This window comes from Pagrus major, chromosome 4 (assembly GCF_040436345.1).
Source record: "Pagrus major chromosome 4, Pma_NU_1.0".
NCBI lineage: Eukaryota > Metazoa > Chordata > Actinopteri > Spariformes > Sparidae > Pagrus > Pagrus major.
In genome coordinates, this window is record NC_133218.1 from 27,362,766 (window position 1) to 27,433,390 (window position 70,625).

The 70,625-nt window shown below is 40.8% G+C and overlaps 5 protein-coding genes across 5 annotated transcripts; 1 reads left to right on the forward strand and 4 right to left on the reverse strand.

Moving 5' to 3' along the window:
* Positions 1 to 1,852: 1,852 nt before the first annotated feature.
* Positions 1,853 to 13,374, forward strand: cstf3 (cleavage stimulation factor, 3' pre-RNA, subunit 3). The gene is made up of 20 exons (XM_073464699.1): positions 1,853 to 2,080; positions 2,781 to 2,885; positions 3,059 to 3,154; positions 8,270 to 8,302; positions 9,087 to 9,184; positions 9,276 to 9,342; positions 9,432 to 9,466; positions 9,559 to 9,685; positions 9,797 to 9,874; positions 9,971 to 10,133; positions 10,649 to 10,758; positions 10,883 to 10,999; positions 11,081 to 11,299; positions 11,381 to 11,483; positions 11,622 to 11,691; positions 11,785 to 11,980; positions 12,069 to 12,219; positions 12,316 to 12,410; positions 12,518 to 12,578; positions 12,801 to 13,374. The coding sequence occupies exons 1-20, from the start codon at positions 2,054 to 2,056 to the stop codon at positions 12,998 to 13,000; spliced, it is 2,151 nt and encodes a 716-aa protein (XP_073320800.1). The 5' UTR covers positions 1,853 to 2,053; the 3' UTR covers positions 13,001 to 13,374.
* A 964-nt stretch (positions 13,375 to 14,338) lies between these two features.
* On the reverse strand, positions 14,339 to 24,948 carry depdc7a (DEP domain containing 7, paralog a). Its single transcript, XM_073464671.1, has 9 exons — positions 24,899 to 24,948; positions 20,514 to 20,979; positions 18,622 to 18,752; positions 18,321 to 18,513; positions 16,945 to 17,165; positions 16,643 to 16,785; positions 16,439 to 16,564; positions 16,032 to 16,110; positions 14,339 to 15,679 (listed from the first exon to the last, which is right to left on the reverse strand). Exons 1-9 carry the CDS (start codon positions 24,912 to 24,914, stop codon positions 15,456 to 15,458), a joined length of 1,599 nt encoding a protein of 532 aa, XP_073320772.1. The 5' UTR covers positions 24,915 to 24,948; the 3' UTR covers positions 14,339 to 15,455.
* A 6,143-nt stretch (positions 24,949 to 31,091) lies between these two features.
* qser1 (glutamine and serine rich 1) lies at positions 31,092 to 42,551 on the reverse strand. Its single transcript, XM_073464351.1, has 13 exons — positions 42,191 to 42,551; positions 39,861 to 39,970; positions 39,170 to 39,304; positions 35,240 to 38,569; positions 34,673 to 34,977; positions 34,372 to 34,488; positions 34,077 to 34,210; positions 33,814 to 33,989; positions 33,568 to 33,705; positions 33,379 to 33,476; positions 32,850 to 32,996; positions 32,534 to 32,629; positions 31,092 to 32,376 (listed from the first exon to the last, which is right to left on the reverse strand). Exons 1-13 carry the CDS (start codon positions 42,298 to 42,300, stop codon positions 32,236 to 32,238), a joined length of 5,037 nt encoding a protein of 1,678 aa, XP_073320452.1. The 5' UTR covers positions 42,301 to 42,551; the 3' UTR covers positions 31,092 to 32,235.
* Positions 42,552 to 43,743: 1,192 nt separating this feature from the next.
* On the reverse strand, positions 43,744 to 48,533 carry prrg4 (proline rich Gla (G-carboxyglutamic acid) 4 (transmembrane)). Its single transcript, XM_073465118.1, has 7 exons — positions 48,230 to 48,533; positions 47,978 to 48,094; positions 47,731 to 47,894; positions 47,611 to 47,638; positions 47,106 to 47,244; positions 45,789 to 45,977; positions 43,744 to 45,694 (listed from the first exon to the last, which is right to left on the reverse strand). Exons 2-7 carry the CDS (start codon positions 48,078 to 48,080, stop codon positions 45,667 to 45,669), a joined length of 651 nt encoding a protein of 216 aa, XP_073321219.1. The 5' UTR covers positions 48,081 to 48,094; positions 48,230 to 48,533; the 3' UTR covers positions 43,744 to 45,666.
* Positions 48,534 to 52,916: 4,383 nt separating this feature from the next.
* eif3m (eukaryotic translation initiation factor 3, subunit M) lies at positions 52,917 to 57,983 on the reverse strand. Its single transcript, XM_073464669.1, has 11 exons — positions 57,861 to 57,983; positions 57,143 to 57,275; positions 56,867 to 57,005; positions 56,590 to 56,713; positions 56,299 to 56,393; positions 56,014 to 56,097; positions 55,791 to 55,890; positions 55,161 to 55,242; positions 54,269 to 54,412; positions 53,873 to 53,933; positions 52,917 to 53,157 (listed from the first exon to the last, which is right to left on the reverse strand). The coding sequence occupies exons 1-11, from the start codon at positions 57,900 to 57,902 to the stop codon at positions 53,034 to 53,036; spliced, it is 1,128 nt and encodes a 375-aa protein (XP_073320770.1). The 5' UTR covers positions 57,903 to 57,983; the 3' UTR covers positions 52,917 to 53,033.
* Between the last annotated feature and the right edge of the window lie 12,642 nt (positions 57,984 to 70,625).

Sequence of the window (70,625 nt, forward strand, 5' to 3'; positions counted from 1 at the left end):
GGGTTACAATGTACGTGAGACTTGTGAATAAAAGTTCAAAGTTATAGGTCTTTGTTCAGCATTTGGCATATTTGATGGAAAAAAAACAGTGATAAGACAATCACATCTTCCAGATAGTCGAATTAATTAACCTGAGGTCTTGCATTAGAACATAGAGTTGAGAAGGCTTTACAGGTAATAACAATGACTGGTAAGAGGATCAACACAATAAAGAAACTGCACAGTTGAAAATTAGTGATAAATGTTGTTGCTGATGCTGATGTTGATGCTGACATTTGAAGATACAATGGAAGAACATAATTAGCCTCCACTATTCAACAATTGCTCATGTCTTTTTCCTTAGCAAAGTGTCACCAGCAGACTGTTCATTCAAAGGACATTAGTGGGGGAGCACAAGCTCTGCCCAGACAGTCAGGAGGCACCCAGCTGACAAAGTAAGCTGTTCATAAGCCCCCCGGGGTCTGAGAAGACTGTAATCTAATCCACCAAAAGGCATTTGTCTTTCCCAGTCCCCACCCCAATTACAGACAAGACCTGGTCAGCTGGAAAGCAGGTGTGAACGCCTCTTTTCTAATCTGGTGCATCATGAGTAAACACAGCTGTGGTGGTAATAGAGGAGGCAGAGTGGCCCACACCTATAGAAGCCCCCTTTAGCTTCCTGTGGAAGACACAAGCCCCCCCTACACACACACAGTCTCACCCCAGGCAGTTGTGCATGGCTTATCATTAAATCTAGGCAGACATAGACATGCAGTATCCTTTAATACAATGAAGACATTAACAGTGTCCAACAAAGAACACTAATATAACATCCTCCAAATCATGCCGGTGCACGAGTTTTCTACACTTAACCTTAGATTTCCGTTTTTTTCTTCTCCACAGACTCAATCACAATCGTCAATGCTGTAAAACAAAACAAAAAAACAAACAACAACCATCTGCTGTTTACTTACTGTCACAGCACTGAAACTGTGAGATCTTATGGCATACACAAGATGAGTGTTGCTTGTAGGTGGGAGAAACTTTTTCTGCTCTGTGGTCTGTTGCTCTGGTCTGTTTGGAGTTGTTGGCCAGAGACACACACAAGCGCGCGCTCACGGTGGCTGTCATTTGTCTCCCCCTGCTGGCCAGCGAGGTGGACGGTATTGTGCAACACGGGACGGGCTTTTGTTGTGTTGTTTTATGGTTATTTTGGGGGGATATATTATTGTGATTTTGGTCAGCATGATAAAACTGTCTGCAGTCCTATTTGCAAACATCCACCTTGCGGATGGGAATGATGGGGTAGTGTTTTTCTCATGACCACTGCGAGAAGCCGCCTATAGGCCAAAATTATAAACTTGGTTTGCATATGAGTCACCTGGACGCACGTGCTTGTCATGCATAAACGTTTACACGCTGTGATTAGTAAAGCATAATTTGCTCGTGTGTTGTTGTTGTTGTTTTTTTTTACACAGTATATGTACTTCCTTCTTAGGGTCTTAGATTCATAAATAGAAGGAACATGCAGCAGGGAGGTGCTGCACGTGTGCCAGACTAATAACACATAAAGGGGGACACCCTCTGCTCCAAATTAAAAGAAATCCCAATGAGCCTGCCAAAATGATGCATCATCTGATTTGTGATGATGGGCGACTCCAGTCTATTCCAGGCAGGTGTAGAGCTCAGCACGTACCACCAGCTGCATCCATTCCTTTCCTACTACAATAAACAGTGTGAGGATATGTTGTGTTGATATTGCAATATATAATCTGCGCGGTCATTTTACACATTTAAGGCGTTTTTTAGTCTGATTGGTGTTGTGAATATCGATGTTTTAATTTGAAGGCGCAGCGCCGGAAGTGGTATTGTTGTTGCTGCTCGCGGAGCGGAACACGGCTCTCACGCCATTTTGAGATATTGCCGTTGAACACTTAGTTGCTCGAGGATAATGTGATCGACCGTCGTGAAGCTATGCCGAGCATTTAGTCGTTTTTCAAAACTGCCATATCGTTATTAGTTGAGCGTCTATCCAATTGATATAGCATTTCTAACCTAAAGTACTCTTCCAGTGATGTCCACCGAGGGAACAGCCGACCAGGTAGCTACATGCAGCTCTGCTGAGGGGCAAGCTAGCCCTAACTGAAACGCTAGCATAGTTTAGCTTGTGTGTTGTTCTTGGATAATGTTAGTAACTAAACTCTGCTGCAGTAACGTTATGCATATCATGTTGTGACTCGTTATGCGTCAGTATGAGCTAGAATTAGACAATAACGCGCACTAAAGTGATATCTAGGGGTTTGTCTTAAAGCTAAGTTTAGCCTGTCGTACGCCATATTGACTGGCTAATTGTCGCTGCTAGTTGTCTGGTATTAACGTGTTAAGCTAGCTTAGCATTACCTGCAAGGTAACTTGATATCAACGTGCAGTTACTTCCATGTCGTTATTGAGTCTACTATTCACGAGGCTGGGTGTTTTGTAAGTGGTGCCAGCTTTTAAGAGATAGCTAGCTAGTAGAGAAACGGCGGTCAGTGTTTGTAACTTGATTTACCTATCAAACAGCACCACGGCTGATGTTCGTCATAGTTGTACCATATACTCGAGGCGTGGCTATGAATTCAGTTCCCCATTAATTAATATTTAACCCATCCGTACATAATGAGAACGCATTTTAGTGTTATGTTAGCCCTCTGTAGCCGCGGGCCCCTACATGAGCCACTACGCAAGAAGGATCACAGTGCATTGCGAGTCCGACCAGCATCGTAACCCTTTTCTCCTGTGCCCTTTGTGTTGCATTGCAGGCTGCGGCAGAGTATATCCCGGAGAAGGTGAAGAAGGCAGAGAAGAAGTTGGAAGAAAACCCATATGACCTTGACGCATGGAGCATTCTGATTCGAGAAGCACAGGTTTAGTGACACAGAGTTGCATTCCTGGGGTTAAGTAAACTGGGATAAACGGGTGGGGGGGCTGAGGGGATATAGATTGTTAAAATACAAAGCACTTAAGCCTTTTTCCCATATGACTGCTTCTTCATATGTTTCTTAATACAGTTGAATGTAAATGAATTCTCCTTCTTTAGAACCAACCCATAGATAAAGCGAGGAAGACATATGAGCGACTTGTCGCACAGTTCCCAAGTTCTGGGAGATTCTGGAAACTATTCATTGAAGCCGAGGTTAATACTTTTTCTTTTCTTTAGTGTGCATGGCTGGGATTTTTTTCTGACATGATCAACAATGTGATTTTCACACAAACAAAATGTCTCTTACTTCAATGACGTTTAAAGTCACAATTCTTGTTTTGATTCAGTAGGCCTGGGCTAGCTCTACCCTGTATAGTGTTTATCGTAAGAGTAATGAATGAAGACGTTTTTTTTGCTGTTGAAAGCATCTGCCGAAGAACATCCTTCACAATGATGGACCTGGATTGAACATAAAGGTAGAATGATGTAAAACACTTAATTTATGAGGCTCTAGCTGGACTGATTAAGAATTGTGCCTTTAAACACAAACAAAGGGGAAATTAGCTCTAACGTTTCTTTTTCAGAAAATTCTTCCTATGTTCCCAGAATTTAAAAAATACATATTCTCTACTCTGCGTCATATTTAAATGGGGTAAAATGCATTTGTTGCATGTTTGGTCTGCAACAGTATTAAAACTATTTTAATGGTATTGGAGTGCATTAGCCTTTTATTCACTTGTCGTGTCAATTTATTGCCTCCTGTGTCATTTCTTTCGGGTAATTTTATAAACAAATATTTTGATTGTGTGGCCCATTCTTTCCTTGAGACATTTCTCCCCACTCCTCCTGAACATATGACCAGTGACCCATTTGCCTTGATGCCATCAACAGGCTTTGCTATTATGCAATCAGCTACTGGTAGGATGATTCATTTTCCCTTACATACAATCATTTTTTGCTAACCTGGTGAAGTGCATTTTCTGATGCCCTTCACTTCAGCAGATGACTACTGAAAATGGCATTAAACACATTGCTTGCAAAAACTTGCACAGCACTATCAAGCATCATGACTTAGTTTAAAGTGCAGTGTGTAGTTCTGGAAAGTGATCACCTCACTGCTGTGAACTGAATGTTGCTGTATGTTGAGGACTTAGTGTATGTGGTTTGTTGCTGTGAGGTTGCTACCCTGCCCCCTCCCTCTACCCATATCCTCACCCCCGGTCTGTACCAACTTGGATTACCCAGTGCTAGAAAAGGCCTGGAGTGATATTCCATGAAACTGCCATTTATATGTTATGAAAGGGGAAAAGAACACACTGCCGCCTTTTCCAAATGGACTAGGCTTCACAGGAACAGTCCTTAATAATTTAGTCTAGCCCACAGATGGCACTAACTGTACTCTTGCCAGTAAAGCAACAGTGTCAGTCTCCACACTACTAATATATCACCCCCTCTAACAAAGATGACAGCCAGCAACAGCATAAAAAAACCTAGAGCAGAGTGGCTACTACAACGTAAAATCAGAGAAGATGTGAAGTAAATTTAAAACACCATCACTGAAGCAGTATTTGTCCAGCAAGCATTACATGTAACAGATTTAAAATTTAATTAGTTTCGAAAAAGATAACCTCATTAACATCCTATTTTTTTTGCTTTTTTAGGAAAAAGTCTCGTTTTTTTCCTCTAAATTAGATGTAGAGATGTCGTATAGGTGCAACTTGTGACTGTTGGTTGGTGGGTGGAAGAAGTACATTATCTGAAGACTATGGGAGGGAATTTAACTGAAGAGTGCATCTATAGTGAACAGATTATTTACTAGAACCCAGACGATGGAGTGAGTGTGTTAACTCACTGTTAAAGGATAAATTCACCCAAAAGTGAAAATTCCGTCATTATCTACTCCACCTCATGCTGATGGAAAGTCAGGTGAAGTTTCTTGGTCTGTGAAACATTTCTGAATCCTCACAGCAGAACAACATTGCAGCATTCTCCTGAACTACTCAAGTAAACGGTGACTTGTTTTAGAACATAAAAAAATAAATAAAAGAAAACAAACAACTGCTCCATACAGCACATCTGGCATAGTCTCCTGAAACCCCAAGATCCCACATTAGTTTGAAAAGATACGCTCAACCACGTTAAGGGTATACATATTGTCCTTTCAAATCAATTTGGGATCTTTTTGAGGGATCTATTACAGAGCCACTTTATTTTTCAATGTTTTTCAAAACAAGTACCCATCCACTTTAGTTGTTCGGAAGAACGCTGTATGCTGTGAAGTTAGACAATTTTGAGATTGTGTGGACTAAAAAACTTCCCCTAACTTTCTATCAGACTACATGTAATGACTGAATTTAAATTTTTGCCTTAAGACATCCTTTAACATTTGCAACAAAAATAAAGAACATCTAATAATTGAGGCTGAGGTTTTATTGTGAAATGTTTGGGTTATTGTATTTAAGTGTAATTGAGAAGTTTTGATTGGGGAAGTAGACTTTTAGGTTTGTGTGTTTTTTTTTTTTATTTTTAGGTTCCTACTGAATAGAATTGCTCAAAATACACTTTTATTAGTAGAAAGTTATGCTAGGAGAGGGCAGAAAAAATTAAAATGAGGAGCTTAGTTTGCTTGAACTAGGCCAATCCCTTGAAATAAAATTAAGAAATGTTTATTAATGTCAACTTACAACTTACTTTTCACAAATTTCCCGTTTCCACCTATTTATTAGTACCCTATCACCTCTCCCCACTAAACTCCAAACCACAGTTCAACCCAAAACACTCTAGGATACTAGTTTGTTAAATCTTCATATACAGTTTTATATAGATGGTTTCTGTCTACTGAAACTGGACAGTTGAATAACATGACATTTAATGTATTTATTTATAGAAGCAGGCAGTGAGTTCTAAAATTAGACTTTTAATCCTGGCATGTATTAGCATTATATTTTAATAGCTTGCAACTCATTTGCTATTCATAGTCTAAAGACCTTATTTGGTAAGTATGTGGATGAGCTCTTATCCCCCCTCCTGTAAAGGAACTATAAACTTACTTAACCAACTTACAAAACCCCCACAGCCTTACAAAACCTAATTTTGTGAAATTCTCCATATTCTGCACTTTTTTTTTTGCCATAGAATACAAAATATTTTCATTAAAAAGCACAGCGTATCCTCCTGCATGTGTGGGTCTGGTTCTCTTGAGATTTAACAAAGTCCTCATTTCTAAAAGGTGCACAGTAGGCAAATCCTACCAAGTCTTTTCAGTGCTCACATCTTTTCAAATCCCTCTTTCAGGGAATCGAGCTCTCTCGGGATTAAATCACACATTAAATTCACTGAAACACCCTGCAGAGTATAAGCAAATATGCCCCTGTGTCTAGATTGCCAGCACATGTTGTCTCTGCTGGAGATAATTGAGGCTAACTTCTCCAGCATGTCAGTCAGAGTTTTTTAGGATACTTTTTGTCACTTTCATTAACGATAAGGCGGTATGTTCTATGATGAGAAACCAGCGGGAACTAAAACTCTTGCTGAACTCGAGTCACCTTAAAGTCTAATTTATTTTTCTGTGTGTTCACAGCAGGAGTGTGTAATGAGCGCACTATTTCAAGCTTGCTAGTGCAATGTAGGGAAATATATCAATAACTTTTCTAATATTAAAGTTGTTTCTGCAGTGATCTTTAGTAGAGCTTTATGAGGCTGTTATGTAACCAAATACTAAAGACACCAAAGCAATAGATAGAGGTGTAACGTTTCCCCCCAGGAGGAGCATCTAGAAACTTAATGAATGCAATACATTATGTAGGTGATCTATTTCAGGGTAGCACAGGGAAAGACCTTAGAATTAGCATCAGTTGCTGTAAAGACTCCATTGTTGTTAATCTAATGTTATATACCCTGAAAAGCTTTAAAAAAAAAAGTAATCCAAGAAAGTTAAATAGAATAGTTTGTAAAAGCGTAACGTCAAATTTTGCTGGTGAATTAACGTATTTCCTGGCTAAAAATAAACATTGGTAGATGCATTTTCAACGCATCACACCTTTTGTCTCTTTCTATATCTTACTACTAGATTGTCCCTGTTGCTTGGCGCCGTTTTTTTTAATTAAAGTGGGAAGTTTAGTGTGCCGGATGTGCTGTTGTCATGCCTGGAATGAGCCAGTAATGTAGGTCAGTCTTTTTTTAGGGAAGATACCCTAAAGGCAGTCTAAACTGCGGTTGCTGTGCACTGCACTGGTTTACAAAGAACACAGCTGGAGGAAACTATTTTCCTAGAAAATACACATTTGTAAGGGTTGTCCTGATTTTTTAAGTTTCAATGCTGTGTTGTATGAGAGAGTAATTTGTCCATTGGCGTGAATTGCATGCAACACTAAGACATTTTTTGCATTGCTTTGGTCATAAATGGCATCAATTACCTGAATGAACTTTTCATCTTTAATGGTTAAGTTGCATGTTCCCCCAGATGTAATACACTAAGTGTGCATACATTGTATATATAGAGAAATACAAGTTGAATTCAGTCAATGGTGGACAGTTGAGAGGTGACAGAATATACAGGGGGGACAGAGAGTGAATAAAATCTGTCAACCAACCCGACAGAGTGGAATTTACTCGTTAATATTGTGAGAATCGTTCTGTCAGAATTCTGTCAACGTCTTGTACATCTAAACCTGAACTGCCATTATGTGGTTGATTAACATTTTCTATGTAACGCTTTACTCACTGAAGCACTGCTCATCTTACTTTGGGATATTTACCTGCCATGTAAGCTTACTTTATGTTGCTTTCCAGGCTAGTTTTGCTTTTGTGAATTTTGTAGAGCACATTAATGTAACCACAATTGGACAGGATAGGTGTACCCGAGGTGCTAATACCACAGAAACCACAGCCTCTTCTCCTGTCTGTACTGGAGGGAGCTTTGAGACTGGCTTCAGCTCACCAACAGGAGGCAATATCAAACTCACTGCTGCAACAGTGTTTACCAAGGGAACAAACTCACCCGAGGCTGTGAAAGGAAGAGGTCTTTAAAATGGCATACTGTATTTCTCAAATCGGAGCACTTTATTAAAGTGTTCTCTGGCTTTAGTATTCAAAATCTGCAATCCAAAATTTTGTCAGAATTTTTTTTTTCTGTGATGTGGCGCAATCTACAAAGAAAATAAATACCCCTTTTTAACAGTAGTTTGTCATTCTTGTGTGAATTTCACTTTGTTGATCTTTAGTCTGTGTGTATGTGTGAGTGGTCACATTTGCATGAGTGCATGATTCCTGCAGCTATAAAACAGGAGACGTTTTGAATTAATATTGCATTTACACTCTTATTTGCAGATCAAGGCTAAAAACTATGACAAGGTAGAAAAGGTAAGTGTCCATCACACTCATGAGAGCTGACACGTGTCATTTTGATACCTGGGAGGGGTCGTCTGACTTTCTGTAATACTGTTATGATTCTTGTGTTTTCCACTAAGATATGCGCACACTATTTAACATACTGTTTAAACCAGCTTTGTATCACAGGGCATCTAAAACATAGATGTGAAAGGTCATGTTTTTTGTCTGTAGTTTGTTGTACAACAACAGCTTTATTATTCATTAAAAAAGAATATTGTCCTATCTCTTTGTTGTGGTTTATATATAACCATGATTTTAATTCAAATGTAATCTTGCTACTGATGACATTTATCTCTGCATTGGTCTGGAATTGACTTATTGTTTGTTTGATGGTCTTTTAAATAAATGATGGGAGTGCATCCTGTTCAGTTTTTGTCTGAATGTCGGTTCCACACATCATGACATGTATCCCTCACACTAATTCAAACTGTGGTGCTTTTGTTTGAGTCTGGAGGAGTTAACTGAGAGGTAGGCCAAATCTGAGGCCCGCCTAATGAAGCGGGATAACTAAAGTGTTGAGAAAAACCTGGAACTCCCCCAAATGAGCTAAAGTAAAGTAAAAACAGCTTGTCTTGGGAATCCCCCTGCTAGGGATATGCTACTAATGATCACATACTAGTTTGAGCATGGATTTATAAAAAACACATCCTTATAACACCAGATGGGTGGTTGTCTTGTAGAATATTCACAGTATCTATCAAACGTTTGCTTGTGTCTCTATAACAGTTATATCCCTGTGTCCTTGCCTCTGTAGTTGTTTCAGAGATGCCTAATGAAAGTCTTGCACATCGACCTGTGGAAATGCTACCTCTCATATGTTCGAGAGACCAAAGGGAAGCTGCCCAGCTACAAGTAAGAGAACATGCTGCACAGTTGGGTTCAGTGCATGTTGTACATTTTTAAATGCACAGTTTACTTCATACATTTACTCTCTAACCCTCAGAGAGAAGATGGCCCAGGCGTATGACTTTGCTCTGGATAAAATCGGCATGGAAATAATGTCTTATCAGGTACACAGATCTGGACTATATATTTGAATCTGTGTGTATATGTCTCTGGTAACTACCAACACCTAATAGCTTTTCTCTCTATCTACCAGATCTGGGTGGACTACATCAACTTCCTCAAAGGAGTGTACGTGTTTTCTTTCTCGTTATACTGTGAAACCTCACAAACTTTGTTCACCAACTTGTAAATGTTGACATTTATGTTTTATGTTCCATCAGTGAGGCTGTAGGCTCATACGCAGAGAACCAGCGGATCACAGCAGTACGGAGGGTCTACCAGAGAGGCTGCGTGAACCCCATGATCAATATCGAGCAGCTGTGGAGAGATTATAGCAAATATGAAGAAGTGAGTGGCCCACACAGGCCTCTGGCTTTTATCTGTCCACCTACATACTTTTCATTTGCACATATGGATTTTTGGCTGTTAAAAGACTGACTTGTCTGTTTTTATGAACAGGGAATAAATGTACACTTGGCCAAAAAGATGATTGAGGATCGAAGTAGAGACTACATGAATGCCAGGAGAGTGGCGAAGGTGAGATGAGTGTCACAGATCTGTTTTGAATCTTTCTGATATATCACAAAAAACTTTTTGTAAACTAATTCAGATTATTCCGTTTGTGTAATTCAGGAGTATGAGACCGTGATGAAGGGGTTGGACAGGAATGCGCCCTCAGTACCCCCCCAGAACTCCCCTCAGGAAGCCCAGCAGGTAGAAATGTGGAAGAAGTACATCCAGTGGGAAAAAAGCAACCCACTGCGCACAGAAGACCAGACCCTCATCACAAAGAGAGGTGATGATCAGTGAGGAAACGTTGTGCCCGAATATGTGAATATTTGTCTCAAAGGGATGTGATTCCAGTAATGATGTTTACAAATTTCATATTTCATACAATTTTCTCTTGTATGAAGGCAGCCACTAGAGGGCGCAGGTTGACATTTTCCTCTCACTCATGGTTTAGATCAGGGCTGCCCAAAGTGGACCACTATAGGGTTCAGTTTGGCCCACCAGATATTTTAACAGAGGGGGAAAAAATAATATAAAGTGCTTTTCGTGCTGTTTTATTTTTTGCTCTTTAAATATATAGGATCCCTAATTATTAAAGACTTTCTATAATCTGAGCACGGTGGGCAGAGTGACGCTTTATGCAGGAAGTCAGTCAGTTAACTTGGAATCCACCATTTTGCATCTTTATATATAGTACAGTAGATGTGTGCTCTTGGCCCACCAAAATTTTCGTGCATCTCTGGTTAAGATGCATTGATTCTGTATTTTATTAATTTCAGTCTATTGTTTTCTGTGTGGCAGTGATGTTTGCCTACGAGCAGTGCCTGCTGGTGCTGGGCCATCATCCTGACATATGGTATGAGGCGGCACAGTACCTGGAGCAGTCTAGCAAACTGCTAGCAGAGAAAGGGGTAAGAGATGAAACCTTTCAGATTCTTAATTTGATGTGGAACAGTCAAGAATCTGTTGGGTATTCTTCAACTTCAGCTCAAAACTGTCGTCTAATTCTTTAAATTCTTCATCTTTTTCTCTCAGGATATGAATAATTCCAAGTTGTTTAGTGATGAGGCAGCTAACATCTACGAACGTGCCATCGGGACTCTTCTGAAGAAGAACATGCTGCTGTACTTTTCGTTTGCAGACTATGAAGAAGTGAGTGTTCAGTTGCCTTTGAAACACAAACTGTCATCAACCCTCTCAGGGACTGATCAGAGTATGTCTTTTGTCTCCTAGAGTCGCATGAAGTACGAGAAGGTCCACAGCATCTATAACAAACTGCTGGCCATTGAGGACATTGACCCGACACTGGTCTACATTCAGTACATGAAGTTTGCCAGGAGGGCTGAGGGCATCAAATCAGGTCGCACCATCTTCAAAAAGGCCCGAGAAGATCTACGCACGCGTCACCATGTGTACGTGACGGCAGCACTGATGGAGTACTACTGCAGCAAGGTAAGTACACATCATTGTATGTTAATATATGTACGGTGTGGCTGAAACTGATCTTACAAACATGCTTTTTTTCCCACACAGGATAAATCGGTGGCCTTCAAGATTTTTGAGCTCGGTTTGAAGAAATATGGCGACATTCCAGAGTATATACTGGCATACATTGATTACCTCTCACACCTTAATGGTAGGTCATGTATAATAAGATGCAGAGTTAATGCACAGAATATAGAAAATCAGTTTGTTTTTCACCACTAATCCACCAATCTAAGCAGAATTTCTCATGTGTTTTTTCTTCTTTTCTTCCTCCACTCCGTCTCTCCAGAGGATAACAACACCAGGGTTCTGTTTGAACGTGTCCTCACCTCAGGAAGCTTGTCACCAGAAAAGTCCGGGTAATGTCAAGTACTGATTAAGGTTGCATGTATGTGCTGTATGTATATGATGTAATAATCCATATCTGATGATTTTTGTTCTATGTTTTCCAGTGAGGTCTGGGCTCGGTTCCTGGCCTTTGAGAGCAACATAGGAGACCTGGCCAGTATTCTGAAGGTGGAGCGCAGGCGATTCACTGCCTTCAAAGACGAGTACGAGGGCAAAGAAACAGCCTTGCTTGTAGATAGATACAAGTTTATGGACCTGTATCCCTGCTCTGCTAGTGAACTGAAGGCCCTTGGATACAAGGTGTGTATTTTTGCCCTTAGAGACAGATTACACAGATCAGACTTGTCTCTTAAGGTATATTTAAACTGTTTCTACTGTGCATTTGTAGGATGTGTCTCGTGCCAAACTGGCAGCAATGCTCCCAGAGACTGTTGTGGCGCCGTCTGCGCCTTCACTAAAGGATGAAGCCGACCGTAAACCTGAGTACCCCAAACCTGACACCAATCAGATGATCCCCTTCCAGCCACGTCACCTCGCCCGTATGTAGTCCTAAGCTGTCTACTGTCTCTTCTCCATGTATTCAATGCTTAAAAGGATCCATATTTGATGTTAGCCTCCTGTGTTCCTCCCCACAGCTCCAGGTTTACACCCAGTCCCTGGTGGAGTCTTCCCAGTCCCCCCAGCTGCTGTTGTCCTAATGAAGCTGCTCCCTCCGCCTACGTGCTTCACTGTGAGTCGCAGCAGCTTAATACTGTCATGCTTATATTTACTGGAAATGAAAAAAAAAACTTTTTTTCCTACCCGATAGCAAAGTCTGTGGTTTGTTTCTCGCTGCAGGGTCCCTTTGTTCAAGTGGATGAGCTCATGGAAAGTTTCAGGAGATGCACACTTCCTGAGAGTAAGTTGCTTTTCTGAATCCAGACCAATTTTATTTGTAGCCACGTTAGCATCGTGACTCTGGTGATGGAAATGTCACTCAGACGGGTTGTCAAATGACCACTTTGGTCCAGAGTAAAACATGTTGACAGCTGCCAGATGAATTTCCATAAAATGTGTCAGTGTGTCAAACTGTCGTTCTACCCCGTTTGACATGTTCCTGATGTGTTTTCCGCCTCTGTAGCTGTTGATGCTGCTGTAGAGCTGATCACTGGTAGACAGCCCGATGCAGGAGGGGAGGGCAATGGATCCATGGAGAACCATGCTGTTGCCAAGTCACTAAAGAGGCCAAATGCAGATTCCGACGAGGAGGACGACAAAGGAGCCGTGGCTCCGCCCATACACGACATCTACCGTGCACGCCAACAGAAGAGGATTCGATAAAAGTAACACTGAACCCTACAAGAATGTCATATGAACAGGTGGTCCTATGGAGTAAACGTACATGTCCCCATTTCTGAGTGCGTCTGACAGATTATACATCAGTGGTTCTCTGTACAGAAGACAAGAATACATGCACACGCTCACACATACAGACAAATGTACAGTGTGCACACCTGAGTGTTTCTGTGGCTTTTTTTGTTAACAGTTTTCATTTTTAAAGACTGAACATTATACTGTACAAAATTTTTAATTCAACCATTGTTTTTGGCACACAGCTCAGTTTTGGCCTTGTGATGTTCCAGTGATGGCAAAGTGGATTTTTTTTAGATAACTGGAGGAAACACAGTTCCTTTCAATAAAAGTGAAAATTTCAACCAGATTTGCGTTTTTATTTGATGTAACTGATTATTTATTGCTATTTTCTGTGTAACAGACGGGACGTTTGTCAAGACTTCTTTCTTAGCACAGGCCTTGTTGTTACCACCAGGTGGCAGATCGTGACACTTAGTTGTTCTGAAAGGATCAATCCACTGTCCAATTAACAAGATCAACGGAAGACAGAAGGATTAGCTAGCTTTGAAAAGGTTAAGGAGCCCTTATTTAAGAGTAGAGGGTTTGCTCCTGTTTGCATTTTAGCCACGTAGACTTTTTGATTCTGAAAATACAAAAATAAAAATCATCTTCAACTGATTTACAACATAAGCTGACATATCCAGACAGTTCATTGGTGTAACAAACTCTTCTTGATTGAAAATAAATTTACTTTACACGGTGAATATTTTTCAGTGTCAGCCAGCTGCTTATTTTCACATTGGCCTGATAACATCATTATCTGGCTGCAGCCTTTATTCTGATGTGTGGCAGCCTATCTCAGCTGTGCCTATTCATATGTAGGTGGCATAAAACATTTCATGCAGAACACCATTCTACTGCAACATAATACGATTAATTATAGTCTGATTGCTATTTTGACATTTGCACCGCCAACTCTATAATTAAAGCAACAGACTGTCTTTCAGAAAAGAATAATATCTATGATGTGTTTTTGTATTTAACAGCTTCTCAATGACAATTCAGAGTAATTTGTTTCCCTCAAAGTGTCAGTACCTATCAAGCAAAATAATTGCTTGTTGGCCATCGTTGTCAGGTAAGCTGTGAATTTCTAGTCACTGATTTCAGCTAAAAAACAGTCAAAGCACAGTAATAAACATCTGATTTTGCTTTTTAGCATCAAAGGCATGTCTGATAAAGAAAGAAGCACAATTTTTTTTCTTGAGATGTCGAGATGAGAGCGTTCAAGTTTTGGCTGGAACTGGTAACATAAACAATGACAGAATATGAAAGACATCACATTTTTTATTTTACAGACACAATATTCAACAAAGTTTGTTAGTTGACTGGGAACCAGCAGCCTCAGATTCCCCAGTTACACCACTCTCTATCGAAAAAAGAGGTGACCGTTTTAAATGGATGTGCACGGCCTGTGTGCGGTCAAGTAAATGGACACAAAGTCAGGCAAACTGTCTCAAAATCAAATCTTATTCATGTGTAGTGGTTGAATTAAATAATACACATTTTGTTTCCGCAATAAAAAATTTAAAAAAAAGGAAATGTACCTTTTATGAACGCTGAACAATTTTACTACGTTCTGCACAAAATACAAGCAAGCTGTGTGTGGTTTTAACAGGATTTGGGAATGCTTTTGTCACAAGGAAATATGGAAGTGATTTCCTCCACTGATTAGGAGGAGTACATTAACCTTATTTAAAACAGAACCCTGAAGATGCCACTAAAACATGGCTAACGTTTTCAACAAAAAAAAGTACAAACATCTGTTTTGCTGATTTGTTGCAAACAAACACAAAAAACCCAGAGGGCTGACTCTCATGAATGTCTCCGACTGTTTACTGCGGCACAGCATCAGACTTTCAAATTGCCAGGTTCAAATTTCCGCTCCTCAGACAGACATAGCTCGACTGTACATCACATTGTATATGAGAAACCACATGAACAGACACATTTCTTTATTGCTAACACTGTTCCTATTGCACAAGCACAAAGAATACATCCATTGAAAACGCCATACGCAGACTTGACCTTATAGGCTGCAGACATCGAGACGCATTGCAGGGTGAAAACATAAAAAAAAAAAAAAAAAAAAGAACACTTGGTTCTTTTTGTCATTCTGGGAAAGTAACAGAGTCGCATATATAACTAAAAGGGACTTTTCATGTTAGTGTCCTGCACCAAAGAAAAATATCGAAGAAATTGAAGTAATTAAGTCCTTAAATATCGCAGCTTCTCAAGAGTCTCTACATTTAAAATTCACATTCTTGTTCAGTAGTCTAAACTATTTGCATACAAGCAAATACAATCCACTTACTATACTGCACATCATTTACATCACATCTACTTCTTTTTACATTATAATACATGAAGTGTTAAAAAATAAATATCACTGTAACAACATGTTGACACTGTACAATCGATTTCCAAAGTACTGAACAAAAATCTCTGGGTGGCCTTTGTAAAACTGCCCCAGCAGCCGCCTCTTCTCTTTGGAGGAGAGTTTGGGGTTCTCGTGGACTGTCCGGAGTAAGGACCGAAGTTCTTCTTTGGTGGTTTTTTGTGCGTTTTCTGAATAGGTCGTAGCACTTACTCTGGTGCAGTATGTTGATCCTGCAGTAAAGAGTGATTAGAGAAACAGAAATTAAGTGAAAGGTGAGTTCTCCCACAGTAGTTGCACAAAAGGCATTTAAAGGGTAACTCCGCCAATGTATTTTACACATTAATGTGCTTACAGGTGTTGGGGAGTACTACTGCATATGTGAAAAAAGTAGTATAAAGCCTTATGTGGCCCCCAGAGGAAGCTGCATGTAATCACATGAAGCTTCCTCTGGAGCCACAAAAGGCTTGCGCAGCAGTACTCCGCAAGACCTGTAAACAGACTTTAACATGGAAAATTGGTGGCGTTACCCTTTAAACAAACAGAATGTCTTAAGATGGATAGATACAAGGAAAATCTGCCTACCTGTTACCACATCTGGATCCTTCCCTTTCATTATATTCATTATTCTGTCACTGACCATCTTGTGCAAAGAAACAGGAATCTGGTGGAAAAGAGAGCAAAAGAAGTTTCTGTTTACCTTTTTATTTATAAGATCATCATAATAAACATAAGTTTTATGTTTCCTTGGTTTTTTGGCTGTCTGTGCTCTTACACTCAATCACTTTGATTTAATGTCAGGGTTGCAATCCTGCTTCTGACAGCCTGAGTTAACAGCATTCTGTAGGTGCTGAACGAAGGATGTAACGATCAACATTGTTGCAAAAGACCTTAGTCATTGTATTGATACAATGACTAAGAGATGGTGATTAGATGACCGGACACACACACATGTATACACACTGGCAAAGCGACAAATCAAGAACACTCACTTTGAACAGATCACAGTGGTTGTCCATCATGAACAGCACCATCAGGTCCACCTTGCCTTTGGAGAGTCTTCTGCTGTAGACGATGGCACTGGAGAACGACCTTTTCACCGCCATTCTGTTCTCAATCTGACAGAGAATTATTTCGAGTTAGCAGAGATCAAATATACATAAGCGGATACACATGAGATGCACAAAAGCCCTCACCTCTTTGTGCAGTTTGACCTCCTGTGGTTTGGCTGCGATGGCCATGAATCTCAGGAGTCGCCGCAGCTCCTCCCTGTTGCGAGAGTCCTGCAGCTTCAGGCTCAGCTGCAGAGTCTCCAGAGCTTGCTCTTGCTTGCCATTCACTGTGAGCATACCACAGAAAATACAGGAATGAAAACAGCGAGTTTGAGGAAAACAGCCCTTGTGATTTAACTGGCATGGGCAGCAACATTTATGCAACCTGCCTTTATGCATCACCATAAAACAGGATATCAAAGAGATCTGATGGCTCCATGTCTTACCGAGTAGCTCCGAGATGCCAGAGTAGATTTCGAAAATGTGGTTGCTGAGCAGAGGCGGCTGTTGTGTGTGTCCGTAATGCTGAGCCAGGACCTCGTAGAGCAGCCTCTTACACTGAGGCAGGTCGTCAGTGCAGCCAGACAAACCTCGACTGACCTCCACCACCAGTTCATCAGGCAAAAACTCGAGACAGTCCACCGCGCCTGACATCCACTCATCAGCCCTGAGGGAGAGGGGAGGGTAATGATTTTAAACACAGCCGACAGACTGGTCAAAGGAGCGACTCAGAGATGGAGAGATAGAAAGAAGGTCACACAAGCTCTTGACCTCCACTGTCTCCAGTAAGCAAGCATGGATTTGGTCAGTTCCAGGCGAAAACACAGCGAGCAGATAGGTTAAACCAGGCTTAACACATCAGCATTCCATCATGATGATTTATCTAAGTAGAAGTAGCAACACTACACTATAAAACACTCTATTAGAATAAAGTCCTGCGTAAAAACTTTCACTTAAAGGTCCAATACAAGAAAATCAGACTTCCATGTCTCAGACTCGGGCCTGTGAGAGTTGACCAATCAGAGCAGACTGGCTCTAAAACGGAGCATTTGGACGGAGGACATTAAAGCACGAAAACACTTTCTAGTAGACACCCAAAAATAAAAATATCAACCTGAAAATGAGCATAATATGGGACCTTTAAGTACAAGTATAGAAGTATTAGCAACAAAAAGTGCTTAAAGTATCAAAACTAAAAGTACTAATTATGCAGAATGACCCTTTTCAGTGTTGTGCTGTTATTATTATTGGATCATTATTTTTGATGCAGCAATATAAGAGATAGTATCATGTTTAATGTAATCAGCTGTAACAACGCATTATATGTTTTTTATGCACAATCTTTATCTTCACTGTAGAGACTAACTATAGCTTTTAAATGAATGTAGCGGAGTAAGAAGTACAATAAGCTCCTTTGAAATGCAGTGAAGGAGGAGTAAGTGTAAAGTAGGATTAAATGAAAAATTCTCAGTTACAGTACAAGTGCCACAAAATTGTATTTAGGTACAGTACTTAGTTATTTTCCACCACTGTCTGTAACTTTTATTTCAATACTATTTCAATACTAATGGTTTTAAACTCGACACCTACAAATAATTTTACCATCCAATCAACAAATCGATGCTCAATAGTGTTTTCCTATTTGTTAAAGAGCATGGCAAAACAGCAACTTAGGGGAAAATCCTTAAATACGTAACATTTTAAAGATTTTATTTTATCATTTTGTCTGTAAAGCTGCTAAAGAGTTAAAGAAAAGAGCAGATTATGACTGATAGATCCCAAAAAACATATATTCGGTTAAGTGAAGCTTTAGAGGACTTACTGTGCTTCACTGAAGGCCTTGAGGACCTCACGGTCTAGGTAGCTTGATGTATACAACAGGTCCGGGTCACTGTCCATGCCATGCAGGGGAGGCCGCGACGTATCTTTACCCTCTAACAAGCTCTCCAACAGGGGGAGCTCAATCAGCTGCAACAGTCGGAACACCGCCTGCTGGTGCCACACCTCATCCACAACTGTGAAAACACAAGAGTTAAGGCCACAGGGGTCAGAGATACACAGACAGGCAGACACGTACTGTGAAAGGCTTGTACGTCATTCTCATCAGATGGGAGACGACTTACGCTCTTGTGATAGGCCTAAGTTGATCATCTGAGGGGTGATGGTGGAGCTCAGGTTGAGGTTTCCGAGCACGTCCTCCAGTGATTTGTCTGAACTTACAGGGGAGTGGGTGGAGTAGCTCAGCGCCTCTTGTCTGAAGAGTCACATAATAACAGCAATCAGTGGAAGTGATTGAAAAAGAAGAAAAATTGACTCATTACAGGAGCGAATGTGGCATCGGGCTGTTTTCTGGTAACTGTGATTCAGTCGCAGTTTGACGCTGCTTTGATATTGGTCATTTGAAAATCAAAACAGACTAAATAAATGCTCAATTTCCAGCACTGAACAATTTCTGAGGGAACATTAAATAGGACGCTTTTCTTTTCTGTTTATTTACATTATCTCCCATTAAGACGTGACTCGGCCTTGTGCCGCAAATAGCAAAAGCCTCGTTTAAACTGTTAGAGCACGCGGCTCCTCTGAATCTTTCATCTCCTATTAGTGACATCAGGGCTGTCTTCTGGTCCAGTCTGGAGCTGTCACTGTCGCAGCACTACAAAGTGCTGAGGCCATGCGTCATCCTGCCTGTCTGGTCTACATGTTCGACAGCCTCCCTACAATTTAATTCTAGGGAAATTCAGAAATACACTTATTGGCTTAGGGGACATATGAAGCTATGACATATATGACATCACTGTTAGCTCAGCAAGTTTAGTCACATTTTACCGTCAATTTTCTATTTATGCTTCTAGACTTGAAGTACTTCCTTTTTTTTGATCTTTCCTCATATTTTGGCAAATTGCACATACTGTATGTGAGTAAACCTGAATCTGAAGACTAGAAACAGAGGGGGAACAGCTAACTTAGCTCTGTAACAAGATCTTCTCAAAAATTTTATTGTAAAAACTGCACATTGTGGCTTTTCTTGGGGTAACGGCTATTTCTTGACTGTGACTCAGTAACTGGCATGAGTCTTCTCATCACCATGAGGTTGCCCGGCAAACAGCAGAGACTACAGGAAGTTACAACAGTCCAAAAATAGTCTAACACGTAATTTCTTTTGTCTATAACAAATTGTCATTTTCACTTCAGTCTATGTATTGTAAACAAACACGATAAAACATGTTAATTAATGAACTTTACAGGTGCTGGTAGGCAGATTTTTGAAATCTTTCTCAACAGAGTTGAGCTTCACGCTTTTCCAGCGACTTATATACTCAAAATGATTATTTATTTATTAAAGGTGCAACATGTAAGAATTGGCCAAATGTCAAATTCATACTCAAAACAAATAGGAGGGAGCAAATCACTCGAATAACTGCTAGCTGCTGCTAACTGAATCTGCCATTAGCCAGTTAGCTCAGTTAGCTTTGCAGCCAGCAGTCCGGACTGGGAGCTTGGAGCACTGGGGGAAGCACTGATGTTGACACCGCTAGCACAGAAGCTTTGACCAGAACAGGCCGGAGCTAGCTGGTTAGCATGCTAACTTGAACTGACAAAACTATCATTTCTTCACATTTTGGTGCTAATTTTTGCTAATTTTTGATTGTTTTCAACTAAAATCTTACACACTGTACAACAATTTCAAGCACTTTTCAAACCTCAAGAACACGTTGAAATTGTTTTCAAGGATTTCCAGGACACGTGAACCCTGTTTCACTTACTTACATACCTACTTTTTGATTTTGGAATTATTGCTTGTATTTGAACTGACTATGACATTGGTAATGAGGGGGTTACTGGAAATTAAGAGTGTCAGACTGCATGATGGGACTTCAAGAGTCTCAGGTCATGCCTCACTAGTTTTCAGAAGCACCTAGTCTTAATTTATGCCGGATTTGGGATTAGCTCTGGAGGAAGGAGAACAAAGCAAATCAAAAATTCGATCCGAAGATGTTATGACACGAGTCTGTACCTCTCACGTGATGGACTATAGCTGTTCTTGTTCCTGTTCATGCTGGGTGAGTCATAGCCGCTCTCGATGGTACTGGTGGAGTGAGAGTTTGCGTTGTTCAGCGATGATGATGATGAGCTGGTCGTTGGGCTCAGGAACCTGTACAGACTGCAGCTACTGTCCTCAAATGTGGCTCGCTTCTTTTCCTTCCCAAAAACTTTAACGCCCACCGGCTCAAACACCCTCGAGTCCATCAGGGCCTGACAGAGGCGGACGGCCTTGTAGCGGGGCACCGCCTCGTCGCCAAAGAAACGGTTCAGGGTGATGTGCGCCAACACCACGTCCACGGCCTCTGAGCCCAGGAAGCAGTCATGGTAGGACTTCAGGTTGTGGCGCCGGCGCTTGACCTCCACGTGAGTGTGGAGATTGGAGATGATGCTGCCCCAGATGTAGGTGGCCCGGAAAGGCTTCCCAGCCATGCCTTGTTCTGATGGAGGAGGAGAGGAGAGAATCAGTGGATGGAGGACGCCAGGAGAAGCAGGAAGTGAGCTTCCTTTACATTAATGATTCACATTTTAATTACAGCACAGATTTCAACTGAGTAATGACGACAGTTTTACATGCAGATACACACGTGGAGCAACAATAAAATCTGATATTTAACTATAGTTTAATGCACCCTTTTTATAGTTATTTTATATTTCATTGCTTGTATATTTAATTTGGTCCTGCTTTTTCTCTTTATATCTTATTATAAGTCGATTGTCAAGAACAAAAGGTTGCTTGTTGGAAGTACAGCTGCACTGATTAGTCGACAGAAGAGTAATTGCCAACTATTTTGATAATCTAGTCTTTCCGGTCGTTTTTCCAAGCAAACATTTGCTGGTTCTGGCTTCTTAAATGTCAGGATTTGCTGCTTTTCTTTGCTTCTTATGTTAGTAAATGAAGATCTTTGGGTTTTGGACTGTTAGTTCGACTAAATGAACAAATTGAGGCCATCACTTTGGGCTCTGAGAAATTGCGATTAAGCATTTTTTGTATCTATCTTTTTGACATTTATAGACTCAATGATTAATTGTGAAAATAAAAGGCTTTGGGTGTCTACTGTGTGACTACTGGGCAAATTAAACAAGCAATTTTGCAGACATCCACCTTTGGCTCAGGGAAACATTTTAGATGTTCAAGCTAAGCTATTAATTAATATATGATATACTCACCTGTATAAATAATTAAGAAAGGGTAATCAGAAAGAAAATGAATGTTTTTTCTAGAGCCCCGACCAATATATCAGCTGATTATCGGCTGATATTGACCTATAACAGATACATCAGAATTGGCATATATGTTGTTGATACTGACCATGAAATAATAAGAAATGTTTTTGGCATGTGGCTTGGCTCCAGTTTTTTCTCATGCAGATGATTTAAAAGCGCGCTAAAAAGCTTACTCAACTTTCCTGAACACAAGTCTTTTTGTCGACCACTTATTATTCCACACTTGACGTTCTCGGCATTGTCTATTGTCCGAGCACTTTCTCAGAAACTACAGGGAATTGCGCTTTCTGTCTGTGCGGAAAACACACACTCCCTCTCCTCTGCGTCAGTTCACATAATCAGAATCTGATTTCAAGTCAATGCATGTGGGTGTAACAGCACATGGTCCAAGATCAATGCATCTAACAGGGGTGCAGCAGCCGAACCCAAATCTTCTTCTGAGCCATACTTGTGTACAATATGTTCAAAAGCTTCATGTAAATTCACTTAACAGATGATTAACAGCCAATAATCAGATACTGCAGTCAGCCAGTGTGGCTTAATGACATTAGGAAGAACAAAGAGACTCATCTGTGCCTGATTTTCTTACCAGAACAGACACCTGATGCAATCTGTCTACACGGCCCACCACGCTCGATCACATACGCACAAGGAAACAGACACAATGATCATATTGTGAGCCCTCCCTCACAAGAGATGTCCTGATATGTTGCTGTTGTATTTTCCACTGGACGGGCTGCATTGCTGCTGATATGTGCACACGCATCAGAAGATGAGTCATGCAATCAAAGACTGGCACGTTCAACACATCTCATCTCAAGTCTTTGCTGATGGAAAAAAACGACTTGTGTGTCATCCACTACAAATCAGACTTACACTGAAAGAAAGCATATCTGGCCATATTGAGATGTTAGCGTGGCCTTCATCTCACAACAGGAAGCATTTAAAGCCTGCTGAGCAAATGTTAAGGGAAGATCTGAGAGACTCCCTGCGGCCAGGGGCCGTAAATCAGGCGTTGTCAGCAGCAGCCAGGGTCCGTGTTGTGATAACAGCACATGACAAATACTGTTACTGACCCATCTGTAAAACTTGACACGCACAAAAACACTCGGGATGAGTGCAGCAGCAAGCAAGCAGATGTTCGCCCACTTGTTTCGAAAAATACAACGTGTAGACTAGAGGAAGAGGTGTGTGGGGCTGATTTCTCGGTGATCTGCTGATTAATGAGATACATCTACGTCAAACTGTGTCTCCCTCTGGTCGAGAAGAAGCTGTCCTGAACTGGGGATTTGCATATCAGGGAAGAACAACATGAGGCTGCTGCAGCTGTTGGAGGAGGAACAACTTTCAGCAGCTTGCGTGCATAAAATAATTCAGATAAAATGAGTGAAAACATTTCTCTGAAGGGGCATTATGTAGTTTTGGAGAAGAAATACAAACGCTGAAATTTAATATTTACAATATCAATGAGGTAATAATACAAACTCGGATATTTATTTGCTCCATAACTGAATAAACAAGCTGTTCTCAGAGGAAAGTAAGTTCCCTAGAACACTGTTTGAAGTGGGAAAGGTGGCAGGGTCCGCCACATATAAACAGAGTATGAAACTGTGTTGTCCTTTAAAGAAAACTAAAGAGAGCTCGTTTATTTAGTTTGTTTCGGCATAAAAATGATGAATAACAAGAAAAATGACGATCTCTCCCGAAACTACATAGTGCACCTTTAAAGAAGCTGTGAAAACTTGGAAGTTTAAATAACACAGTCACTTCAAACTCACTTTAAAATGCAGACTAGCACGGGATTAATATATACTCTTTAGCAGGAGAAAGAAACTGCATTACCAGAATGAAATCCTTGATTTAGGTAGTCCTAGGGAAGGGCCATCTGGAAAATCCCATCAGGGGTCCCTGGATTAGCAGTCACACAATAAATCCGGATCTGATCATTATCAATATCCATTAATGCTTGTTTAAAAGGAAAAAAAAAAAGAATAGAGGTCAGGTGGGGGCCAGAAAAATCCTGGGAACCCGGCTGCGCTCTGTCACCTCGTGTTGCTTGCGCCAGGCTGAGATTTGAGCCCAGTTTGTATAACTGACGCCAGACTTCTTCCCTGTGACTATTGGTCCCCTTTATTTAAAAAAAAACCCCAGCAGATAGACTGCAGGATGCAAGAGTGGACTGACCCGTACCTTAGCCAAGTACAACAGTGAGCAGTGTGTTTGCACACATCAGTCGAGGTAAATAATCGCAGAGGGAGCAGCGCAGTGAACACAAGGGGATACCCCCCCTGTGAACATCTCCTAACCTGAGCTGCAAAGCAACATCACCATAGCTTCACGACTTTCGCACCATTAAAGCTCAGGATTGATTATTCCAGGCACATCAGACCAATAAGCAGCGGGTCGTTAACAGCCTGTGGCAGATACCTTCATTCCTCTAACATGCTGAGACCGGCCAGATTTAACCGATCAAGCCTCAGGACACAATCTGAACACGGCAGGCTATTGGCCCGTATGGATTTGAACCCTCACATCCTGTGTGATGTGTAGTCTATAGTGGCCCTTATATGTGAAAACAAACACGCGCGCGAATCACCTGTTCTACCTGTGTTTTGGACACAAACACGGGATGCTGAGTCGGCGCTGAGCTCGAATGTCAAAGAAGACCAAACTTTGTTTGTATTAATATCTGGACTCTTAATAAATTAGCTGAATAAGATTTATTAATTACACATCATAGACTTTGTTTTTCACTTATTTCCAAAACTCAATCTACAATAAATGTACAGATTACAATGGCGGCATACACATTTTATATCAGAAACAAGGGAATTTCGCTTTTATTTCACATAACTCTCTAGAAAAACACATTTTCTATTAAAAACACGAGCCGAAATAGACCCAGACTCACGCTGTGCGTAAAATGTCACCATACATTTAAATAGCTTCAGGCAAATACACACTAGCGCTAGGCGACACATTAAAATGTACTTTCTTAAAACATCCACACAGCATGTCACAGGACCAAACACGCCAAACTCCATAGGTTAAAACGTTATTTCAAGCACCGCGAGAAATCCGACAACAACTAATCTGTGTTTTGCCAGCTACTAGTGATTAAATTTGTATTACCTGGTGTTCGGTGCATGAAAACTTCCTCCAGTGACTGTAAAGACAGCCATTCAGACCATGTCCCTCTAATGTCTTCAATCCACAACGTGACGCACGCAACTAACTACAGTCAAGCCCGAAACCGTCCCCTCCCACTGTAATACATTATTCATGTGCCAATCACCGCCCTGCCCGGGCATTACCGTGATAATGAGGCTCCCACTGTTTCCCCCCAAGATGAACAAAAGGCACTGGCTCACTTATTCTTACATTTGGCCAAATCTTAGTGAAACTGTAAAAGGAAGGAAGAGCACATTGGTGTCTTCCTCAGCAAAAGGTTTGAGTCTTACAGGTGGCTCTAATTATTTTCTTCTCTCGCATGAAAGCATTAGTCATTACAATGCCATTCAGAGCAGCCAAAGGCAGCATGCACAGATTGCTGACATTTCACACCAAAGTCCTTAAAGAAGCCTTAAAGTAAAAGACTTTTCAGTTAAAGGAAAAGCTTAAAATCCAGGAAGTTTTCACACAACCTTTCACTCACATAGTCACACCCTGAAAGCCTACAGTGAAAGGAAATCTGATATGATATCAGAAACAGCAGCCACCATGTCCAACAGGTATGGAAATGCTGAGAGAAAGAAGATGAATGTTTGAATGAGTGGGATTTAAAGGGTAAAGACAAAAAAAACAAATCTGTGGACACAATACTGACACATGTGACTGCAGGTGCCTCAGGTGTCAAAATGGCCCTGATGCTTTCCCAGACTTGGCTTGAATTATGTACACAGGGCAGGTTGTCACTGAACTTGAATCATAAACACACCCCAGAGTGAACACACAGGTAGGCACTGAGGCTCTGACCCGGTGCCTTCTTTCTCGAGGTGTAGTCTGACAATGGAAAAGCAGTAAGCTGACACTGTGAACACAATGTTGGTCACTCGCCGAAAAGGGAGACTGAAAGAAAGACTGCCATCATCGTCGTGAGACGTGTGTGGCGCAAGGGGTGAGGCGCACAGGCAGCTGGGAAAAACCGGTTTGGTTACTGTCCTCTTCAGCTCTTTTATGTGTAAAAATGCTCTTTTACAACAGGTGAAGTGAGAGCGTGTGAGCAGGTGCACACAGGTTCTACGTCTGTTAGCCTTTTGATTAGAGACGGAGCAGAAAGTCAGCAGTATGACAAAAGAAGGAGGAATTTCTTTGGCTTGTTGAGCTGCTCTTGAGCAAGGCGGGGTGCTTTATAAAGACTACAGGTGTGCTTATGTGTAACTTTAAAGGGGCTCTCTGCTGATTTTACACATGACGTAGTTGTGTTTACTGATCATACTTAGTTGATTGCAACAGTTGTATAATGTTTGGTTCTGGAGGAAGTTTAAGACTTGCCTACATTACGGACAAGAAGGCATTAAAGGAGGCAGGAGGGGTCCGATGAAAGACGCATCATGGGAAATGTAGGATCCAGTGTTTATGGAGCTTGATCCCTAATAGGAAACAGCACAAGGATAAGAACATTTTTCCTCCCTGACAGCGATGCCGATACTGAGTGCTGATCTGATACCAAAGCCTTAATATATGGATAATATGTTACAGTTGTGCTTGAAGTTATACAAGCTTGCCATTTATGGGTATTATCTTCTTGTGCTGTACAAAATCTGTTAAGTTTTAAGGTTTACGGGACCCTGCGGGGTCTCATTTCTGATAAATCACTGACCTGGTATTGAAGTGGTGCTTAGACTCTTTACTCACCGATATCGATTTCAGCATTTTAGGCAGTATCGGAGGCATTTCCGATACTGGTATTGGTATCAGAACGACCCGAACAAGAACGATTAAACGAAATACTATTACAAAATCAACAATCCATCATAAGGACTCAGGAATTTAAAGGTGCAATATGTAAGAAGCCTCGTTTCCCGATGATACGTCACATCTGAATTATAACTTTTTTTCAGTCACAAAAGTAAACCCCACACTTTAAACACGTTGCGGACAGTCACCACAATGACGTACAAATCACAAGCATTACGTCAGTCTCTGGCGTCAAACAATCTCTGAGCACTAAATACACACAAGCTCAGTCAGTGTACTTGGTTGTAGCTTTAGCATGCTGTGTGTGTACATAAACGTACCCTTTCTGTTGCTGCAGATGGTGTATTTTATGAATTCATACTGCCATCATGTCAGAAGAAACCCACACTGTATATGAAAGGCAACTCTGTGCTTTCAGTTAGAGTGAGAAGTCTTTGGTTGAGGGCAAAACTGGTTTTGCAACTCTTCAAGTGAATGCGTTTCAGTTTGATGTGCTGGTATTTGTGAACTTGTCACAGTGCTGACTTCAATGCTGTAGAGTGACACATGTTTCAGACCAAAACAGAAAATGAGACAGAGAAGGGAGACAGAAAGAGAGAGCACTCTGGTTAACACAATCAGATATTCAGGCCCACAAGGTTAAAGCAATATTTACTCTCCTGCTTCTCTCCATATGCCCGGAAAGCCCTGCATATTTCCCTCTTCTTTCCCCTTCATACTTATCGGTCGCGCAATGTCAGTCACGTAGTAGTTTGTTGACAGTTATGATGATGACAAATATCCTTAGGAATTTTCTCCAGGAGGTAGAAAAAACTCACAATGCAAGTTTCTGTTTAGGAATGCAGTGTGACACGGAAGAAATGAAGGAAATGTTAAGACACTTGACAAACAGGTGGCAGGAGCAGCGTCATCAACCCTCAGGGGTTCATGAAAATGAGAATTCCCAGCCCTCAAATGCAATTTATTTAGTTCCTTCAATTACTGTAAGTACAGATACCGCTGCCACAATTAAAAAAAAATCTCAATTACAATAAAAAGTCCTGCATTTAAAATTCAACTCAGGTAAACATACAGGAAAATATACTTATAGTCAGAGTTGGGTAGTAACAGACTACATGTAATCTGGATTATGAAATCAAATTACAAAAAATCATTTGCTATAATCAGCCCAGATTACTACGGAAGCCCTAAAGGGCCATGCATTCATACATTTTATTTCCTCCGTTTTCCCGTGATAACGAGTAAATTTCATTTGTTTTCTCGAGATCTCGAGTTATTATCTCGAAATAACAACTGCTGTTTTCCCGAGATAACGGGATAATTTTCTCGAGATCTCAAGATAATGAAACTTTGTTTTCCCGAGATAACGATATAATTAATTCGAGATCTCGAGATAATGACTATGATATAGGCCTGAGATTATGGAGACGTGCGGGACCTTGTAGCTGGTCAGCTATGTAGTTAACGACGACATCAGGCTCACTTAGATTGCGCTGCCGATATAGCTGAAGCCTTGCTAACCGTCTTTTCAGATTACGCACACTAATGTGTATATTATATGTAATAGCAAGGCATAATGCTATTTCAGCCTGTGTCAGGCCTTGATTGAAAAGATATGTGACGCGGTGATCGATATGCTCCTGCTCCTCTGACATTGCTACACTGAATGATGTTTCCTGCAATGATTTAATATACTACACTATCATTTTGTTTTCTCGAGATCTCAAATTAATTATATCGTTATCTCGGGAAAACAAAGTTTCGTTATCTCGAGATCTTGAGAAAATTATCCCGTTATCTCGGGAAACGGGCAGTTGTTTTTTCGAGATAATAACTCGGGATCTCGAGAAAACAAATGAAATTAACTCGTTATCACGGGAAAACGGAGGAAATAAAATGTATGAATGCATGGCTCTTTAGGGCTTCCGTAGATTACATTAGAAAAAATGTGTAATTGAACTATAGTTACATTGTCATGGATTACTTGATTACATTTTTTATTCCATCCTTAAAATATGGTCATTTTAAAACAATGAATCATTTTCCATGAATGTTAATATGCCTAATATTTTCTACTAATTAACAAAGTAAGTCACCTCTCTCAGGTTGCCAGTTTAACGACGAATTAACTGCTATTTGTTCTTGTTTTTCAATGATTATAAGGGAGTTTTTTTCCCTTTTATTTACATCAGAAATGGGAGATGAACATTTTGAGTCAGTGCTTCTCCTTCATCACAATAGCAAAATCCTTCATGTGGCCTTTGATTGGAAAACAGCAGAAACAAAACCTTACGCAAAAGAAACAACATCCCCTAGAATACACACAGCACACCTGTAGTCTGTGCCAGTACTCTTTTTATAAGGGTAATTTAATTTGACTGTAGATTCATTAAAAATGGGAAAAACGATTATTTTTTAAGTGTAATGTGCAATTTTTCCATTGTTGGAACAATGTTTTTATATAATCAAATGGATTACAAAAATCACCATGTCATTCCAATTCAAAATGGACTAAACTTAAAGTAATCTGACCCAAACAGCCCTGGTTATAGTATAAGAAGTAAAAGTAAATCGACTCCTGTGAGTGATCAACTGACTAATACATCAGTGTTTGAGCAGCATTTTTCTGAAGTCCATTTGTTTGTTCCCATTCTAGGGGGGAGGCCAAACAATTATCCCAAATCATTTGAAAAGTTAAATGTGGAAAATAAAGCTCAGACATCTGACATCTGCTAGTCTGCAGCTGCCAGGTTAAGAATAAATCTGTAACTCTCCTCTCCACAGGTTTAGCTACATGATTGGTTAAAACAGCTTTAAACTGCACCATCATCACACGGCACGTTAGGTTTTAACTACAGAACATTTCCAAAGCAAATATGTTTTGCAGTCTTATCCAACACACAGCCGTCCAGTTACTGTGCCCTTCTCACATTCTCACGCTGCCTCAAGGGTCCTCAGTCTGTCTCCCACATATGGAACAATGCAGCGCATTAAAAATTCATATGCTTTTCATCTGGAGAGCAGACATCCAGTATCTGTCTCTCCAAGTTGTGCCCGTGCTGGAATCCCAAGCGCTTGCCTGACAGGCCGTCCTCCGCAGCTCCAAAGGACAGAGGACAGTGGCTTTCCTCACAGAGCGGACGCCGTAGCACAGAGACACTTTTGTCTGTTGGGGGCTGCCAGTAATTTTGCATTGTGGCCGGACAATTATATTTTATTCAACAGGCTGGAGAACCCTCTCAGACGACACGAAGTCAGCCACCAATGAATAGTTTGGTTATGAGAGCATGGTGGGCGAGCATTGCGACAAGTTTCTCGCCTTGCAATGCCAGAACATGAACTGTACACTCCAACAAGCAGGTGATGTAAACACTGACTGACCACTTTGAGCTGAGGGAAAATAATTTTTTTCAAGAGTCGGAGACCAGCGGCTGACTGTAATCAGTATTTGTAAGCCTATGAGTCAAAGGGAAATGTTTTTTTCGTGTGCTGATTAGACTATAGATGCCATAACGCACTGTTGGGGCTTTTGGAGGTGTAATTGCATCAGTGACTAAATATGTAATGAGGGATGATAATCTTACTCTCACACACTTTTCTTCCCTCTAACGTCTAAGGTAGTTGGCAACACAGTTTCTAAAATAATGCCCAAGGACACCTCCATCAGATCCTGTGCAATGGAGCGAATCTTATGTACCAAACAACCTTGGTACACGGTCATACTCCTGGTTAAAAGTACTGCAGATTGTACTCAGATTCTGCTGTTCAAAAAGTCTTTTCATGCTGCCATTTCTCTATCCATTATCTGATCTAGGGGCACTCTAGCTTCAACACTGTCAGTGATTATGTCAAATTTACAAATGTGTTCCTTGTGAGGTTTAAGGAGCCAAATAGTGATGCTCCATGCTGTTGACAGCAGTCTGATCTTGTTTCCTTTTACTTTTTTTGCATCTTTTTCCCCATCTTGTTTGGACTTTGTAAATCAACACATTATGTCATTAGGAACTTTATTTTCTATTTCTGATGAGAATTCTGAGAATTTGCAGTGGAACTACACATTATTTACTGATTCAGCAGTCAGGATGCATAGTGCAGGATTTTCTGCATGCAAGTACTGAAGCTCCAAATGTAATGAGATGTGTGGACAAAACCTTCGAAGCCAGTGGCTCTCAAACTTTCTCTGGCATGACCAAAAAAAAAAAACTTCACGCCCCCTACCCCACAACTTTTTATCAATCGTTAACAATGACAGCAGAAGCAACTTACAAAGAAGGGTCCAGGTTGAATTTTAGTGGGACTAAACGCTCTTCATATACCCTTCATATATATATATTAGTTTAATGGCTAAAATGATATGCTGTGAAGCCCCATTAACCACCTCAGACAAAACATAGCAAAGCAGACGCCTACTACATGCTGCACTTTATTTACAAACTGCATCTGTAAAGCACAAGATTATTTTTGAAAGCAAAAAACTGGTAACTGACTTATAAAGAGTCCATTTTGGAAAACTGTGAAAAAAACAATGAAAAAGAGTCTCAGAAATTGTATTGAACAAGAGAACATAACAATATTTACTTCTGTGAAAAATATATATCTATTTGTCATAAAATGTGGGCTATGTGTGTAAAGGAGTATAAAGACAACTTTTGTTTCTTTCATCTCACCCTCTGATAAGTCAAGGTAGTAATATTTGATTAACAAAATTCATAAAAAGCAGTACTGGAACGGCACTGACTTGCATCGTAGAAGCAAAGGGGTGTCTGAAGCACAAAAGTTAAAGCACAATATAGATACAGTATATAGTTACTAAATTCTTCCTTAAGAGATTTGCTGCAGTTCCCACCTCGCTTTTCTTTTATACAAAATGTACATTATATATAAGTTGGCGCTCCATTACAAAATGGATGTTTTACAAACAGTATATAGCTACGGTTATATATAATATATAGAGATATTTTTTATTTTTTTACAATAAATCAGCTTCTCTGTATGTGAGCCTACTTATCAAGTGATTGATGAAGGCTTTTTGTAAAGGTAGGAAATCAGATTTCTGCATTTTTATTTGCTGTGCTCTACTTACTATGCCGATTGCTTTCTATCTAGTGCATACTCACTGGTTATGATCTGGCATTTAACTAAAAAAAAAAAAAAAAAAAAGATTAAAAAAATTATATAAATCTATGAAAAGGCCCATAAAAAGTGAGCTTGTAACTACAAAAACCTAAAAAGACTAGGAGTAGCATCAACTGGAAGTCTTCCAAAACGCTTCCAAAAACAATGTCCTTGCCTTCTGTTGATCAAGTTTCTGCTTTCTGCTGGGATGCAGCAATGCAGACTATAACCAATACTGCTGTCCTGCTGTTCACCTGCTGCCACTTCAAGGCCCCCGAAACGTCTTTCAGGCAAAGTCGGCTCACAGATCCCTGATTCAAATCTCTCTGTGGCTGGAAGGAGAGACTCACTCCATCCTTCTCTGCTGCCATTTTGAGCTGGAGGCATCCTCTTGTTTTTAAGTGTTGGACTTTTAAACCAAAGTCAAGGCTGGATCATCGGCAGGCCTGCTGCACTTGATTGATTAGCTCTCCAAAGCGATCAAAGAGCCCCTCCACCCAAGCTCCGTTCTGCAGACACTTCTGTACCGTCTCCTCCTGCCCCAGGTCCCCTGCCTGCACCTGCAGAGATGCGATCTGGAGGGCCGAACACACAAATGGAAAACAACTTGAAAGGAGCTCAGAAGCTTCACTTGCAATTTGCATCATCAAACCTGGAAATCATTACTCAACAGAGAAGAAAATCTATACTGATCTAGCACAGCAAGCGTGCACATGTACAAAAATGTCTCACCTCGTCCTTACACATGAGATACGTGTGGTACTTGTAGTGCTGCAAAGAGTGGTACAGAGAGAACCACTGTGTTCTCTGCTGATCCACTGTGTACTCCTAGAAACAGAAAAAGCAAAGGCTTAAAACGCTCTTGAAGGACATTTGAAAATTCTGCTCTTTTTCAAACATTAGTGGACATGACAGTCAAGGGAGCAGTGGCTTCGGTGCTCAACAGAATAAAGGATTGAGTGAAAAACACAACATAGTGACACTGTGCCCTCTGCTGGACATCTACCGACAGCACAGTGAAGTTTACCAAAATATTATCTCGTCTCACCTGTGGCACTTTGTTAGGCATCTTGTAGGGCTTCATCGTTTTCTTGTTGTAGGCCTTCCCACTGAGACGCACCTTAAAGGCCGGGGTTTCCCCATCCTTCTTCAGTTCAGTCACCACTGAGATCTCTGGGAAGTTGTCGAGAGCCGTCTGAAGACAGAACAGGAGGGTCACTAATGCTGCATTCCTGTGCACTCGGAACTCGAGGAATAAAAACTACCTCCGACATGGAAAAGTGCAACGAAACAGTCATCTAGGTCGGACTAGGTCATACATCGCAGTCACAATCCTGTACCTTTGATCTTCTCATTGTCATTGGAATAGATCCAGAGTTTGAGTTTGTAAATTTGTCTTTTGGAGTTAAAGTAATAATCTTAGTTTACCTAAAAAAACAAAAGTGGCTTTCTCCTCTTGTCTTTTTTTTTTTTTTTTTTGTAATTGAAGAGATGTATAACATTTTTAAAAAATCTTCAGCTTTTTTGCAGAGAACTCACACTTAACCGGTAATATGCAGTTTCAAAGACACACTCACCTTTAGGACCTGTCCTATGTGTAGTTTGTGAAGCAGGCGTTTCCTGTTGTCAGTGATCATCCCATCCACTCTTTTCATATGTGGCAACAGCAACTCATCTGAAACAAGCCAAAACACATCTTCATTCAGTTGTTGGCCTACTATTAAGACAACAGCTCAATAGAAAACAGTAACAGTCAATTCACTTACCGTTTGCCCTCTCTAGAGCTATCATTACATCTTCGTCTAAGGCAATGCTGATGAGCAGTTCCACAAAGCTCTTGAATGTCTCCTTCATGGTTCGTGTGTTGAGGAGACGTGAAGCAAACGGCACTGGAGGGTTTAACTCTAAGAGTGTGTTTGAGAGAGAGATTAAAGATCAGGAGGGCATGAGTGAGATGAGATTTAGACTGCAGTTATAGCAGTTGATGAAAAAAAATCAAAAGGCTTTCCCACCATCGTCTTCTGCAGATGATGCCGAGGCAGTGGGTGAAAACTCCTCCTTCCATTTCCTCCTTTTCTTCGGCGGGGGCTCTGCCCTGGGCTTAGGTTGTTTGGGTCGAGGCTTTTGGCTTTGGGACACTGAGGAAGGGGCGGCTGTCAAGCCCAGCAAAGTCTTCACCTGAACACCCCTGAGAGCCAGAACAAAGAACGTTTCATCACTGACGAGTCATGTTTTAAAAAACACTGAATAACGTAGATCAACACTCTGAACCAACCTTAGTGAATTCATAGGTTTGCAGCGTGGCTTTCGACTACAAACTCGTACATACTCCCTTTTGTTAACTGTGTCCAAGAACTTCACATATACCCTCTGGTACATGGCCTTGGCATCGCCAAAATATCCAAGATACTACACACACACACACACACACACACACACACACACACACACACACACACACACACACAAAGAAAAAGAAAATGTTAAAGGTCAGAGAATAAAGAAAGATAAATTATTTGAATGATCAAATACTCCTCCATGCACACATGGGTATTAGCATGTCTACTTACACTGTTTGTAGCTGAGAAGACTCTCTTTCCATCTCTCAACTCAGGCACAAATTTCTGCAGCAGAGCCTTCTGGACCTTCCAGATGGCTGGAGGTTCATTGCCTGTTCTCATTGTCACCTGAAAACAAGCACAGAGCAGGCTTAGAGTATAAGAAAGAACATGTTCAGTAATGAGTATAAGATATATCCTTCCACAATGTTGGGTTAAGACTACACTGCCATAAGGAAACATAGCTTAGTTCTGACCCCAAAAATCCACATCCCACGTATTAATATTCTGTCCACATTTTTCCAGGTTGTACCTTCAAGGTTTCGATATCCTCATTCCTCACGACGAACTCGTCTCTCTCCCGGTACATTCCCTCTCCTCCGCTGTCTGACAGCTCCTCGTCCGTCAGTCCCTCGATGGCCACACTGACCAACCGCACAGCCAACTCGCCTGGTGGGGACGCTTTGGTCCCCTCTTTGGCTGCAAACACAGTCCCTCCTGGGACAGCATTTGTCATCAACATAGGAGTGACGACCTGCGGCAAACAGGCCTCTGTGACAGTGCGCGGCATGATGGGAACGTGGTCTGGCTTCATCATGGAAACAGGCATTTGGTTATCTGGAGAAGAGTAGCAAATATATGAATGTGTCGAAGAAAAACATCGTCTGAAAGAAATAACTTAACTAGACTCTTCATATGTATGATATCAAGTAATTCCAGTCATAAAAGATCAGAAAACCCTCAAGTACACAGGCAATGCATATTACAACATATTACCATAAAAACAAACTCTTTCTGGTATAACTGATGTCTCTAGTACGATAAAATGTATAGACAATTAGATCGGCCACACTTGACAAGCTTAGGCCGGTATTATTACCTGTCCTGCTTTTCCGATCTGAAGATTCATCCAGAGCTGAAAGCGCCGAGCTGATGCTGTTCCTCAGGGCCTGGTTCTTCCCAGTGTTCTCCTCTTCATCTGAGCTGAACGACGGCAGAGTCTCGAGGTTCTTTTGCAGATCTTCATCCAGACGTTTCTGCTGAGAGCTCACCACTGGACTCTCCTGGGGAATCAAGGGCCCGGGCAGAGTCTGCAGTTTGGGAGGCAAAGCTGGTAAAGCACAAGGCAGTGGTTTGGACATGGTGCAGGGCTTTCTCGGGCGACTAATAGTTCGTGTAGGACTCGGAGAGTATTGCTGTTTGGGGCCAGATTTGATGAAGTCGAGGAAGGACCCGATGAAGCCAGTTTTGACCTCTGGCTGTTTCTCTTCCACCTCACGGATCTTCTGCCTGATTCTCTCCTGCTGCGGACAACCATCGTACACATTTTGTAAGGAAGATGGCGAGCTGACATCACTACCCCTGGAGTTTTGTCGCTTTGCTTGCACAGTGCGCTTGGCCGGTCTAGCCTGTCCACTATCATCCTCAGGACCACCTGGTTTGGTCAAGGACTTAGAGCGAGCCTTCTTCTTGGGAAAGTCTTCACCACCTGGGCCTTCCATGAGGCCATCCTCTGTTTTAATACACTTTGCATTCCCTTTAACTCTGTTCTGGACACCTGAGGGGTCATACACCTGCCCGGCTAAGTGATAGTCATTCTCGGAGCTCCCTCCATCTCCATTTGTGTCCAGCTCAGAGGTGTTGTTGTGGTGAACAGACTGACCCTGACAATCTGTAGCCATCTGAGCTCCATTTAGAGTCATAGTCATGGTGTGGGAGTTAGTGTTGGTGATGATTTGATGTTGCGCTGAGGAGAAACTGGGTGACATGTGCCTTATATCCACAGTCTGGAAGTGACCTTTAGAATCAACTGGGCTCGCCATCACTGCCATTTCAGCCTCAGCAGAGGATGTAGCTTTGACAAAGTCTTGTGGCGTGACGCCGCAGGCTGCCACAGTGGCAGCCAGGATGTCGTCAACATTTGACAAAATATTTCTGTCATCTGCAAGTAGCATGGAGTCGGGGAAGCAAATGGAGTTGAGAGCAAAGTGGTTCTTGGCATCATTTGGTTGCTGACTTGCCGACTGGCTGTAGTGGTGTTTAGAAGAATCAGAGCACCCTGAGCTCTGTTCAGACACTACCGTGCCCTGCTGACTCTGGGTTTCTGTGACACTGGGACCCAGCAGTTCTCGATCCATGTGAAGATACTGCACATGAACAGGGCCCAGATCTTGAGCTGGCTGGATACCTTGTACCGATACCACCTTTGATGCGTTTTGACCATGGTGGACAAGTGGCTGCTGGAGCAGAATCATCTGGTTATGGTCGAGGAGAACCTGAGTGCTAGGGACGGTGATAAATTGGGGGTGGGCTGCTGGGGTCTGGCTCTGGGACTGACTATGATTCTGGTGGTTTTGTTGATGTGGCTCAGGAGATTTGAGTTGGAGAGTGTGCTGCTTGAGCTGTTCTGAGCTGAGGGGTCCATGTGAAGATATAATACTGGAGTTTGGGGGTTTCGTGTTGGCAGTTTCCTGACCATTGGCACTGCTTAGATGAATGTGCTGTTGACTCAGAGCACCCATCCTTTCGGCCTTTACCTGTGTTGAGTTTACATGACCCAGTCCCATGAGCTGGTCATCAGAACGTGAATTGCTTCGGATGACGCTTTGTGTTTTGTGATGATCGTCCATTTTTGAAACAACATAGATGACATTGTTGTGAGCAGACATGCTGTTAGCTGCAGCAGAAGCCTCCATAGACGCCTGCTGAAGAGCATCAATGTCCTGGATAGGAAGCTCTTCAAGTTTCTGTTTGCCATACGTTGGCTTTATGTCCTGTACTGAGGATCTGACGTTATTCTGTAAGGCTTGAGCAGTTGAAGAGTAGGTAGGCAAAGGTGCAGACAAAACATATTTATGGGGCTGTGTCTGCTGCTGGGACAGTGTGTCATGTGTTTTAGCTCCCAGTGAGGCCTGCATCAAGGAGTAGTCCTGTGTAGAATTTGATGAGGACAGACTCCGCACACATGTGGGTGGGTAAGAGGAGTTAAGGGACTGGTTAAGAGATTGTCCTGTGGCGTAGCTCTGAGACAGAGTCACCAAAGCCTGCCCCTGTGACTGAGATGTAAAGGTCACATTTGGGGCACCCTGAGAGTGGGATGTAGGGTAGCTCTCAGAGAGATTCCCCTGACACAAGCCCTGGACCTGGGCTCCGTACTGGATCTCCTGCTCCTGGCTTAGCCCGGGACTGGAGGAGTAAACAAGAGTCTGACTTACAGATGACACATTGTCAGACTGGCTGGAGAGGGAAGGCAAAGTCTTGTAAAGGGTCGAGAGTTTGTCTGAGGTGGAATGAGAGGGTTGTGACTGGGTGTGCGGGGTGATGTAGGGTTGAGACAGACTACTCGACATCAGGCTTGATAGCTGGGCTGACTGCTGATTAGCAATCACTGAGTTCTGCTTCTGTCCTGGGGGGGAATAATGCTCCGGAGAGCCTCTTGTATGGTTCTGAGAGTGCTCATGACGCTCTTCAGCTAGTTTGGAAGTGCAGTCTTTAGACTTCGGCAAAGTACTGGACGAATAAGCTTGAGTTACTGAGTCAGTTTTGGGTTGTGGAGCACGACTGACCCCTTGAGAGGAATCTACTCCTGTGGAAGGGCTGCAGGACACTGGAGTCTGACGGGATGGGTCCTGCTGGTAGGACACATCCACTTCACTGCCAGAGCCAAAGTACCCCTGTAAGGAGTGCTCTGAATTGGGCAATTGCTCGGAGGCTGCATGGCTGCTGGAAGGCCTCTGGTGGTGTTTGATGACACTACATTCACGCTGAAGAGCTCTTTCAATTGAGCCCGAGAAAACCGTGGCCCCATAGGGTTGAGGCGCACCATGAGGGGTTGGCAGGGTAGAAGGCAGCAAGCTGAACTGGGGTTGTAGAAGGTGGGGGGCTGACTCCTGGGCCGAGCGGTACGTGGAGGACTGGACAGGCAGAGTTGAGCCCAAAGCGGGGGCAGAGAGATGGTTGAAAGCCAGTGCAGTGGGGAGCACTGTCTGGCCTGATTTTAGATGGAGGAGGGGGTCATGGTGAGAAAAGAGGCCATTGGTGGAAGTGCTGAAGGCAGGATCCTGGAGAGCCAAGGAAGGGTTGGTAGCGTAACTCCTGGAAGGGTAGGCACCAGCGTGCTGATAGGACGACAGAGCAGCGGGAGAGGGGAAAGTGGCAGTCGAAGGCAGGGCGCCGGTCAAATACAGCTCAGTGGTGGAGGAGTTGGTACCTGCGTTCAACACAATAGACAATAATAAGTATGTGGCATACTACACTCGGACAATTAAAGACTGTCTGAGTGTTGGACAGATCTCAGAGCTTTGGCAACATTGTTGTTAAACTTTCATGCCAATAAAGCCCCTTTGAATTTGAATTTGAATTTTGAATAAGGACAGGAAAAATGAAAGCATATAAGAATATTTACTTTTTTTTTTTTTTTTTTTTTTAAATCAGATCACATAATGCAGATTTCCTATAGTTGTCACCAAGATCTACAGGTAACTTTTGAGTTTTTTAAAATCTTTATTTAAAATCTGTCCATCCTATCTTAGAGGTTAATGTGTAACATTACCTAGTTTAATACACAATATTATTCTGGACTTTGAAGTGTAGATTCATTGATTAGATCATGATTAGATTCTTGGTAAAGCTCCATCAGTGAATATATTTCTCACACAAAGAAAAAAACACCATACTGTATATGAACCACATTACTCAGGTTAGGTTAAATAAAATAAAAGGCCTTCATACACGGTACAATGGGATTATCAGGCAAAACTGCAATAAGTGATGTGTAATTAAACCAGTGAATGAGTGTGTGTGTTCTCACCAGCAGGCCATGATGGGGGTCTGAAAGGAGGAAGCAGTGAGGCACTAACAGGACCAGCCTGAAGGCTTCTAGACTCCATGGCTGACAGGAAGCTCATGATTGAGTTCTCAGAAGTATTACTGCTTGAGTCAAGTGCTGTTGACAGGAACAAGAGGAAAAGAAGGATAACTACAGAAATTGGCAGTAAGTAAATACAATCCGTCTGATGTGCCAAGGAAATAAGAGCCTTAAAAGGGTTACCAATAGTTCACCCAAATTGCAAAAATCTTGTATTGGTCAAGCTGTAGTATCTACTCATGCAGACAATTGTGTTTTATTTGGGTCTGTGACATCTGCTTCTGAGATTTATGCCTCCACCCTTATACAATAAAAAGCTGGAAAGAATTTAGTTTGCAGCGCTCAAATTTTAAAATGACAGGCTGAAAAAAATGTAAAACAGAAGTGAGGAACTAGTTTCTACTGAAGAAACTGCCTCAATTAACACTCAGCTACAGCAAGGCCCGTGTGCTGTCCAGCTCAATTACTGTTTTTTTTTAATTATAGTTTTGTAATGTTTTGAGCGCCACAAATGAAATTCCATTTACATCCACCATTTTGATTGGTGGCACATGAGACAGTAGGTGTCAAATTAGGCTTATTGAAATCTGGGCAAACTGACCCTCTAAAAAAGTGTATTGTATTCATAACTCACCTGCTGCAGCAGGAAGGTGTGATGTAGTGTAGGTGGGAAGCTGGTGGGTGGAAGTGTAGCTTTGCCGCTGGAGGAGCTCTGCATCAAGGTGTGCTGCACCATAACTGGAACTGCATCAACAAACACAAACACGAGAGCTCTCATCTCCACAAGCAGCAGTGACGCACTCGACTATGTACGACCCAAATACATGACCTCACTTGACACACAGCATGCTTGTTGTTAAGTATTACTTCTGTAAAGTCTTGGCTGTCTACTGAGTAACACACTAGCTACATACAGTTTATAATGAGAATCAACCACACACTCTATATGTGTCCAATGCATTATATATTTCAACTGATGTGGTCTGCACAGAAAAAAGTCAGTCAAAAAGGAAACTTAGTTATAAAAAATATAGCAGAACTTTTAGACCACACAAATGTGAATAGTAAAACAGGACATCAATTTGTCCAGAGAAGAAGAATCTTTCCCGGTTGTTGTTTAGTTAAAAACAGATTAACTAAAAATAAAATATTAGTAATATTCATCTGAGTGGAAATAACCAGCAGCCTAAGTTCATAATTCTTACTTGTAAAAATCTGAATGGCTGTTCACACTGTAAAAGTGCTTTGTAATCAAGTTTGCCTGAGCCAATTAGGGAGAAAAGTTTAATATCTGACATATGACTTTGTCTCTGCAGGGAGAAAATTCATAGGAAACAGAAATAAATTCTGTGGTAATCAGATGCAGCCAGCCCGAGCCAGTGCCTTCTCTTTTTGCCAGAAGGTAAACATCTGTGGAAGAACGCTGAGGTGAAAAAGAGTCATCCGCCTCTTTTTCTGGTCCCTTCAACAGACACATACACACGCCAGAAAACTTTTATTATGCAACTCTTCTCTGCTATTTGACTATTAAGTTTCAATAATACATAACCAAGCTTAATATACACTCCATGTTGCACACATTTCTGCAGATTATAATGTTTTTGTTGACAGTGCTGGAGAGACGTTAATTAAACTGTATGTTTATTATTAAGGTCACAGTTAGTGGTGCTATTGTGCTGGACTGCATTATATTGAAATGTGTTTTTAATATTCTTCCCCCCCCTTGTGTTTATTAATCGGGTGGGCTTAAAAATTAAAAACATGTCTTAAGATAATGCAGACCAGAGCAACATCACTTCAAACTACAACCTCCATAATAAACATGTAGTTAAATTATTACTTCTCTGACGGCGTCAATCAAAACCGAACACTAGTATCTTCGTAAAAAGTAGAATTTTAGGCCAGATTTTAGAGGTGTACCTACGAAAGTGGCCACTGATCATTTCATGGTTGATCTATTATGCAATTATAGCAAAAGCAAGTGCCAATCCATCGTCGCCTATTTTTAGTCAATCAAAAGCCACAAACCCCAGCTATTTGGGTCATACTGATATGACACAAGGGAACCGAGTTAATCTTAGCATTTTTGAACCTGTAATCAGTAAATTCATGGTATATTTTACTTGATTAATCATTATAACCAAAGAGGATCACATACATATCTAAACTGTTGAATGCTTTGATTCTTTCCGTAACCTAATTTTATGGATCATCCTTTCAGTTCATGCTTATACAAAGGAAGGTTTCATGAACATTCATTAAATGGGTGCTTGTGAGCACAACCTCACTTCTCTATAGCAGAAACTACAACTCTGTCATTAAGCATGATACCTTTTCGTTAGCACAATAAGCAGTAAGCCATGATATAAACAGTCTTGAGTTAGAGTTTACAACTTTGGCAGGTTACAACTGCTTTGTCTATTTCATAAAATACAAAGTAAAACGTACCTATCACTCTCCTAACTCAAATAATGACAAATATGCAGACTTGGACACGTCGCCTATTAGCTCTTAGGTAACAACACCAATAGCTAACTTATGCACCACTTATTTGAAGTGCCATAACTGACATGACTAGCATCGGTGGCTAATTACCTATGTTGTTTTGGCTTTGCCGAGCACCTGTGGGGCAAGAAAACGGGCCGATAAAACGATAGTTTTGGCTGCTTAGCTGCTCAACTTCGCACAAATGTTAAATAAATCCCTCTCTGGTGTGTACCAACTCTGTACATGACCATGCTGCTGGTACGGTGTGCTAGCCAAAACTAGCAAGGTGGGAGACAGTAAACTATCAAAAGGCTACCAAAACCACTGACAAGTCAAAGCCTCCACAACTCCCATCAAATTACGACATTTCTCCAGTTCCACCAGTGTTCCCCGTAACAATAAGGACCCCTTTGCTTAAGCTAGGCCCTCCATCACCGACATTTCCTTCGGAAGGTGCCCTCTCCTTCATCTTTTTACCTTGGCTTGACACTAGCTGTGCTGCGGTCATAGGCCCAAGAAGCTACGGTCTGTGCTGGTGGAGCCAGCGCGTCCGCAAAGCTGGAGGTCGGGTAGTTCCTGTCCATCATCCGGTGAAAGATTCACTTCCCCGACGGAGCTTCGTGGAGCAGCGGACGCACATCGTAGCAGCCTGGGTCCGACCCACCGAGCGAGCGAGCGAGCGAGCGACCAGGAGCAGGCAGGCAAGTCCAGTCCGAGCACCGCGCACGCGAAGCCGCCGTGAAGCCGTGCTATATCCCGGATAAACGTGGACCTCTCGCCTTCAAGAGTGATTTGGTTAATTTCTGTTCATCTCCCGTCATGGAGAGCCGTGCAAGCCCTGCATGGTTTCACGTACCCATGTTGGTTTATTTCCCAGGATGCACCGCAGACTTTGGCTGGAAGTTTTGTAGTTTTCCTTCCTTCCACCTAAAAGTTCAGCTCCGTGCCCCCTCCAGTCCCCTCCCCTCCCCCTGCAGGGATCCTGGGACCTTTTTGAGAGACGAAAACTTTTTTTTATACCATATATATATACCCCAAATTCTCTATAGCATGAGATTTGTTACAGCCTGGCTCTACCTGGGTGTGTTTATTATAAGAATAATACCAAAAATCTCAAGTATTATTGTGTATACTGTCATTTAACTCCAAGTGAACCCCCTGTTCAGTCTGGAAACTATAAAATCAGAGTAATTTTTTTTGTTATAAACCCACTTTGAGACTTTATTTAGAATAACTTGTGAGCTTTTTCCAGTAACCATATTTGTTTGCATGTTATCTTATATATGTGTGTGTAAATATGCAGATATGTATGGTGAGGGTGTTTGTGAATACATTCGTAAATCATTATAACATATATATAATTATGGGAATAGTACATGTGTATAGAAGACATAAGAAATCAATATATAAGCTATAATACATAATGGTTGGTAAATTAAATTATATTTTGCAGGACATATTTGGTTGTAAATTATATATATTTCTGTTTGTATATGTGTATATATATGACCTATTTATTTTTATGTATTCATAAGTAATGATTAAATAAGGAAGCCTATGCTGAATCATTAGCTAATGATTAATGGAGAGGGGGTGGGATTAGATAAGTTTACACTTCTCCCCACTCCTTTTCGAACATCGAATCCTGATCTACAGCTGCTGACCTTTCTCCTGTACGCCTTATGATGTGCAGTGTGCGTTTATTGTATTGTACAAGAAATGTGTAGCAGTTTATTTCAGTAAATAAGAAAAAAATGAGTAGTTCTCTGTATTAGCCTTCTATTTTAAAATAAGGTAACTTCATGTGGAGTCCTCAACACAACAGCCTGCAACCAATTCATATAGTATTCAGTCTTTTTTAACAACTTTACATATTTTACATTACAACAGATGTTTTCAGATTTGTTTGACAGTGACACAAGATGACTGTGATCTTGTTCACCCTAAATATCATGTGAAAATTAGTACAGGTCCATCGTGCACACACACACACACAACCTCACACGCAGTTGAAAGATGAGACAAAAAAAAAAAATTAAAATATCAACTTTATTTAAAACATCTATAAAAGATTTTCATTTCAGGTAGTTATGCTTCAGATCAGCTGGAATAAAACATGTCCTTAAATTCTCCCGATGTCATTATTAAATGTTGGTGGAGGTCATTTACATTGAGACAATAACATCTTAACTCTTGTGTTTCTGCATCACCTATCGAGAATGAGTCGCCAGCATCCTAAGCCATGTATAATGCTCAGGTAAGGGAGTGACTTTGTCTGGGACACGATGGACAAACTGTTGTGCTGCGTCCTTTACAAATGTTGACTGTTGACATTTGTTAAGCTTTCATATTCACAGCTATTCACAGCCATAGTTTTCTTGCAAAAATCGCGAAAATGTAATACATAAAACATCCTTTGAAGAGCTTCCGACTGCAATTAACAATTAAACACAATCTAGATACTGAAAGTAAAAAATGACTTCACATTACTTCATATTAGGAGAATTTTCATTAGTTGGTGACTCAAATATACAATTTCCTCCCACACTCGAACTTTAAGACGCAGCAAGAAAATCTGCACATAAAAAATAAAAAAGATAAAAGATGAAGATATACAGCGTTAAGTACAAAGTGAATCCTAACAAACCAAGCTGGTCAACCTGAGCATTAAAAACACTTATCCTTAAAAGCATTTTCTTTAATACAGTATATTAATATTATTAACCGTCATACCAATAAAATCAGTTTTGCCTTTACTATTTTTCCTTCTGAAAGAGACAGAAAGCTGCTGTCACTCTTCAATTGCAATTAATACTTAGTGTGTAATGACACGTAATCCTAAACTTGCTGTCAGCCTTCCTATACAACTGTTCCTTATGGGCTCACGTATTCCAGCAGCTTAAAGCTCTCATGTCCAACAAATTACGTATTCTTCATTTTCATTTAGACAAAAAGCAGCAAACTGAGAACAATGTATTATAAAGCTTATTCGATAAAGGGTTGGGGTTAACTTACAAAGCATAGTCATACAGTGAAAATAGTTAACGAAGCAACTGCAAGACATTTTGGAAAATACAGGTTAAAAGGTGTAATTTGTAAAAAAGAAATGGCTGAAATTAGAAAGGTAGCTCCAACACTATAGGGGGCTGCATAACCGCTTACTAGCTTACATTAGCGATTAGCTACTGTTAGAGCTGGAATATTTTCACATTTTACTCAGTGAATTGAGGATTTATTTCGACCTAAGTGATTGTGGAAATACAAACCAAGACTGTTTTGTTGAGTTTAATTTGGTTTGCCGAGTGTGTTTTACGATGCCATTAAGCTCGTCCTAAAAGAGAAGCGCGAAACTTGATTTCAAACGGCGTATGGTTGTATTTTTCTGCTTAGTAAGAAAAATAGGTGTAAAAATATCTCCTCTCTTGACGTTTTGTGAGTTTGTTTACTTAATACACTAAGTAGCGAACTCGCTGCTCTTGCATCTCCCAGCTGAACCTACAGGGGCTGTCAGACTATCGCCTCTTGTTGTTGCACGAAGCGGAGACAGGACGGGCCGGGGCTAACTGGTTAGCACGATAACTTCGGTAGATATCGCGACAAAATAGTACCTAGACTTCTTTGAGATAACGTCAATACTGTTGTTTCTTCACATTCCGATGATAATGTTTGCTAATGTTTTTTTTTTAATCTGGCCATATTTGACAAATTGCTCCTTTTAGAAAGGGGAGATGAAAACAGCTAACGATAAGGTACACGGATGGACAAGAAAGATTATAAATTAACAAGTGGCAAAGAGATAGCTTAATCGAAGCAATAAGCAGAAGGCACTGCTTTAACTCTTGTGATGATTGAAAAATTGGTACACAATGTAAATCAGAGCAGTACAGAGTAAATGTTAGTTGTAAATCGTCTGCTGAATGTTGCAGACATGCTGGTATGTCTTCCTGAAGATACTACCGCCGATTACTTCCATGCTGTGAGCTAAAACCAAAAAAATAAGAAAAGGGGTCATGAAAATGTTTGTCAGTTACCTGTGTGATGACATAACTGCAAATAGAAATGCATATGTACTTACCCAGGATAGGGAGGAGGTGGGAGGTCGTGCTGGCCGCTTCTAGAGATCGCCTGCTCGTAGGACGGCAGGCCTGGGGGGTCAATATCGTCCATAGGGGGCAGGTGCGGGGGCATGGGTTGTAAGGACACCTCCTCGAGCCGTCGCATTATTAAAGTAGCGTTACTCCTCCTTGGTCGCGCCCGCATGGAGCTGTGACAGTTAGAAAGGCATCATTCAAATGTGACCTACTTAACGCCTTCATGTATTGAGGTTCACTTTAGTCTCGTTATACCACCGTGCACAATACATTGCATTTACAGTGCATGGTGTGAAAAGCAGTAACATATTTTTAGACCAGAAGTGGAGCTTAAACAACTGATTGATTGATTGATTGATTGATTGATTGATTGATTGATTAGCAGATGTGGTCGGTGATAAAATACAAATTCTTCATTACTGTAGTTAAATAGATTTTACAGGTATTTGTACTTTACTTGTTTATTTTTCTGACAACTCTTTACTTTTACTCCCTTCATTTAAAAACAAATATCTTGACTTACTTCTACTTACATTTTCAGGCTTGTTACCTTAGTTCTAATGCCCTTAAGGGGAATTATCGATTATTTTCATTTCACGTCACCTTCCCATCGGTGCACATCAAGCACGGCAAACGTAACAAGACAGAAACAGACAGAGAGAGAGACTTGAATGGGGAGAAAAGGTATGTAGTGCCAAAGGCAGCGACATGGATGAAACTGAAACCAGGCAACGTTGCCAACGATGATGGAGCAGATCCTGAGAAGCAAAACATTCCCCACCTATGGCCTTGGGTTAAACGTTTGAAGTTGTTGGCTCCGAGAAATAATACTTTCTTTTCCCCGTTCACATTTCAAATCCAGAGGCGATCGTGCTTTTGCAGTGGCAACACCAAAAACTTTGGCACAGCCTTCCCCAATCCATCATCATCATCTGTGGTCTGCTTTAAACAACAGCTGAAAAAGCATCTCTATAGTTTAGCATTCTCATAAATTCTCCCAGCTTTGCCTCACTTTGACTTCAATTCTCATATTGTGATAATAAAAAAAAAATTGAGTTTGCATCATGTATGTGTTTGTCTTTGAACGTGTGTCGGTACGTTTGTCAGACAGGTAAGAACAAGAGATACTGAACAGGATCAGCATCGAATTACACTGAAAAAACCTGAGTTTTACTATATATGTTGTCAGTTAATGCTACTAGGGTTGCTGTCCTTGGATGTGGTAGCAGCCCTGTAACAAAATGAAAGTGTGCAGGAATAATACAGCTGTCATTATTAGTAATAAACAACCTCACACTTACTTTGGACGGCTGAGGTTGTTCTTGCATTTGCCTTGACAGAAATACCAGACCAGGAGTCCGATGATGACGACGGACACTCCAGCAACGATCAGTCCCACCAAAAGAGACGTCACGTCAACCCGGCCACGCTTGTCCTTTTCTGTGGATCATCACACACCACAGCTGGGGTTAATAGATAATGGCAGCACGGTGTGATCGAAAGAAGCAACATGAATATCACAGAGAGGTTCCTCTTTTTCACCTGACATGTATTCTTGGAAGTACACTTTGTTTTCCATTCAGTTACAAAAACACCCACAATTCGAGTTTGAGCAGCACGTTGGGTTATGGAACTAGCAATTATTTCCAAGTACAAGTGGTGAAACAGGTTTTTGAACGCACCAGTAACATAATTATCCTCGCTACAGGCAAGACACAGGTGTTCCTAAACAACACATACCTGTACACTACTTTGGTGACATACATTAAAGAAAGATCTTACTGTACTAATCTCTCTTTCTCTCACCTTCGGTGTATTTCTTCCAAAAGTCATCCTGCAAAAACACAACATCATTAGTAAGGTGGCTGTCAGACCTCTTGATATGGCTTCATTGAGCAGCAGCAGGCTGAACAAGCGTCACTTAACTGTAGCTGGGATGTTCTCAAAAACCTCCCTGGCTTCCTCATAATTGCACACTTCTTCATAACACTCTCTCTCCAGATTCCCAGGAACGAAAATCTCAAAGTCAAACCGGTTGAACAGCAGGTGGCGACCCAGGAACGAATTTGCGTCCCCCTCATCTACAAACACTGGGAAGGACAGGAGAGACTATTAACAGGGAGAACTGATCGATTAGGGTGCACACGAATCGATCAGGTGTGTGTTATCTCACCTTCTTGGGCTTGTGACCCCTCATCTGTGGACAGTAACCTCCTCACACAGGCCAGATCTCCACATGACAGGAGTTGAAGGAGTATGAACAGGTGAAACAACATGGTCAGGCGTGCACCTGCGCACGGATAAGCGGGGTGGGGCATTAATTAGGGCAGAGTACCATTAACAACACACCATAACGTCTTTAAAACTACTTAATAAACACTTCTCTTTAACCAAACCAGCACAAGACACCTTGAGTTTACATTACCTATGACGACAAGTGGCACATAATGATGTTCAGAGTCCAACGCCGACAAAATGAAACCTATCCAGAAGGAGCGGTCGGTACGTGTCCAAGTGCGCCTCGACGCCGATAAGATGAGTCAGGAAACGTTCAGCGTGACTCACAAACAATGTTTACCGACTTGTTTTGAACAACTTTAACGCGGCTCATCGTTTAAAGTCGTAAAGACGCACAGTAATCCACAGCTGTAGTGTTCACACAAGAACCCAAACAAAGTCCCGGCGGGTTGAAAAAAAGGTTTTGTTTACTCCCAACAGATGTGGCTTCAACTTCGTCCTGAACTACCTGCGCAGACTCGACCAATCGATCCCGTCCACCTGGATGATGTGATAAGGTATGTGGATGCAAGCGGACGCTAGAGGGCAGCTGAAACCACCGAGGTGAAAGTGTTTTCACTGAGTCTTTTCACACAGTGTGCATCATCTGACCTCTGACTCAGGCGCAACAGCTGTACTCCTCCCAGTGCCAAGTCATTTTTAGGCCTCATCATACACAAGCAACTTAATTACTCGTTGCTGATGTCATTTTTTAAGTTCATGTAATTGTTGCATTGAAGGAAATCTGCACTGAAAAAGCAGCAACTAAATTAAATGTAGAGGAAAATTGGAAATGTTCATTTGTTTGCTATTAACACATCTATATATGTGTTGTATGACCTTAAAATACTATAGTGTTTACATGGCAGCTCACTAAGCAACAGTGTTGGAATGTAACTAAGTACATTTACTCGAGTACTGTACTTAAAGGTGCAATGTGTAAGAATTTTAGTTGAAAACATAAAAAAATAAAAAATAAAATTAGCAACATAATATGAAGACATAATGTAATTTGAGCTCCCAGTCTGGACTGCTAGATGCACGGCTAACTGAGCTAACTAGCTAATGGTAGCAAACAGTTACCACAGGACAGCAGGACGCCTATTCTTACATATTGCACCTTTAAGTGCAATTTTGTACTTTTGTACAAATACTTTTGTCTGCTACTTTATACTTCCACTCCGCTAATTTTAGAGGCAAACATTGTACTTTTAACTCCTCTCGGCAACATTTATTTGTTTAATTTATTTTGAATTTATTGGCAACCGGAATAAAAAAAATCACAGATTCTGATAAAAAAATAAAATACAGGATATCAAAACCGATAATAAGCAAATAATCAGTCAACCATAGTATTTACATACATGTAAATGATTTCATAATTTTCTTTTACATGTACGTTTAATACTTGTGAAGTAGTACTTGTAGTAAATGTGGCTACTTTTGATACTTGAAGGAGCACTATGTATATGTATATGTATATGTATGTATATATGTGAAATTATTAATTGAATGTGAAGAAAACATGAAAACCTCCTCCTGCTGGCGTAGTCAGCAACACCAACACCTTCCCAGTGCCCCAAGCTCCTAGTATGGACCACTAGCTGCACTGCTAACAAGCTAACAGCAGCTACTCTTACTAACAGTTACTCTGATGATACGCTGCCTCCTCCTGTTCTTACATATTGCAGCTTTAAATACATTTAATATCCAACACATTTAAAGACTTGAGTGTCTTTCACTTTTACTAAATTCATACTGTAGCACGATATCTTTAAGCTACTGTTAGTATGACTTTTGTGTAGACTATTTTTTACAACACTGCAAAACAACAAACATGTTTTAATGTAATTGATATATAGTACATTTTTCTACTATTTTACACACTGACATCATGGTTTCCTGTGGTTTATCTCAAGATTTAAAGGGCCATCTCACTTCAATGATCCTTTAAAGGGACAAATGCCATATTTTAACATAAACATCTGGGCTGCTTCAGCCGCGATGTCTTTTTTCATGTTTACAATGTCGTATCTTCACTTCTAATGGGTGGGCACAAATTACTGTTGTAACACGATGCTATCTTCGCATCAGGACTCTTTTAAAAGCACTAAACCTCCTCTCTTAAGATCCCTCAGTAGCTGAGGAGCTGATGACTACTCCACTTTTAACAGACCTTGTATGGGAAAAGGTTGCGTGTACGAGAGGCTCTGGAGTCATTTTGAAAGAGCAGAGGCATCTGTGATAAAATACACATAGTCTTGCTTTTTCCACCCCTGAGAATAGTGACTATAGCAACTTTAGAGACACCACAAACAGCAAAAACATTCAGTGAAGATAAAGTTTCCCATTCTGCCTCGCAAACTATCCTCCAAATTAGTGTTTATGTTTCAAACTCTGGGCCTCTTGGCCAGTGTTTATGTAAAGCAGAGATAGTTTGCAATTGAACATTATCTAGCTGACTACTGGATGGTGCTAATTGAAGGGCAGTGAGAGCCCCTCTCTTGTACTTGGCTTCGTCTCTGGATACTGTCAGAGTCTTACATTTTCCCAGAGGAATGATGATACAAAGAAAAGGGGTGAAGAAAATGAGAAATTCTAGACTTTATCTTGAATGCGATGTCGGATGATATTGCCACCTTACAGCACATACATGCCATATCAGCGTTTTAATGATTAATAGTGTCTCACTGCCGGGGAATTCATGTGATTTCACACCAGCTCACACAGTGGAGTTTGTGCTCAGACACAATGGATTGTGGAAGAAGTATTCAGATCCTTTACTTCAGTAAAAGTGCCAATGCCAGCATGTAAAGATACTCAATTATATAATCAAAAATCCTACTAAAGTAAAAGGGTAAATGTTCCATCAGCAAAATGAACTAATGTATCGTAATGATGCTCATTGTGGAGGAAAAATGGCCCATGACTGACATATTTTTGTAATAACAGGTTGTTAATATAGATGTCAATGTGTAAGCGGCATTTTACCATCATAGCTGGCTGACACGGAGTTATTTTACTGTGTGTACAGTAATGTAGTTCAAATCTGAGGGGCCGTGTCATGATTACTGGAGTAGGAATGAGGGAAAAAACTCAAGTTCTGCTGTTGCTGGTTGTTTCATCTTTAATTTTTTGTGCGAACTATTGGATAATTTTACCTCTTCGGGCATTTAACAGTTATTTAAAGTTAACCGTTTCAGAAGAACGTTGACAAGCCAAGAATGTTTGACATGAAGTGGAGTCAAAGTAGAAATAAGCAGATAATAGAAATAGAAAGTCCAGCACTGGATTACTGTATTTAGTTACTTTCCACATTTGTTGATTGCCTGAGCTACATGGGGCAAAAGGGGCCCGTAAAGCAGCTCAGCCCTCCAAAGGGAATATAAACTCGTTTTGCTTTTCATCACTGAACAATGCAGAACCACCTCTATCTGACATTGATAAGAAGGGGTTGTGACACCCACTTTACATCTGGGACATCTCACACGACAGACCATCCACAAAACAGTTACTTAAAGCCAATGATACAAATTAGAGACAAGTAGAGAGAGAGATCGCTGTCCAGACTGAGAAAAGTATTGCTGAGAAGTAAAAAAAAAAAAAAAGGAGCGTACGCTGAGAGATGGAAACCGAGACGTGAGGCTTTGCAAACATTCTGCTAAGCCTCGGTCACATTAGCTTCTATCTGCTCTGCGCTCCACCTTGCGGGTGGCTGTGATGAGGTTACGCTCCTGAGAATGTGTTCTGTGATTTACACCCGCTGATAAGAGTCGGAGATGCTGCTCCCTGTGGACAACTGGACATGAAGTGAGCGGTGAGCCTCTGCAGACCTCTGGTATGATAGGAAAAAGAACACACTGCAGCAAGAAATTAATACATTTAATGCCCATGTAATATGAGTCAGAATATTTTAGTGGCAGGGCTGGAATGATCAGTTTATGACTAAATAAAAAGAGGTTAACAGGCTGAGCTGTGGCTTTATTAGTCAAAGAAGAAGCACCGTGTATTTGTGGTGGGGGTGGGTATTCAAAGAGCGCATTGTCAGTAGTCTGCACTTTGTCAGATTGTGCTGATTTCATCACGGCCCCAGAGGGAGAAAACTCCATCAGACCCCTTTTACACCTAATGCTTGGGCCATACATCACTAGAGTCCACATCCTAATGCTCTGGACTGGAGCCTGAGAACAGATTTTTGTGCGGGATAAATGGCACTTTACATCAATGGGGGAACAACAGGGCGAAGTTAAGAAACAGGAATTTCAAAGTCTTTTGTTTTTCCACATTTCACACAAGGCAACAGACAGTGACTCATGCTGACTACAGCTGAACAGCATCTATTAACCTGGCGGACAGTTTCGAATTTGTAGTGGTAATGAATCAGCCTACGCCACAAGCCTGAAGTGTTGATGCTACAGTAATGCAGCTCTGACCTCAGCAGACAGGGTCATCTTAAGTTCACTCTGCTATTGTCACCTCCCATGTGTTCCCAGACAAGTGACCCACTCACTGCAGGCCATTTGTCATCCCAAGTCACAGCTCATCTAATACTTGCATGCTGACCTTTAACTGAAGCCAGATGTTGAAAGCTGCTGCAGGACGAGCCCCCATTAGAGTCACTGTACGGCTTTCTAAAAAGATAAGGCAGTCGGTGGTGGTAGTTGTCTGAAAAGACTGATTATATACTGTACTTATTTATCCATTAAGGTACAGTAATGCTTCTGGGTGTTCATCTATCAAATTCAAGTCCCCTCGCTTTTATACAACTTCCTTTGTAACATTACCGAACTTCAACACAATCTTTGATTATTCAACAAGAAAGAAGCAAACACAGGTGATCTCCACTGTTGTTTTATTGGATGTATATAAAAGCTGATCATTTCAGTCTGAGGGATTGGAAGGCAGAAAAGAATGAAGGGTCAGGCAGTCTAGACAGTCGGGTTAAGGTGGAATTAAGCAGAAGGTGACAAGGCTTGCAGACTGGTCTTGACGGCTGCGAGGTTGGCCTTCCAGGAGGTGAGGCTGTCGTGCAGCTGCTGCCACTGCTGCTTGCCAAAGGTGCGGTGTGTGCTGTGGCTGATTGAGTGGAAAAACAGAAAAGCAAGAATGTTAAATAGACAAAAGTAAATGCAGCCCAAGGTCATGTCTTCCAACTCTGTGGATGTAAAATATGGAGCTATAGTAAATGTTACTATGAATAAAGACATGACATCGCTCAACCTCAAATCACAGCCATATGGAGATAGACATGGAGAACAGACAGAACATAAGTGTACTAATAATAATAATAATCTTTCTTCTTTCTGCAGAAAACTGAAAAACTGAAAATAATGTAAAACATTAGTCAGACAGGCAGCCTAAATCCATTTCTCTCTGCTCTCACGTCATTTTGTCTGTTTACACTTTGAGTTCCTAATGAATCTTTCACATCTCAATACCAGTAAAGAGTTCAACACAATATCGAAAAAGTCCCAACTTTCGAAATATCTGATGCAATCTGAAAAATAATATGGTGGGAATTGAGGAACTGTGTGATGGAAAATGACATGCTTAAGCTTAACACATTAGAAATGAACAACACCAATTACAAATGCACTCTCACCAACAGTGCAGTGGTGGTGGCACCATGAGTATCTGGACTTTTTTTTTTTTTTTTTACAGTTTTATGGTGGTACAGGTAAAGTACATCAGGTCTGGTTCGGTACCAAGCTTAGATTTGCCATCACTGCCTCTCTAAAACAGACCTTTACAACATTTAAGCCATACGTGAGAGTTTGGTCAAAGAGCTTACCTCACAACAACTTTTCGCTGTGTCTGGTCGATTTTGCAGTACACCATCTTGGTACGGACAGCTACAAGAAAAGAGCAGACAGAAGGGGAATGAAGAGACAGCAAAAGCTCTGATGAAAAGCAATAAAAACACCACTGACACAGAAATGCTTTAAGAGTGAACGCACCTGGAAAATGAAATTGGAGAGGAAGCTAATCCCTGTCACAAAACACTGAAAGTGCTATTCTTGGTTCTCTGCCATTTTCTCACTGTCGTTTGTAAAATCCTACTCATGTCTGATGATCACTGTTGCATTCTCGGCAATGACTACCATTTTCCACCATTAGTCACTTGTAGCTTGGAGCATACTTAACACAGGTAGACAGCTAAGATTAATGTGAGGTGATGTGCTTGTACCGTCAATGACAAAAGCCTCGACATCATCGGCTCCAATCTGCAGCTCCTGTTGCATGGTGTCAAAGGAGATCTCCTTGAATTCCACCGCCATGCCCATGAATGTCAGCAGACGCATCTTGGCCATGTTTTGCTCATGAGACAGGCCTGAAGAGCAACACGCAGGGATCATTAAGCACAAAACAGTCACAGTCGATTACCCTCAACTAAGGGAGTTTCCCTGTGATAATTGTTTCTACATTTAGGAGCATGCAGTCAGGGAATCTACTCATTAACACAAACAACACTCCACATTGGCTGTTTTGAGAGTCCATCCTACACATGCTGGTAATTACAGCTAAGCCTTTAGTAGTGAGAAAGAAAGGGGACGGGCTGCTGACACACACACATTCCTGTCCTGTGTCAACAGAGCACAGTACAGCTGTAATTTCTTTTAGAAAGATGGTTTTTAGATGTACTTTTGGACATATTTATACAGGAAAAATGTCTAGGAATCAAAGTTGTCATTATATTAAAATCACAAGCTGATATATATATTTCTTAAGAGAGATTTAACATTTTCCCCAAGTACTCCTCACAGTTACAGCTGTATGTTTGAAGTGTATAAATTATAATAAGGCGGTTCTTACAGTTTGAAAGTGTTGAAACACTGGTTCCTACGGAAAAAAAGTACTCTAAACTGTTTTAAATATGGTACTGTTCGGTACTGAAGTAAAAATACATCTGAAATATGTCATTACTGAATTATTAAAATGGTAAGGAGCAGAGACATATTTGTGAATATACAAATACATGTACAACAATGTTTAAGGGTAATCAAACCACCGGACTATAATTTACCTCATTCATTAACCTGTGTGATTGTTTACATGTAGTATAAGTTGTGGATACTCACCAAGAGAATCAATGAAGTCTTTGTTATTCTGGTAAAACTTTACATATGCTGCTAGTTTTCCGCTCACAAAGATGGTTAATAGCTGAAAAAGAGTAAGAAGAGGGAGAAATGTCATTATAAGACTGTAGAAACACAGTTGGATCATCTTTGTATGTATACAGGCTCAAAGTCGTTATGATAATCAGGTCCAGTTTAAGGTTATGAGACAGATTAATGAAATCTAAAAACAAGTTAAACCTTTAGAAATGCCAGCCTGTTGACCCATGATATGACAAACATAATAAAATGTTGTTTTAATGTTTTCATTGTCTAAACTTGTTCAAGCAGTAATGGACAAACATTCCTGCTGCTCAGCGTTCCATCTTTTTAATTGATCGGCGTGTCGATATTGGGTTGTGCTTGCCTTAACTGTCACTGACACTACATATCAAAAAAGCATCCAAGACTCATGTAAAACAGCCGAGAGGCTTTCACATCACAGAGCTTTACAGTTCTAATCATCTGACCTGAACAACCATCTCCACGTACAAACATTTATAGATTTTTTTTTTAAAATACTTCTAACAAATATCTGACAATGCCACAAATGTATTTTATATATTTAAACACAGCACATTCTTCGGTACTTACATCATGGATGAGTTCTCCCTCCAGGAAGCGTACAGGTTTCAGGGTGAGCAGGTGGTCGATCAGGAAGGTGTTGGGGTCTTTGAGAGCACGGACGATGCATCTTAAGATAAGGGACACATATGTGTTTATGTATGAACAGTATGTAATTTATATATGTATGTATGAGGGATGTAAGTTGCATCTAGGCTTAATGACACGTGTTAAACAGGGTCTCCAAGTTTACCTGTGGGCATCAACGCGAGCTTGTGAAGCATTGTCTTCTGTGTAACTTCCCAGCAGCTCAACCATCACTTTTGCTGCAGCTTCACTGTGAAATGAGGCGATTACGGAGATAAATTACTTGACAGATAACACAGAATATATGGTCCAGAGGTGTGTACATCCATAAAATGAACATACATTTATATTTCATGCAGGAGTTTATTAACCTTAAATACTGTGTTGTCATATTTCTGATCCAGTGCACACCACATTTAGATTTTAAACTTCCTACTTGATATGTAGTTACCTCTTTTTGCAGTCAACCAAAGCTTCATACACCAGCCTCAAGAGTATGTGCTTCTTCTCTGTGTTCAGGTTCCAGTCAACAATCCACTTGCGCACCTGAGAAGCAGTACAAACATATCATATCAGAAATCAACTGCAGAGGGACACAAGGAGGCTGTAGAGCCTTATAAAGAGACGTCTTTTCTTTTTCTTCTTTTTGCCGTCCCTGCAGCTCAAAGCAAATGAATGACCGATGGTGGCAATGCAGTGCTTATAATCAGTTAGAGCAGTTAATCATGGCGAGTAGGCATACCTGATCGAGGTCAGTGGGGATGAAGGCGATGGCATTACAAGTGGCCGCCACCTTGATGAGGCCACAGAAGACCGTGTACCTCACTGGAGTGTTCTCATCCATGCCATGGAACAGGTTACTGAGCCTGAAACAAAGGGTTTAAATGGAGATGTGACTCTTGAACTCTTCCTTCTCACATCTCATTTGGACTGCATACTTGGTCAGAGATTCTGAAACAACGACGACGAGAGGCACTGCTGTGTACAGATTTAAGGGAACGAACAGAAAAAGGACTCACAGCTGCATCCTGAGGGAGGGTCTCTCTCCTTCACGAAACTTCACCAGTTTCTCACACAGACTTTCAATGAGAGCCTCCTGCTTGTCCGTCTCCAGGATCAACAGCAGAGACACGATGCTGTTCATCACGCTCTCTACATCTGCGGAGGGAGACACAGAGGGCCACAAGGAAGTAGAAGATGTTATCCAACCAGGAGTGGTTTTAGAGCCGGCTGTTTATAATATAAATAGGCTAGAGGTGTAGTAGATGGGTAAAACACTTTTCATCATCACCTACCTTTGTCATCATCCTTGAGGCACACGTCGCATGCCTCGATGATCTGAGCCAGATCTACATGAAGTCCACCTTCAGAGTTTTCTTCTGATATATCAGCTCCTTTAGACTTGATGTAGGCTCTCAGCTCTGAAGCCTGTGACGTTAGACAGTGAAATAATGTGTTAGTGCTAAAACAAAACCCAGCAACACAAAAAGTACCAAGCCACACATGTATAACTGTGTGTAGATAATGACAAGAGATAACTTGCTGCAGTCAGCTACAGAGGAAGGTAGTTTATCAAAATGCTGTTTTATTTTATCTAGGTTAAGTTCTCAGCCATCGTGGCTCGCAAGCAGCAAGCTTTGTGTGGCTAGTTATTTTTTTATTACGCCATTATTTGTTTAGATTGCTCGCTAAGCAGCTAGCATTTAAGCTAACGTTACAACTTTTGAGCCTTTTCTAGTAGCGTTAGAGACAACTTTATTGAGCTGAACACGGCTAAAATGATCGACTCTCAACTAATTCGCATATAAATCACTTTAGTGTGATGTTTTATGATACATACATTCGTAATGTGCCCTCACATATGTCAGCATGTAGCTAACCTGTCAGCGGCTAAGAGCGGTTAGCATCGTATCTAGCTAGCATGCTAACTTATCCGGTTAGATTAGCCTCCATTTATCGACTCATCCGCCGGTAAAACGACACAAACGGGGGTTTTAAAGAAATCACTCGTACCTGGTCTTCTTCCGTAATATCGATAAACGCCGGGACGCTCATTTTAGGTGATTTTGTGAGCTCAGAGGATGAAATCCACGCTCTCACCGCTGCTGAGACCTGAGCGGAAAGGAAAAGGCAACAGTGCCGGAGAGACTCTTGCTGTTCCGGGTCAAGCTGTTAAAGCTGCAGGAACCTAAAACCCACCTCAGAGGGATGTTTAGTAAGTGATGTGAGGTATAGCAGATAAGTCATTCCTCCAGCAAGGTTACTTTTAAAAACTAAATGTAACCTAATTATTAAGACACACATGCATTATTGGACTTGAATGGAACATTTTTCCCAGATAGCCTCATCAAGTGCACCCCCTTCCTTTAGAGGTCACGCAACCTCCTAAATTGTGTCAGACACCCGGACTTCCACGAACATATCCTCATCTTTCATTCTGTTTTATCCAGATATCAGTCTTCTCTCTGGGAGATTAACCCTGGATGTCTTGGATGAGAGTTACAGAGGTGAACCTGATCCCCAGGAGAGGTTATCTGATTGAGCCACACAGTCCATCTGCGTGGACCACCATGGCAGGCCCTGACCCTGAGCTTTTCCCAACCCGGAAACACTGACAGTGTCAGAGGGCAGCGCTCCTCCACCATACCCCCCCCTAACCCTAACCCTTGTGCACCAAGGGGGATCCTGTGTATTGTTACCATGGCAGGTCACTCGTTGATTGAGGTGAGTGAGGTGAAAAAGGGTAAGTGGAGATAGAGTTCACCCTGAAACTATGTAGTTAGGTTACAAACATTTGAAGTGTTGAGCAGGCCGAGTCCCAGGGTGAAGACACTGGAGCTCACAGTTCATCTGTCTCTAAAATATGTGTATGTTAGGGGATTCACTGACTATAGATACACATCATGCTTTATCATAATTCCATGAATGTCTGATTATCACATATATCTCTTCGCAGTTACTATTAGGGAACTGAGCTCTGTTGCGGTCAGCAGGATAGATACCCAAAATAGTGTGCTGAAGGGGAAATGGCTGATGGAGTGTTTCACCATAGTGCTGGTATGCTGCGTCATTCTATTGGGAAGGCAAGTGCCTGGTACCAAATCCCACCCTCACTCTCTCCCTGCCCTCGTACGCTGTCATGGAAATGAATTTATAGCCGCTTCTCCACAAGTGTGCTTGTGTAACTGTGAGGCTTTCATTATCTGATTAACAGCTGTTGTCAAGTGTCTGGTGTATTTCAAGGCCAGAATAAGAGTTTTGGAGGCTTTGAAGCTCCAGGTGCATGTGAGACATTGTTTTTGTCTTCTTTTAAAAGGTCTTTAAAACGCCACAGTGTGTTATGATGCTTGATAGCCTAAATAATAGTCATGACAGAAATGTCCTGAAAATAGCATGGAGTGGACTGGAGTATTGGACTGGAGTAGACCTTTTAAATCCAAGGAGACTGTACCTGGTACACGTATTAAACTTGGATTTAGTCTGTTTTATGTCATTCTAAATGTAACCTGGCAATGCAGTCTTCACGAGATGTAATCGAGCATGTTATCAGCGACTTTAACTGATGTCTGAGTGGGTGTTTTGCGTTGGTGCATGAGGGCAGACTTCAGTGGAATAGTGTTGGTCATTCTGCTTTGGTTCGGCAATGCACGTCCTGAAGTCATCAGTTTCCTCATGGTTGTGAAATCATTACAGATGTTGCCAAAGATGATTCATCTCCGCTTACCTTTGCAGGAAAAACTAATGTTCTATGTTAAACGGCATTTCTGTTAAACTTCTCTTTTTTTTTTGTGTTTTTGCGACAGACTCTTATCTAACTCCACAAATATGTTTTTAGTGTGTAAATGCTGTGACTCTAGAGGGATTTACATGTATTTAGCTTGAGTATACTTCACTGTAAGTAAAAACATTTTTTTAAAAGGGGCCCTATGTAGTTTTGGAGAAGAAATCCGAACTCAGAATTGTAATATTTACAATATTAATGAGGTTATAATACAAACTCAGAATTTTTTTTTTTTTCCATAATTGAATAAACAAGCTCTCGGTTCACAGTTCAGGAAAATAAGGTCCCCAGATCACTGTTTGAAGCTAGAAAGGTGGCAGGGTCCGCCAAATATAAACAAAGTAAAACAGTATGAAATTGTGTTATCCTTTAAGGTTACTTGTGAAAACAAGTAATCTTTCTCTTTTGATTAAAATTTCTCCCCCAAAACTACATTGTGTAACTCTTAACTTCATTAGTTGAATAAAGAGCTGCTGAATGCCACAATCAAATAAACACAAGCAAAAAAGCTGTCACGAACACACCTCACTGCTGTCGCTCTGTGCTTTACTGTGTTAGCTGGGGAGCGAGAGTCTGTCGCTGCTATCACGACTTCAGGTTCAGGGCCTGGCAGGAAATTTTGTAGGTAGAAAGGCAGGTAGCCCATCCAATCTTTTCACATCGGCTATATGAAATGATTGGACGAGTTATTAGAAGCCAACAACGGCCACAGATACTAGAATTTTTTTCCTGTTTTTATCAGAGCAGTTGTTTTACTGATTGCTTTCTGGATGTTAAGATTTTTTTCTGTTAATATAACAAAAAATGCTTCTTAAATAAATTACCACCCTACCTTACAGCTGCTGTCTCATGTAATATTTCAAAAAAGCTTCGGATTGATTGAGAAAAGTATATTTTTTGTAGATCTTGATACACTAGATTTGACCTTATGTTCATAGGCACATATATTGTGTTTAGTGAATGCGTCTCTGTCTATGATTGTATGTATGATCCCATCTCTGTATTTGCCAAGGATAGATCAAGGAAATGTAAAAGATATAAGACAAAAGGCTACTACAGAAATCCAAAAGTGAATATGTATGAATGTTCATGTGTAGGTCTGAATTATATATGTCCACAGTATGTCTATATTGACCTCTTCCATGCTTGTTTGTTTAGAAAAAGCTCATGCTCTTCCTAAACTGCTGGCAAATTGCCTGCTCAGCCTCCTCCAAGATAAATGACTGTGGTTTAAGAGTTAGTTGAGCCCAGGTGTCTGTGTTCTCCCTGTCAGGCAGCCAAGTGGTGAGTGTCCATGCAAGCCAGTAGTCTCATGGTCATCATCCAACATGGCTGCCTACCTTCCACCCACTAATTGTCTGGTTCCCACAGTTCTGCCTGCCTTCACAATCTCTGAAAAATCCCCTTGCTCAGGCTCATCTATCAGCCAGTGACCTTGTCAGCGTGCATCGCATGAGTAACTTCCCTGCTTCCCTAGGTGGAGCGAATTGCTTGTTAATTACTCGCTAAGCTGACTCACCCTCCCCAAATGTACACACAAATACAAGAAACAAATAAACAAACAGAGCGAAGATATTAAAGTACACAATGGTCAAAGACATGCAAAATCCCATGGGGTCCTTCTAATGGATTTTAACTGTCCACAGCTGTAGAGATTTAAACCCTGTGGTTAATATGCATGCGTGGCTATCATCTAGCAGTTTCACAGCAAGGACTAGTTAACATCTGTTAATTACTTGTATTATATTATCTCAGCTCATTTCTCATATACAGTAAGATGAGGGCCAGAGAGCCAATAAATCCTTGTAATACTGACTAGCTCATTCTAAAAACAGTGCTGTAACACATTTGTTCCTTCAGGTTAAAAAGGAGCAGTTGCTGTTGTATCCATGACTTCAAATTGTCCCATCGACATTTTTACCTGTTTTTCTTCCATATTTTTCTTTTTTTTTTTAAAGCAAAATTGAGCAATAGATAGAAATATTAGATCAAAGAAATTTGATGCATCATCTTGGGCTTTGGGAACTTTTGGGATTTATTCTGATTTTGTAGACCAACTGATCAATTAATCAATCAAACAATGATTTGCAGATTCTCAGATAAAGTTCACACTGAATTGTGGGCGAACGTTACGCTCACGTTGCTCACGTTGGGAGATATCGCGGAGGGAGACGCATCAGCAATGAGTGATAAAAACACGCACCCAATTTTTGAAAGCAGACATCCGGGCATGTGTCAGACTTTTCGCAAGGAACACAAACTGGACAAGACACAAGCTGTGTGTAACTTCTGCTGCACAACAATTAGTAACCATGTTAGCAGTTTTCACCAACATCTGAAGCCATTAAGAATACAGAGAGGCCAGTTATATGTTTCGTTTTTGTAATGTTTATGTACATGATCAGGATATTCTCATTGAAAAGATGCAGCTTTTATATGACATTACCTGTAGTCTGATTTTTGAAAGGACTGTCTAAATTAAAAGGGAGTTAGATTTATCTTATTGTTAGTATCAATTGATGAAAAAGTAGTGCCGTAAAATACAAAATGCATGCATCAAGATGCATCAAGAATTCTTGTGCATTTGGAAACGTTGACAGGTGAATTGCAATTAAATTGAGTCGTGAGGCCAGTGAAGATTCACACCTCCGTCATCTATCAGTATGTTTTTGTGTTTTTCTGCCCCCTACTGGCCACAAGTGAATTGATGCACCTTTAACAAAACCAAACCTCATTCAGTGTGTATAGTGAAAAATGCCTTGTCCCTCTGATATGTGCATTGGTGTGTGTGTTTGTGCATATGTGTGTGCGTGCACTTAAGTCACCTTACTGAATGCTGTGATAGCTGTTCAGTCCCTGTGATCACTTATCTCCTCTGCCACCAGATGATCAATCACACAGCACAGCTGCACACCTCCGACTTAGTGCAATTCATTTACTATTTCTTTTATTAATTTAAGTAGAATTGTATTGCTCTTTCATCTGCCATTTAGATGTTACTGACTTGACCATACTGTAGAAAGCAATCTGCAGCAAAAACACGACCGGAAAAAGGTTGCTACGTGAAATACCATTGCTATCTCGGCATATCACTTAATGACCGGCTTCATATCACACCAAAGGCTGCAGCAATCAATCAAAGGTTTGTGGTGTTGAGCTATCTGACGTTTGTTAATCCCCCTATGTGGAATGTGTGTGCTCTGTTTCAACCTAATGGCAGCAGCCATTAGGAAAAAAAAGAGCAACAGTCTTCCAGGAATTCTGAAGTTCCCCTTCTAGATAGATTGAGTCACTGCAGTAGGACCAGGGCTCTGTTAATGATGGAGTGGTCTCTTGTCATCAGTGTGTGTTTATATTAAACACACTCACAGGCTAGGAGGAGCAATAAGGCGCAGTCAAACAAAGAATCAAATTTGTTTCAATTGGGGATACATTGCACAACATTTGGCTTGAAGCTATACATGCCAGATCTCAGAAATACTAATTAGAGGCATGTTAAACTGTGTGACCCTTTGCTTTTGCGATATCGTGTAGACTGTTTCATTTGTGCTGATAAATACGATGCTGAAGACAGAGAACAGACAACCATTAAAACTGTCTCAATAGTGATTTTAATTGCTCGGACTCATGACAAATGTTTTTAGTTTTTTTTTTATCACAAAAGCTATACTGTGTCTCACAGGAATTATATGTCTTATTTTAATCTACAAAATGATAACTAGACCACAGAGGTATAGCATGAGAAATATTTTACAAATCAACCACAGGGTTGTCAGCAATCAGTGCAATAGCTAAATATTTTGTATTGGGATTGAGAAAGTTGCAGTAAATTGGCATTTCCCTAAAGCGAATGTGTCAGAAGTGAAGATCACATGATTGTGGTCATTTTACTGTTTTCCCATCACTGTGCACAAACCTCAGTCATCCCGTAAACTTGTCGAGCTTCATAATGAGGCTCAAGGGTATGACAGCAGACAGTTACCGCTAAAGATATCTGAAATGTTTTCTGATGACTGCTTACGCCCTGGCCACAGCTGCTAGGGTGTGACAGCATGGAAGAGGCTGTGGTTTACTGTAAAGACCTGATAAAGGCCGGCCTTGATGCTGACTAACAGACACCTGCTGGGATGAGACATAAGATGTTCAGCTAAATTCAAAGTCACTTTAAACAGAAGTTCAAGTTGAAATCAAAGCTTCTCATTTTTAAGACTACATTCAGTCATCCCAGTGTCTTTTTATTCCAGCTTGTGCTGTTTAATTTGATGACAGAGTTTTCATTAGTCTTTGATAATTTACATTCCTTAATGGCCCCCTCTGTAACTACATTATTATCCTCCCTCATTGAATTTGCAGCCAATTCCATCAGTGAGATGTACAGTTTAGTGGAATAATTGTAATTTATTTATGGATTTCAAAAGACGAACCATTATCTTTGATTCGGAAAATAACAATAATAAAAATATCCAGGTAGGAAAACATAATTTTTTGCTAATCTTACCAATAGCTAGCGAAACTATTGACGGAAACTCGAAATGCAAAATGTCCAACGATTACTTATTCATACGATGACATTACACAATAAGTTGCAAAAAATGACAAGGTAAATACCGTGATATTACTCAATAAGTCCCGGGCTGTATTATAAAATGCTACCGTTTTTCTCACAAACACTGTTAAAAAAACAAAGCCAGAAGGTAAATTGATCTTGCCAACAAGTATTATATACGGTATGCAGCTGAAACCTGATAAAATACCTTAATCCAAAATTATTCCCAAACAAATATTGAAAACACATCATTGAATCATTATTGGGTTTGGCTGAGAGACATGTACCTTCATTACAATAAAATGGACACTATTTTATTTAGAGTCAAGGTGTCAAGCTTCATTTAAATTTCATTTTACAACAATGAAACGTACATGCTGCTCACACATAGAACACATACACAAATACTTGAATTAGAATAGAATACATGAAATAAAACAATGTATACAATAACTTATATACATACCTATAATGTATAGAGTTTACAGTATGTGCATGTCAGTGTAAAATGCCATGTCATTTTCTTACGGAAGAACATAGAGGATGAGTTGAGGAGTCTGACAGCCTGAGGAAGTAACTGATCTGTAGTCTGATACGGCAGCGTATACATCTGTATTGCTGTATTGTATCCCTGACAAAAACACTACATACTTGCTAATAAGTGTCCGGCTATTTTGGCACTTACTTCACTTAAAAACACATTTATGATCTCATTTCAAAATGCTAGCATCCTCACAAGGAACTAGTTGGCTTTGGGCTGAAGGCCACAGATAAGCTGAGAAAATCATAAGGCACAGAGAGATGGACACATGCAGTGTTGGTTTTGGTCTTTTCAATGATCCAGCTTTAGCTTTGAATGTGTATGAATACGGGGGGTGTCTTGGGTTTGGGGCTAGAGGGGAAAGGTGACCATCAACAAAAGAAGAGAACGGGTGTGTGAAAGATCACTGGACCGGTGTTGTGTCTGACACATGAACCATGGAAATGCTCGCTCTCCCACAGATCTTTCTTCTCTGTGTCTTATCTCTAGTCTGATACGCAACACTTTGAAGAGCGTTCACAGCTGACATGAGAGCGAATTAAAAACTGACGATTGTTTGTCATGTCGGTCAGTCACAGGGAAGAGGAACAATGTTCATGCTGTTTGAAGCACAGTTCGTCTTCATTTGTCTTCAAGAGGAAAATGTAAATGTTTCTTAATGTATCCATGCCGTATAAAGCAATAAGTGATGGTTCAGATTTTGTTATCTCAAAGGGCGGAAGCCTGGCAACACTTCCAAATTATCTCTCTGAGAAAGTACCAAGGAAGACAGAAGGATATTGTTTGGCCGAACTTTTGTTTTAAATTGTAACCATTTCCCAGAGACCACAAGCAGATAGGGGGAAGTGATGAAACGTTACAACACACTGCTGTTTTGTTTGTTATCAGCTTGTTTTCGTGCCCACACAGACAAGTGAAGGCTTGAGCCCCTTTTTATGCCGCTGTCAGCACATCAAAATAACACCTGTGGCTGTTTGGCAGTCTTCTCCCACAGGCTGGTTTAATGATCATGTCACGTGCAATTCAAATACGAATTAGTAATACTTACAATGGGCAGAATTTGAGTTTAAAACATTCAAAAAACGAATAATATCAAGAAAATGTGAAGAAATGACAGTTTTGACTTTATGTCTACGTACTGTGTTACAGAGATGTCTGCTGAAGTTGAACAATCTTTACGCATTGCCTCTTTAAAACAAACTGTAAGTAAACCATGCTCCGTTAAAGCACCAGTGCTCTTTATTTAAAAAAATAATAAAAGAAGCAGCTTAATAAACTGTCTATCTTTAGCTGCAGTAGCATGAATACAGGTTTTTATGAAAATGGAAAAAGCAATTTCTTTGACACGTGTCCTCCTGTCAGGTCACATATCTTTGTAGTTTATCAAACGTCGCCCTGGCTGAAACAAACCCTTCTCAAATTTCCTCTTACTCTTACGCTGTAGAAAGTTTGAGCCTTGTGTATTTCTGGTTAAGGGTCACAGGCAGTATTGACCATTTCCCTTCCTCTGCATAGTGATGTTGTTTTAAACCCTGAGTTAACCAGAGATTGATCTGAAAGAATGGGTGTATTTGGGGACTGCCATCCGTCATCGGGGCTGAAAGGGTTGTTTTCTCCCGGCCCCGTCACTTTTGATGAATCCCCGCTAAAGACTCCACTGGGGAAGGCATGACCAGCATTTGCCTTGGCTCAGAGGCGCTGCATTTTCTATCTCTCTGTCTGATTTTTGGCAAGATACTTTTGATTGTGCTTCAACCTTTTGTACACGCAGTACATTATTTTAGTTTTATTTGTTTGTCGTGGGTGGACCACAGAAGGCTTTTCAAATTGCTGTGGGAGGAATTAATTCTCTTTGCTGCTATTTTGAAGTCAGCTACGTGGACATCCGCTGAACGTCTGGGTGTTCCTCAGGGGTACGGTTCTGCCTTTGCACTCGTTTATTTCCAAGAATAGTCAGGGAGCACTTTATCTTCCCAATGAGCACAAACCACCCAGACGAATCTGCGTTTAGCTCTTAGGGGCATGTGTAAGGTTATGACCGTTATAATGGATGTTATCAGATACGCTTGGACTGTAAGATTGATATTTCCTCTTTGTGCAAAAAACTGGGAAATTATTTTACTGTAGTCCTAGAAGATTTAAGCACTAGCACGCTTGTCAAATAGTGTCCAACAATTTCTGTTACTTTGAACTCTGAACTAGTTTGAGCAAAAAATGTCAAAATGATAGATTAAGAACAACGGAACAATCTCCCACAAGGTATAAAGGTTGGACAGTTCTTAGGCCCATTTGTTGCATCACATGACTGGGAGTTTGTCTTGGGCCTATTATTAACTATTTTGCTCTGTATCTGGTCAACACTACTGGTTTTGCACCAGCAACCTGAATTACCATTATTAATACGTACTGTAATCGTTGCGCTAACAACTGCAGCATCTGCAGGGCTGCAGCAACTGAATTTGCAGGACAAGTCACCAAAACTAGAATTTAAAGGTCATTTAGCCACACATCTGTGACATTGTGAAATAATAAGTAGACCTACAGGAGCCTCTGTTAACGCCACTTCAGCAGATTGGAGCATCTGCAGGGCTGCAGCAACTGAATTTGCAGGACCAGTCACCAAAATTGGAATTTAAAGGTCATTTAGCCACACATCTGTGGCATTGTGAAATAATGAGAAGACATACAGGAGCCTCAGTTAATGCCACTTCAGCAGATTGGCAGTTTATTTCATCACTCTTGCTTTCTCTGAAATTGTGTATCATTCTTCCCTTCTCTGTGCCCATTTCTAGTGTCCCTCCCCCACCCACCCAACACTTCTTCGAAGTCGACTTTGGGGTCACTGGTGTTCACTGGAATCCTAGACTGATATTCCAGATGTTGATGAGAGGAACTGGCTAACACTCTTCATCTCAACATCGCCCTGGTCTTCTATCTTAAACTTGCAGCCGATTTTTAATGCCATCTTAAAATGAGCGTGTGATGAAGTCACTCTGTAAAACTAATTCACTGGCGGATGATTTATAATGATCCACCATGCTGTGGTGTAAATGGTAAAGGGGTCAAATGGGCCATTAGTTCTGGGGTAAAATTGATACTGAGACTGGTATAATGCCCACACACTGGAGGTGAAGTAAAGAAAAGACTTTCTGTCATGGAAGTTTTGTGTGTTTTTTTAATTTTTCATTAAGTAATGTTTGGGCTTGGCAGTATAAACCTTCATGTTGTCTTTTCCTGGTTTTTAAGGCTGCATTACAGTAAAATGATGTCATTTTCCAAACTTACCAGGCTCTTCTACTTGCTCTAATACTTGCCTTTACCCACTTAGTCATTATAGAGTCATCTCTACAATGTTGTTGCAATATCATTATCGAATTAGGGCCTGTTTGCTCAAAAATAGTGTGATATTTGATATTGTCGTCCAGTCCTAACATTCATGAAGTGCTTTTGAGAAGATTTTTAAAATATCGAGGTATATATCGTATACGTATATTGATATGGCCTGTGATATTATTTTAAGGCCATTATGCCCAGCCTTAGTAATGTTGAAGTAAAGTAATGAGACTTGTTAAACATAATGAGCATGGCCAGCTGTTATGTAAGTATTTCCAAGTTTGGGAGGGTTCCTTAAATCATGTATTCTGCGACAGTTACTAGTTACATGTTACTTAGTCGAAGTACCACAGTATCAAAGTAATGTAACTTTTACTTTCCGTGCCAAACATTTGCAAATAAAGACAAGAGAAAATGAACATCAATAAGATGACTTTTATTTAATCTTAATAACGAGTGTGTCTTCTGTAAGAATACACACTTGTGTATTTGGTTGTATATCATTCTTTTTTAAAATTGTAATCCTGCTGGTAATCCCCTTTTTTACTAAATGTACCTGACGCCTAATTCGTTTTTTGTTCTGTAACTTTAAGTGACCCTTTTTTTGTATCCTAATTACTGTAATCCTGTTACATGAAAGACCTGAGTATTTCAAGATGTCTAATATGATGTTTTTGTTCATGATCTCCTTATTCTAATATGTAAACACTTTTTTTTATTGATCTAGGTGACTCATGAGCATGATCGAATGGAGCATAAACAGAACAAACAACAGTAAGAAAACAAGAAGTACAGTAAAATGTTTTAAAACAAGGGAGAACATTCTTCAAAAAGTCAGTTTACAAATAACTTTTGGCTCTTCTGTTTGTAATAACAAAATATTTTAACCATAGATGGTGGTTTAAATAATACTTTGGCAGATATCTGTCTATATAAGTCATCATACTTATATTCTTACATTCAAACAGGATATGATTCTCATTCCCCAGACGATTGTTATAAAGGTTGCAGCTCCTCTGGTTTCCATCCAGCCCGTTATATCTTTCAATGACCTCAGGACTTACTAGGACAGTAATACTAACAATGAAATGTGCAATTTCTGTTTCTCTTTAATCAAGAGTACCGCGGTCTCATCACATCTGAGCTGTAATAACGAACCGTTATGCGACACTAACCGTAGCACAGTATATTTTTAAAACTGATTTGCAACTCATCGCCACTGTTTCCAACTTTTAGGAAAAGGAGGAACCCGACTGCTGATCTGACAAATATAATAATGTTAAAATGATCCACAGCAGCTGTCTTGAATTTATAGGCATATTCCAAGTTACTGCATTCCTGTGTAGTTCCACATTGAGTTAAGCTTGAGTTCAAGGTCAAAACCTCTATCTCTTAAGCACTCACACACAAACACACACACACAGACACACACTCACACACACACACACACAACTCCCCCTCTCCTCGACTAATAAATAATTATCCTTTTGTGTGATGTGGCTTCGCTCCAAGGCCATGCAGTTTATGCGAGCTGCTTTCAGCAAAACAGTGCTCTTTTCCAAAATGGGAGAAATTCAGAGCATGTTTTCTGCATTCACCATTTATAGATTTTGAGTAATAATTAATAAAGTGCGTCAGTTGGTTGTGAGGGAATTAGTGGAACGCATACTACTTTATCACAAAAAACATTAATGGAATTTGGTCTTCTGACAATGTGACCAAATCTGCTGGGTCAAAAATATACATGCAGTACTTCTAATATTTGGTTAAATGTTTCTTGGCCATTTTCACCTCAATTAAGTGCTTTTGATAGCCATCCACAAGCTTCTGGCAGGCCTCTGGCTCAATTTTTAACCACTCCTCTTGACAGAATCGGTAAAGTTCAACTAAATTTGTTGGCTTCCTGGCACAGACTTGTTTGGGACTCGATGGGGTTCAAGTCAGGACTTTGGGAAGGCCATTCCAAAACCTCAAATCTAGCCTGATTTAGCCGTTCCTTTACCACTTCTGATGTGTGTTTGGGATCATTACCCTGTTGGAACACCCAACTGCACCCAAGACTCAATCTTCTGGCTGATGGTTTTAGGTTTTCCTGAAAAATTAGGCGATAATCCTCCTGCTTCATTATTCCATTTACTTTCTTTAGAGCACCAGATCTACTGGCAGCAAAACGGCCACCACCACCATGCTTGACAGTAGGTCTGGTGTTCCTGGGGTTAAAGGCCTTCTCCTCCAAACATATTGCTGCTCACTGTGGCCAAACAACTCACTTTTTGTTTCATCTGACCACAGAGTTTTCCTCCAGAAGGCTTTTTCTTTGTCCATGTGATCAGCAGCAAACTTCAGTCGAGCTTTAAGGTGCCGCGTCTGGAGCGAGGGCTTCCTTCTTGAACGGCAGCCTCTCAGCCCATGTTGATGCAGAACACACTTGATTGTGGACACTGTCACCTGTCTTCCAGCAGCTTCTAATTCATTGCTGACTTGCTTTTTGGTGGTTTTTGGTTGACTCTTGACCATCCTGATCATTTTCTTCTCAGCAGCAGGTGATAGTTTGTGTTTTCTTCCTGATCGTGGCAG

Coding starts and splice junctions, on each gene's coding strand:
- cstf3 (XM_073464699.1), top strand. CDS start 2,054: ATGTCCACCGAGGGAACAGCCGACCAG. Junction 2,886..3,058: donor TTCTGATTCGAGAAGCACAG/GTTTAGTGACAC, acceptor CTCCTTCTTTAG/AACCAACCCATAGATAAAGC. Junction 9,185..9,275: donor GGGAAGCTGCCCAGCTACAA/GTAAGAGAACAT, acceptor TCTAACCCTCAG/AGAGAAGATGGCCCAGGCGT.
- depdc7a (XM_073464671.1), bottom strand. Junction 18,753..20,513: donor TATAGTCCATCACGTGAGAG/GTACAGACTCGT, acceptor GTGACTCTTCAG/ACAAGAGGCGCTGAGCTACT. Junction 18,514..18,621: donor CTTAGGCCTATCACAAGAGC/GTAAGTCGTCTC, acceptor GTGTTTTCACAG/TTGTGGATGAGGTGTGGCAC.
- qser1 (XM_073464351.1), bottom strand. CDS start 42,300: ATGATGGACAGGAACTACCCGACCTCCAGCTTTGCGGACGCGCTGGCT. Junction 34,489..34,672: donor AGGATATCGAAACCTTGAAG/GTACAACCTGGA, acceptor GCTTGTTTTCAG/GTGACAATGAGAACAGGCAA. Junction 32,630..32,849: donor TGCCTAACAAAGTGCCACAG/GTGAGACGAGAT, acceptor TTCTGTTTCTAG/GAGTACACAGTGGATCAGCA.
- prrg4 (XM_073465118.1), bottom strand. CDS start 48,080: ATGTTGTTTCACCTGTTCATACTCCTTCAACTCCTGTCATGTGGAGAT. Junction 47,639..47,730: donor TTGAGAACATCCCAGCTACA/GTTAAGTGACGC, acceptor GTGTTTTTGCAG/GATGACTTTTGGAAGAAATA. Junction 45,978..47,105: donor AACAACCTCAGCCGTCCAAA/GTAAGTGTGAGG, acceptor TAACTGTCACAG/CTCCATGCGGGCGCGACCAA.
- eif3m (XM_073464669.1), bottom strand. CDS start 57,902: ATGAGCGTCCCGGCGTTTATCGATATTACGGAAGAAGACCAG. Junction 56,098..56,298: donor TTGGTTGACTGCAAAAAGAG/GTAACTACATAT, acceptor CTCATTTCACAG/TGAAGCTGCAGCAAAAGTGA. Junction 53,934..54,268: donor CGAGGCTTTTGTCATTGACG/GTACAAGCACAT, acceptor CTTTTCTTGTAG/CTGTCCGTACCAAGATGGTG.